The sequence below is a fragment of the Carya illinoinensis genome, chromosome 2 (genome assembly GCF_018687715.1).
Source record: "Carya illinoinensis cultivar Pawnee chromosome 2, C.illinoinensisPawnee_v1, whole genome shotgun sequence".
In the NCBI taxonomy this organism is placed as follows: domain Eukaryota; kingdom Viridiplantae; phylum Streptophyta; class Magnoliopsida; order Fagales; family Juglandaceae; genus Carya; species Carya illinoinensis.
In genome coordinates this window covers 8,492,318-8,564,406 of record NC_056753.1, presented here as the reverse complement: position 1 = coordinate 8,564,406, position 72,089 = coordinate 8,492,318, and the positions used below count along the sequence as shown (strand labels likewise).

Genomic DNA, 72,089 nt, shown 5'->3' with positions numbered 1-72,089 from the left:
GCTTTTAGGAGGATGCCCTTTGGATTGTGCAGTGCCCCTGCGACATTTCAACGTTGCATGATGGCTATCTTTTCTGATATGGTGGAAGATATAATGGAAGTTTTCATGGATGATTTTTTAGTTTTTGATACATCTTTTGATCATTGTTTGCATAACTTAGCTCTTGTTTTGCAGATATGTAAAGATAAGAATCTAGTCCTGAACTGGGAGAAGTGTCATTTCATAGTTCAAGAAGGGATCGTGCTTGGCCATAGAGTGTCATCTAAAGGAATTGAGGTGGATCGAGCCAAAATTTCAACCATAGAGAAACTACCACCTCCAAAGAATGTGAAGGGAATCAGAAGTTTTCTGGGACATGTAGGATTTTATAGAAGATTTATCAAGGATTTTTCTAAACTCTCTAAACCTTTATGTAATCTTCTTGAGAAAAATTCTGCATTTGACTCTGATGTTGTTTGTTTGCAGGCCTTTAATGCACTCAAGAAGAAACTAATTTCAGCACCAATTGTGATTGTGCCTGATTGGAGTCAACCTTTTGAAGTTATGTGCGATGCAAGTGACTTTGCAATTGGAGCAGTGTTGGGGCAAAGGCGAGACAAGCTGTTTAGAGCCATCTATTATGGAAGCCGGACATTGAATGAAGCTCAATTGAATTATACGACAACTGAGAAGGAGATGCTTGCTGTGGTGTTTGCTTGTGACAAATTTCGGTCCTACCTCATTGGTACAAAGGTGATAGTGTTCACTGATCATGCAGCACTTCGCTATTTGTTTGGCAAGAAGGATGCTAAGCTTAGGCTAATTCGTTGCATCGTACTTCTTCAAGAATTTGATTTGGAGATTCGAGACAAGAAAGGAAGTGAAAATTTAGTGTCTGACCATCTCTCTCAGTTAGAGCAAGAGGAAGAAAAAACAGATTCAGTGGTCCAAAAGGTATTCCCTAATGAGCAGTTGTTTGCATGTGAGATCAATCTTCCGTGGTATGTTGATATTGTTAACTACCTAGCTTGTAAAGTTTTACCACCTGATCTTACTTACCATCAACGTAAGAAGTTCTTGCTTGATGTGAATTATTATCTTTAGGATGAGCCTTTATTGTTCAAAAGATACCCTAATCAAATCATTAGAAGATGTGTGCCAGAAAAAGAGATGCAAGACATTCTCCATCATTGCCATTTATCATCATATGGAGGACACTTTGTAGCCACCCGTATAGCAGCTAAGGTACTTCAAAGTGGGTTCTTTTGGCCTTCTATTTTTCGTGATAGTTACTCTTTGGTGAAAACTTGTGACCGGTGCCAACGTATGGGAAATATTTCAAGGCGTCATGAGTTACCACTAAAAGGTATCTTAGAAGTTGAGTTGTTTGATGTTTGGGGAATAGATTTTATGGGGCCTTTTCCTCATTCTTTTGGTTTTGCTTATATCTTATTAGCAGTTGACTATGTGTCAAAATGGGTGGAAGCAATTGCTACAATAACAAATGATGCAAAGGTAGTGCTCAAATTTCTGCACAAGAATATATTCACAAGATTTGGCACTCCGCGAGCTATTATTAGTGATGAAGGGACTCACTTTTGCAACAAGTTGTTTGAAAATATTCTTTCTAAATATGGTGTAAAGCACAAGATAGCACTTGCTTACCATCCTCAAACTAATGGTCAAGCTGAAATTTCAAATAGAGAAATCAAGAACATCCTTGAAAAGACGGTCAAAACCAATAGAAAGGATTGGGCGAAGAAGCTTGATAATGCTTTGTGGGCATACCGTACAGCCTTTAAAACACCTATCGGGATGTCTCCATACCGATTAGTGTTTGGAAAGGCATGTCATCTTCCTGTGGAATTGGAGCATAGAGCTTATTGGGCTGTAAAAAGGTTTAACTTTGATCTGAAGGCAGCAGGTGAAAAGCGACTTCTTCAATTGAATGAGATGGAAGAGTTCCGGAATGATGCATATGAAAATGCAAAGATCTATAAAGAAAGGACGAAGAAGTGGCATGACATAGAGATTCTTAGGCGAGAGTTTGCTCCAGGACAACAAGTTTTACTCTTCAATTCACGACTCAAACTCTTTCCAGGAAAGTTGAAATCAAGATGGACAGGTCCTTATACAATTCATGAAGTTTTCTCTTTCGGAGCAGTAGATTTGAAGGACAAGACAGGGAATATTTTCAGAGTTAATGGTCAGAGATTGAAGCACTACTATGGAGAACAAATGGAGAGGAACTATGCATTTATTCCTCTTGGAGATCCTAAATGATGATGATTGAAAAGTCTGGTTGTAGACTTTAAAACAAGCGCTTATGGGAGGCAACCCATAGATATTTCTTTCATTTATTTTATTATCTTTATTTATTAAGTTTTAATAAATTGGTTTTTGATGCAGGTTTATTTAGCATGAATAAAGAGCTGAAAAATTTTAAACCTCGGAAGGTTCATCATGCAACTAGGGAAGTTCTTTTTATTTCTTCAATCTTTTTACTTTTGCATTACAATGAGGAAATTGTTTAGTTTAAGTTTGGGGGTGTAAACTCCTATAGTCATTTGATCCTCTTATTTTCTAAGTCTTGGGTTGTTGATGGGTTGTTTGATTCTCTTACCAAGCATGCATTGGAGTAAGATTGAATTCTCTATGACTCTGAAATTTGTGATTGAAGATGGTTTTGAGAAAAATTTTCAAAAATTTCTTTCATGTCAAGTGGAGTTTTGTGGGTACTTTGGTTTAAATCTTTGACCTTGAACATAATTGAGCACATAGTCGTTTTTCTCTTATTCCATTTTGCTTATGAAGAGAAGAAGTTGAATTAATTGAAAGAGGGAAGTTCGATTTTGCTTTGCTCTAGAATCCGTTGATGAGTCCTTGAGGCGAAATCCTAGTTGAGACCAAATATTAGAGAAATGATCTAGGCATTTCTTTGGCATAACCAAAAAACTTTCCCAGCCATCCTTAATATCATGCCATCATTACATGGTATGTTTCCATAGTCAACCCCCGTGAGTCTACATAAGTCTTTATTTGTTCTTTGAATTACATAAACCATGCCCGCTCTAAGTCTGAAAAACAATGAATCTACCTTTGATAGTTTGAGAAAATACTTTGGTGGAGAGTACATTTAAAAGAGAAAATTGCTTTCATGATGAACCGTATTATGTTTGCTCTGTTTGATCAAAGAAGAAGAAGAAGAAGAAAGGAAGTGACTGAAAAAAAAAAAACAAAAAACAAAAAAACAAAAAAAAAAAAAAGAAAAAGAAAAAGAAGTCGCTAAGCGGAGTGTGAATTACCTCATATTTTGTTAAGGGAATTGTTGGTATTGCATCAGTGATTACAGCAATAATAATGCCACAAGTATGAGCATATTGCCAAGAAAGAGCTATGATTCGAATCATGTGGGTATCTCTTTTAGTGTTCTTTTCACTAAGTATTTCCCCAGTTTGCTTTGATTTTCAATATCCAATTCTTTCTTAACTCTCACCCTGTGGCCTATCATTACAACCTCATTAAAGACATTTTGATCTCTGATTTTGGTGTTGACTACATTAGTGGAGAGGATTTCTGAAAATTGGACTTATGGGGTTAAGTTTTAAGAGAATTCTTCTGATTTTGGTTGTTCTACTTTTATCTGAGTTTGCAGGTGGTTTGAAGTTAAATTGACTATAGCACACACACACTCAAGGTCTTAACTTTAGGTTAAAGTAAACGCCTAACTCTTGCTTGACAAATTGCAAAATTTTTGATTGATTTTCTTGCTATCTTTGATGTTAAAAGAGTAAGATACTAGTGATGAAATCTAAATTCATAAAAGCTTGGTGAGTGATGATACTTCTCTTTGGGGTTGAATTGATATTGCCTAAACTATCATTTGCTTTTCTTTTTGTTTGAGGACAAACAAAGTTGTAAGTTTGGGGGTATTTGATGACTTGCAAAATTTCGTATTGCAGATTTTACAAGATCGCTCGAGCGGAGGCTTTTGGCCGTCACAATTTCATATCGCTCGAACATCGTAATTTGACAGATTTAGGGTTTTTCACCGTCACACCATATAAAAGGAATTTTTCACTCTATGGCCGTGGTTGTTAACTAGAGAACACTTTTTGGGACAGAAAACACAGCTAGAAGGATTCAATTCATCTGTTTTGGAGAGGGAATTCCATATTTTGCACGTACGTTGGAATCATACATGAGCACAGACGGGAGAAAAGCATTGAATCATTTCCTTGAGTTTTTGAAGACGAGTTGCGGTCACGAGGAGTATTTTTCAGCGTTTATTTTCTTCCAATATTCTCAGAACAATTATGGTGAATTCGTTTATGTTGAATTCCGTTACTAGCATGAGCTAAATTTTATTTATTCTAGAAAAACGATGTAACCTATTTCCGAACTATGCTTGATTGTCTATGCTAATTTAAGGCAATTCTCTCTTTGTTTATCTGATTTATTCTGAGTTTATTGCTTCTAATTAACTGGTCATTGATTAGATGATATTTAATCTTGTGATTTGCTATCGAAAGAGGGAATCATAGGGTAGATCTTGAATATTTCAGCATAGGTAAATATAGAGATCGAAAGACTTGTATGAACCTATGTAGTAATTAAATCATTGATCTTATTGCTTTCTTGATTGTTTAATTTGCATATTCTTGTGTGAATTGATAAACAAGAGTCATTTCCAATTGACTATCGAAAGAGGCTTTTGGATGAATTAGAGATTTGCTAATAGACGAAAAGAATTAAATTAAATTAGCTGGATGAGAAAAGCATAGTGAAGAAATAGGTGAATTCGATTTCCTAGAAGTTTTCTTTCCCATAAATTTGATCTTCGAATGTCAGTTTTATTTCATTTGCTTATTACTCTTTGAGTTGATCTTAGTTTAATTGGCAACTACAAAAATCTTAGTGATTCCTCTAGATAAAATCGAGATTAATATAATTTTGGTATTTGGCAATAGTAAGGTACCAATCCCTGAGGATGATTCTCTTCTTATCACTTTATTATAAAACTACGATACTGTGCACTTGCAGTTTTTTTGCACCGATCAAAGGTTCAGAGGCTAAAGACTCAACGTTCGTTGAACCCCTAACTGGGTGATGATCATCATGTGTTTTATGGATTAATTCGGCTCTCAAAAAACATGTTTAGTTTTAAAAAGTGGCATGTAGAAAGTTGATAGTATATAATATTTTTTTTATAATTAATTTTGAAAGGGAACTTGAAAAAAAAAATTGACTAATGCACAAAAAATTAAATTTGCAATCATAGAGTGCACAAGCGTTGCTCAATTCCTTTGAAAAAAATGAGTAAATACTGGATTTGCATGATTTTTTAATAGTAAACTCAACTTTTTTTTAAAACAATTGTGCGGTGTTTGATCACTCCATGACTGTATATAGCATTACCCATAAAGAAATAAGCATTCATAATTATAGTTTGACCCCTCAAACTATCACCCTAGTACTGTTGGTTTGGCCCTGAATGTAACCATGGTACAATTTGCTCCCTAAATTTAATTATCTGTCATTTATAACCTTCCATTAAATAAGTCTGTAAGCTTGAGCAGAAAAGAAATAAAAGTATGATTCAAATTTTGAAAAATTAAAACTTATAGAAATGTATTTAAAAAAAACTTGACTAATTCCCTTTAGTAAAACATATTTATAAATAACTGACCTACTAAATTAATGAAAAGAAATAGTTTTTATGGCCAGAGCTGGTTTTCTAGGATTCATCCCTCGCACCGTTGGCCACCAATCGTCTCCCAATAGTCTTTAATTAACTCGTGATCTGTTTTCTAATTTTTCAGTTCTATATTTTTGGTCCTTGGATTTTATCCCAATTAGGTTTTGCTACTTTATATTCATGTATATATATATACATACATATATATTGTTAAGGACGTATTTCACACCGCCAACCACATGGATGACCTGCCACGAACAAAGGAGTGACACTGGTTGCCTTGGGGACATTCGATGCCAAAGTTAGAATACTATGAGAGTACGTGTATGTAAAAGCTGCAGTCAATCAAGTTAAGTTTTAGTTACCACCTGCAGGCTATTTATAAAGGTGTAGGAACAACAGATAACCATTCCTCGAAGATATACATCCACGATTTCCCTTATTAATTGGAGTGATCCCTTCATATTATACCGGTGTTGCTATCTGCAGACTACTTGGTCATTATCTGTTCGACAGCCTATATATGGTTCGTCTTGGGTTGTTGGGCTCATGGGCTCAACAGGCTTATAAATGAATTAGGTCCACAAGCACTAAAAGGTCGTCTCCAATTACCCTACTAATTTTCTTCGTAGAAACATGTGGGAAATTAATTCATAACTGGCCCTACCCCGCTAGTCCCAGATAGGTGATGATTGAAACCTACCACGCTAGCCTTCGCAGACTTTCTATTGGATATATTTTTTTTAAACAATTTGAAAGCAAAGTCCCTGTGTTTATAGGATTATGACATGTGCTCACAATCGTTCCTACCTTTGTTCTTTTTGGTTTTTGAAGAATGCTAACCATCAGGCAACCTCTCAGCTTCTTGAGCCCATTTTAGAATCTCATTATTACTCCCTTTACTTGTTGCTTTTTCCCCTTTTCTGGTTTGCTACCATTGAAATGTTCTTACTTCTTTCTTCTTTGGATTCTGCTCTTCCTTCTTTCCTTGTTTCCTTTTCTCGCTAATACCTGCATTTCCTTACCAAATGGCTCACCGCAGCACTTCATCCAGTCGTTCAACGGTAGAAACCTCTCCTAGGGTTTCTACTCCTACAAAAGTTGAGGTTTCTGAGAGACAGGTAGCCCTTTCCTTCGAAGGTTACTCTTGGCACTCGACCATTTCCAAGAAGGAGTTAACTAAGTTGCATATGAGTTGCAGGGTTCCTGGGTCAGCAGAGCTTGTGATTCCTTCTGCGGATGAAGGTATAGTGGATGAAGAAGGCTTTTTTGGGCATGTGGCCCTTACTGCCAGTGCCTTGTCCAGTGGGCTACGACTCCCATTTTGTTGCCCAGTACACGATGTTCTTAATTTCCTTTAGATTGCCCCCACCCAAATGTCCCCGCACGGTTGGCGTGCACTGCTATGCTCCTGTGTGATGTTTCGCATGGCGTTGGAGCCTTTGGGGGAAAGGTATCTTGATTTGACAATTCGTGAGTTCTTTTCCTTCTACGGTATGACCCGCTTGCCAGGTAATATCTGTAGTTTTTGGGTGCGAACAAATGGCCAGAGATTGGTAGCTTTCGAGTCTCGCTATTCTAATGCTAAGTCTTTGAATAAGAAAATTTTCTTTCTAGCTGGGAATGGTTGGGAATTTTCTACTTTTGAGGACCTTATTAGAGATTTTCCTGTCCAAGCCATTTGGGGGAAAATCCCTTACGATAAAGATATATCAATTGACCTTACTAGTCATAAATTAGAATCTGTTGATGCAGTTCTGTCTTGGGCATAAGAGCATGATAACAAGACCAAGGAAGGTGCCTTGGGGATTGATAAACTACTATTGAAGCCTCATATTGAGAGATTCTTTGTTATGCCCGCAAAAGGCTTATAAGAAGAGGCTTGCTTCACCGCCTTCTTCAAAAGCCCCTGCCAAACATCCTCGTTGAGAGGCACCTTATAGTGAGGAAGGGGGTTGTTAAAATTTTAGGGTGTAGTTTGGAGCAGAAAAATTAATTTCTAGTTTCAGAATTTCATAAATGTAGAAGAATTGGAATAAATTAATGGATATTTTTATAATTCTTCATATATTTAATATAAATGCATTGAAAGCATATTTAATCCTTGTAATTAGTTTCTAATGGGTTGGACTCTAGTTCATTTTACATCCAACAAATGCATGTGATTCTTAAGGTTACATTGTCAAACAAGAAGGCCATGAGAGTATTCACTATAAAAGTCAACCATGATAGAGAGTTTGTGACAAATGTAGAAAAATAAATTACGGGGACCTATTGTTGTGAGATGCAATGTAGATCTCCATCGGTGGACCTAGCGGAGACTCAAGTTCCTTGCAAGGGCCTTTTAGAATGGGTCTTTGGGAAGTTTGTTTGCGTGAGCTTCTTTGATAACCGAGCGTATGTGTGAATGTCTGATAATGGCATGTGATTGTTTAACATTAGTGAAGAATGCATATTTTGTATTTGGTGATTGTTTTTGCTTTCATCATGCTAGTGGATCTCTTGTCTTCTTGAGGTAATTCCATGTTGGTGTTGTTGTTTTAGCGTTAAAGTTAAGAGTTTTTTTTATTGTAACACACACTAAGTGGTCAGGGAGACCATCAACCACCTAGATCCATATCAGGAAGTTGCTGAGCCCACTGACAAGTTCTTGTAGGAAACATGCACGAGGCAGTTATGGAGCTTAAAGGCTCGTTCATGGAGGTAACTTGCTAGCGACAATTGTGGCGAGGTGTTATTCCCGATTGCATGCATGTGCACTAACATTTCTACCTTAACAGGAGGATTGCTCGGTGTGATGACCAAGAGAATATTGACAAGTATGGTTAGGCAAACTGATCTCAAATCGTAAGAAACTCTCGAGTTTTGTTTTAAAGCCTTGAAACTCAAACTCTCTTTTAAAGTTAGTGGATGATTTTTATTTTTATTTATTTTTTAAATTGAGTCAAGTGTGTTAAAATATTGCAAATATTTTTAGATGTCCAAGATTATTTAAATTGTGGACATTTTTAGTGTTATTAAACTAAACCTAAATTTTAAGTAAGCCTCTTTAATTCTTGAGCCTGAAAAATAATATAGTTTTACAAATTTATTTTATTTGATTTTATTATCTTAGAAATATTTATTAAAATTCATCATTTTATTTTATGATAAAAAATATTATTTGTGGGATCAAAGAAAGAAAATTGGATTTTAAATATAGTCCTATTCTACATCCTATTTTCATACTATACTTTTCTTTAGTTTATTTTCTTATGTTTTATTCTCAACCCTTGGATTAAGCTAAACACGTGTATAGTCAAGATTACATGGTGATTCTTCTTATCCTCATCAAGCAAATTTAGACATTGTTTTCTCTCTCCCCCTATCGGTTTCTCTCTTTCCCTATGCTTCTTCTTCCTCTCCTAGCCCTTTCCCACGGCGAGTTGAGCAAACTGATAGCAACAACTAGCCATGCTGCTATCGACATCACAGTATCAAACCTTTATAACCATGCCTTGCTAACAGACTACCCCCTCTTCCCTCTCGGCCTTACCCTCATCCAACAGATCTCTCTCTCTTTAGTTCTCTTCTTTGTTCCCTTTCTCGATTAGGGGTTTGCTATCACCATCCTCCTTGCCTTGGCACCATATGTCGTTGGCAGCTCCGTCGCTTGCACGACAAAGCCATCCCTAGCATCCAAGTTGCCCCTGTTTTTGTAACATTCCCTTCCCTAGGGTTAGGTATGTCACATGCTTACATAAATAAAGTTAGGCAAGAGACTTCAATAATTAAATAAAAACATTGTTTATCTTGTGAAAGAGTTGATAAACTAAACCGTGTCTTAACTAGACATAACCAAAATTCCCAAACTAACTAAATAAAGTCACTAAATTCATAGTTTGCTTCTTCTAATCTTGGCCCATGTGCTCATATTGATCATCACCCTTATATGGGTAGTTAAAAACATAAAATAAAACTAAAATGAGTCGAAGACTCAGTAAAGAACCCATCACCATGTAAACATAATAAACGTAAGTATTTTCATAAAAAAATTTTATATTGAGAGCTTAAAATTATGACTTAATTTATCTAAATTAACTTTCTAATCTAATTTATTTGATTGATCTAACTGGCGGCCAACATACTTAAACCTGTGTGTAAGGTTGTGTACTAACTTCCCCTATTGCAATAAAGGTAGCTGACTGTGCAGTACTTTGGCATTCTATGGTGGACCACGTTTAGTCTGTGGCTTGCACTGCCACCATGAAACTATATTGGTACCTTGCATCTGAATGACCATCTGATCTATTGATTAACTGATTTGATCTTATCTTGCATTTGAACTTAAGATAGCTTATGTGTCTTATATGACGCGAGATGTATGGTCAAGCTGAATGACATGATCATGTGTTGTGCACGCTGGGTGACATGCTTGCATATTACATGAGTGGTACGTAAAAAATGGCTGTCAAACAACTGGCTCTAATAATAATTTATATAAGTTGAACTATGATAATCCTAATTTGTGGTCAATTTACTTACCTCATTGCGGTGCTTCTTGAATCTCATTTCGTAACTCATCGGTACTTATATGAAGAATTAAAATCACTAAGTCTGTCTAGGAAAACATGCCCTAATATCTCACTTAATTAAATTTATACCGTAGGAAATAATTAAATAAATATTTTGTTTAATACAAAAATCAATGAATGCTAATATCTTAAATTATTTAAATACTAATAACATATTATAATTCAGTAGAATACTTGGACTATATTGAATTCTAATAAAATGTTTAGTTATATACTAAAATTAATAAATAATAACATCATATAATTATTAAAGTATTAATATCATATCTAGGCTTCAAATATAATCCATTAAAGAATATATTTTTATGTAAATCAATAAAATAATGGTGAAAATATTTAGTTCTTAAAATGGGCTCAATAATACTTAATATTAAAATTCTTGTAAACTATTATTATAGTTTGATGATAATTTAATACTGAGTAATATATTTCAACTTTCTTAAATATTTTCTGTAGGAATAAGATTTCTAACTAACAAAATTATTCAATTAAGAGTAAGGCAACATAAGGACAATATAACAGTTTTCTAAAAATGTAATTAGCTTAATATAAAATACGTCTAACTTAATAATCCCTTAACATAATCATAGCATAAGTCTAATTTAAACATCAAGCCTAGCCAACTTAAAAATAAATAACCAATGTTAAGATGCTATTAGAGTTTTTGAAATATAATAAAACCAAGTCCATGTAAAACAAAATTAGATCTACTATAGGTATTGGCCGTTGGGTCCAATATTATTAAAAAAAAAAAAAAAAAGAAAGGGGAAAAACATGAAATGAGAGGGAAACTGAAATCAGAAACCTGTATGCTTATGAGAGATCGTTGTTGCCCGCAAAACCCTAGAATCTGCAAGAGAGATCCATCGCTCACAAGAGAGATCCAGTACAGAATCGGAGGAACACCCATTATCTGAGAGTTTGCCGTCGCTCACACTACACGAATCGAAGACAGCTCTTAGTGGCTTGCACTGCTCCTCCTTACTCTGTTTTCATTTCTTAAAATAGAGGACATGATGGAGCTGTTTCGGTTGGACTTGTGCTGAACGTGGTGATGGTGATGCATTGATTTTGTCTGTGGTGATTAGTTGAAAGTGATCTTGTTGTGAATTCGGTACCATGCATGGAGAGGGTGGCTAAACTACGACTTGGCAGCGGCGTGTAGTTGAGTGGTTTCTTGTGTGGTGACGATGCCATTGTGTGTGGGTGGTTGCTTCCTTTGGCCTTGTTAACATGAGGAGTTGTGATGGAGGCTGGGTAACAACATACAATGAGTCAGCGTGAATGTTGGTAGTGAGTGGGTCACGGTGTGGAGATGGTGTGCTTTGGTTTTGAGAGAAATAGTGATGGTTGATCTTTCGGCATTGGTTGAACGTAGATGGATTGGATGCAAAGGAGGTGGTCTGGGTTGGCATGGAGTAGATCAATGTAACGCCTTGGTCCCGTAGGGGTTGGAGAATTACTACTTATCACTTATAAACTTGCCTCTCATCAAATCTAAAATCTTTAAAGACTTCGAAAATAATAAACAGTATCATATTTTTCACAACTAACACTTAATGATGTCCATATAGTCATTTCAATGAATAACATAAATCAAAAGGTCCACAATTTCTCCTTAGTCCCAACAAAACAACCGGAAAGAAAAAAAAAATCCTTAAGTCTTACTAAGTCTAGAAACAATAACAGCTCTAAGGAACAACAGAAAGTCCTTCTATTAACACTAGCCTAAAGAATCCAACACTCTATTCCCATCATCTGAACCATCCACATTCACATTCACAAATATCTATTATTGATCCTTAGTTGTGCCATCCATATTATCTGAAAAATATTTGGAGATAAGGGGGTGAGTTATCAACAACTCAGTAAGCAAAGCACATATACTAGTGTGTACAACATTAGCATTTTCATAAAGTTTCATATACAAGAAACAGAAACATTTCATTTTCATATATAGATCTTAAAACATATTATTAGGGAAAACAGAGCGATATTTCAATCTTTTCATATTCATAAAAAAAAGACAATTGTTCATATTCAAAAAACACTTTGGCATAATATAATTGAACACTCTCATTTTATCATATTATATCCTATCGTATCAAATACCATGTTTAACTCTCGTGATAGGGTTGTGCTATTCTCACCAGGCAGTATCATATTGTGAAATTTTTCCTTTTTCAATCTCGGAGCCCCGAGTGTGTACACACGAAAGAACACATAAAGACCACTTTGTTTCCAAAGTAGTTGCACTCATATCATATCATGTTGGTACCAAATATATCACGTGAACCTGTATCATCATATCAGAACCATATTTAGAATCATAATAATAACAGATAAGTATGTCAAAAGTTTTTATTATTCATATCATATCAAACCATGTGCTGAATACATTCATAACATTTTCTAATGATCAATAACATATCCTAAACATGTATAAAAAAAATCTCAATTTTCATATTCACTCCTTTGCACATTTCATAAACATGTTAAATATTGCTCATGTCTACATTATTCATATCAAAAATCATTTTTCTCTTTCATATAGTTTTTTCACGAGTGAATGCAAAACACATATATTGAGGTTGTTTTCATGTTTTTTTTTTTAAAACATAATAATGCCCATTTTACAAATCAACCTCAATTCATTTCTTTATTTTTATATAAATCTAGCATAGGAACCCCGCTTACCTGATTCCTGTAGTGTATTGTCAATGCCTTGAATTTGACCTCTATTAGCCTCGTCACCTATTCATAAAAATAAATATACACTAAGTGTTAAAGACCTACAATCGTCACTTCGATCTAATTAATTAAAATCCATAATTCCACATCAAATATTAGGACATTAATACAAACCAAACAACCACATAATAATTCCCGAACAGCATACACTTCAACTTAATCTACCATATACCCACTTCAATACTAACCTATATACCCATCAACCAACATCAAACTCAATTAATAGAAATATTAACACCAATACTGCAATCCAAAACTCAAACAACCACCAACTCAACCAAATAAATAATAACCACATCAACCTTTCTCTGTCCACAACTCTACAAAATAAAATGGTCAAATCTTCTTAAATTTTACTCCGCACGTATTGATATTTTTTACTATTTATATCCAAACAAAAACAAGTGACACTGTTGAAAATCTATTCAAATTGTAACACTAAAACCTCAAGCAAAACAAAGTAGAAGCACGGGTTGCAATAGAAAAAAAATAACTTTGCAGAAAAATTACAAAGAAAAAATAGAAACTGAGTGGAAGAGGAAACGACGCAAAAGAGGGAGAGGAACATCTGAAATTGAAAGAAAATCTACCAGTAAGAAGAAGAAAGAAAGAAAAGAAAAGAAGAAGAAGAAAAAAGTAAATAATTATCCAGAAAAGAAAGCGAGAGAGAGGAGAGATCTAGAGGGAAAAAGAAATGCCGGCTTGGGGGTGGCTTTGAGCACGAAAACAGGTCTGAAAAACTCCAAAATTGCAGCACCTAGAGGTCACCAGAGGAGAAGCTGTGCAAGAGGGAGATAAGCACGGTTTTGCCAAGAAGTTGAGAGCAAAAACTGGTGAGAGATAACTGAAAGAAAAGGGAGAGATTTGGGGGAGAAAAATAGGAACCACACGCCCAAACAGAGAGGAAGTCGGGTAAGAAAGAAACCGTAAAAGGGAAGAAGATAACTTACCCAAACGACATCGTTTTCTGAGAGTCACTGGGCTTTGTTTCACGCATCAAGCCTGGGTCTTACATCAACGTGCGACAAGGCTTTAGGTTAGAGAGTACACACTGTTTTTTTGCTTGAACACAAACAAGGTAGACGGAACAATTCAACACTTGAGGGGTTCTACATTGGGAGAAAACGGTATCAAGGCTGGTTGGCCTCCAGCATTTTGATCTTGAGAAGGAGAGATGGAGAACAGAGAGCATGTGAGAGTTTGGGGGAGAAAGCTCGCAGAGATGAGTGCTGCATCCGTGCATGGCACTGGGTTCGCTTGCAGTGACTCGATGGTTTCTGCATTCTGTTGTGGGGGTGAATGTGGGGTGAGGTGTTTCGTGATCTTGGTTGAGAGGAACTGCGTTTCAAATGAGAAGAAGATGAGGAAGAAGATGAGAAAAAGAAGATGCGTGTGCAATGTAGCCTGCGTTTCAAACTAGATGAATGAACGAAACCCCCCATTTCATTGTTACACGTGGATGGACGTGTAGGCAAGAGGTCCCAACCCCATGTGCAAACAGACTTTTTGATACACTATATACAATGATTTTCTGGGAAAATATATAGCCATGCCCATCTTATGTAAAACACAAAACCAACCTAAATCCAAGCCCACGAAAATACTAGTCATATAACACTTCCATATCTTCCATAGTAAAGGCAGAAATGGAATTAAACTTAAACTTACATTTGGTTTACAAATGTATAAAAACTACTTTTAACTATCAGATTAACACACGAAAGAGAGAGAGTGCTGGTGGAAGAGTTTACCGAGAGGGAGAAGGTACGCCGCGTGACTGTCTTTCCCGGTGACCGAACCGAGATCAACTACGGCAACCACTTTGAGAGGAAGCACGGTGGCTGGCCGAAATGGAGGAGGCACGGCGGATCTGGTGGCTGGGGCCGCGCGAGGCTGACAGGGAGGCGACGACCGTCAGTTTTTGTGGGCAACCCGATTATTTTCATCGTACAGTGGTGATCAATAGAGTTTGCGATCTTCTCAGTTCTGCTCTGTTTTGTAGAGGAAGAACAGGGGCTTGTGGACGTGCCATGGTGACTCGTGGTGGTTGCTTCCGTGGGTGAGGTGGTGGATTTTCTCAGCATTGATGCTTGGTGCAGCGGTTGGGTCTTCATGATGGACATCGTTTCGTACGACAAGTAGCCGAGGAGAAACCATGCGGTGCAAAGCCGTGAGGGACCAAGGTTGGCTGAGCTACGGTGGAGACTCATCGGCTTCTTTTGAACGCGGTGGCGCTGCGGGAACGTGGTGGTTGAATGAGAGCTTGAAGCTCCCTAACGCGAACTGCCGTGTATGGGGTCTGTTGATGCAGCAATGTGGTGCTCCGGCTAGTGGTGCAAGGTGAGTTCACAATGGCTACGTGACGGTGGCAGGTTTGCTTTGTTTTCTAGTTTGTCGTCGAGCGTGGTTGCTTGGGTTGGCATGGGGAATGCCACAGTGGTTCTTGGTGCTTGGGGTATCACCGGTGAATGATTAGTGTGGTCAATAAGAGTTGGGCGGGTTCGGTTGAGAGACGGAGACACACACGTTACGATGGACTGAGAAATAAGAAAAGGGACCTTCGCGTTTGAGGGTGCAACCAAGCTTTCCGTTGGTGGCTGGGTGATCGCCGGTTGATCGCATCTGGAGGAAATAGTATGGCTAACATCGGTTTTTGTGGTGAAGGAAATTAAACTTGAATGTGTGGGAGGAAATTCACGAGAGTAGAGAGGATTTATAGGTGGAGGTTAAAACATGCAAGTCGGAAATGAAATAGAAAACCCTTCGAAGTAGGAAATCACTCGAGAAATTACGTGATGGAAGAGTGTAACGCAGTACCGGCCTGACGAGAATACAAATCAATTTTGATATTTTCAATGGTTTTGGGCCGTGGGTCTTTGCTGGCCCATCACATAGATGTGGGGGCTATATCCAATTTTATTGGGCTTGAAATTAATTAATTAGGCCTATTCAAATCATTGACCCATCATAATATAATTCGGCCGTGGCCTATTTGAAATTACTCTCTACACCTAAAATGAGCTTGTTAAAAATATTAATCATCAACTAGTCATTTACGGCTTTAAAATGAATTTTTTTGAACCAATGAGCTGATCTAAAATTCAGATAATCACAATAAATTGTAACTCGTTGGCTTACCTAAAATGACCTATTAAACTTAATTATGCTGCATAAAATTATCCTTATAAATATTGGTTGGGTCGTTATAGTTTTATAGTCACGAAGACAAAGCTACCTATTAGTTGTTGTGCGCCATGTTGTTTCATGGCTTTCCTCCACGGATGAGTTGCCATCATACCAAGCCACCCCATCGCAAAGCCACAATGTCACCACTAGCACCACAATGCACAACCAAAGAACACCCCACAGTAAGCTGCTGCCCAACCATGAGCCACAGAAGGTACAGGCCACCGCATGGGGTGGAGCTCCTTCGTGTGCAACAAAGCTAGAATTGACGTTGCCCAAAGTTGTTCATAGCATCAACCCTTCAGTCCGTAGCCCCTCTATTTTCACAACCATAAACCACCCCTTCACGGCATCAGCCCCTCAATTTTGGCAACCCAACTCACCATAATCCCATCGTGCAGCTCATCCGTGTGTAAGCTCCCATTGTAAACCACTACCACTGTGAGACTCTTTAACTCAACCTTGAACCCATAGTAGAGCAACCGTAAGCCACCTGAAGTCCTCATTTCCTCTTCAACTCCTCCGCACAATCGCAACTATAGAGAGCAGCAGAAGGCAACAGCAACAACAAATCTGTCACAGTAACCCCCACTCATGGCTAGCTCACTAAAAGCACTGTACACCAAAGATAGATCTCGATACCCCTCGATCATTCAGAAATTTTACCTCCAGGCTGTAAGTGGCTCTCAAACTAACCTTGGAATAACTGTTATTGGAATTAAGAATTTTGAATTTTGTACTATCTTGTGAACTATGATTGGTGTATTGTGATGTGGCCGCATGAACTGATGGGATGATTGTGTAGTTTGTGAAGTGGTTGGATGCCATTTGAAATGTCGAGACGAGCTATGTAGTTTTGACGTGCTGTGTGAAGTGTTCATTTTGTTGTTGAAGTGTTTTGATGGTTTAGTATAGATAGATCATGGCTTTAAACATATGGAATCATGTAAATGTATTGGGTGTGCTATGCATAAACTACGGGTGGGTAGCAGGGCCTCGTACCCCATCTGCCCACCCTCCACCAGTCGAACTTTGCTTGGGAGGCCGAGCAACCCCTATCATTAGATACAAGATGAGGGCCCCTGCCCACACCTGAGCATAGATGAGAGGATGAGGCTCGAGCTGGGCCTTGGCCCACCCACATTAGGCCCCGTCCTTCTGCTTAATATATATATTAAATAAATTACTTCCTTTAGTAAAACAACGTCATTTTGATATAGGGTTTTGAAGAAAAATCCCCTCCCCTAGCCCTTCCTCAGTCCCTTGACTTCAATGCCTCTCTCTCTCTCTCTCTCTCTCTCTCTCTCTCTCTCTCTCTCTCTCTCTCTCTCTCTCATTGGTTTTATGGCATCACCGTCATGGTTTCTCTCTCCTTTTCTCCATCGATCCCATCTACTCTCTCTCTCTCTCTCTCTAGTTGGATTTTTTTCACTGGTTGGGAGAGAGGGGGATAGATCAGGGGGCCCACCTACAGGGGTAGGGTGTGAGTCAAGGGGCAAAACCTCACCCCCGCCCATGCTAGGGGAAGGGTGCAGGAAGGGCCTACTAGCACCCCTAGCATGAACAATGGTTGTGAAGCATGATGATTATCGATTTCTAAATATTGGATGGATTGTATATATTGAATATGTTGTGTGTGGATGAAGTTTGTAAACCAAGTGAGTCCCTTGAATGGACTGTATATTGATCTTAGGTGATAAATGAGTATGGTACAAGTCTATTTTGATTGGTTATATTTATATATGGTGGACATATTTAATGTATCATGAACGTATTGTGTATGGATCAAGTTTGTGGGATTATATGGATATGTGGTGAATTTATATTGAACTTGAATGATAGATGAATGGAGTATGAGTTCTTAGAGTCAATTGTATGTATTGGACAAATTCTTAAGTTAAATCATTGGCTTCACTTGTATTTGATACTTGAGCATGGGAGCAGTTTTACAAGTACTTGATTATGATTAATTTTGGACGATGCTAACTAGTTTACTTTTGTTTAGATGTTTGATATGATGTATGGAGTTTGGATTGAAATGGATCTTCTTGTAGTGCTGGGTTAAATGATTGAGTTGTATGAGAAGTTTGAAAAGCATGATGGTTGTATCTATTCTTATATGATGGACATACTTGAGAATGTTAGGTGTTTATAAATGGAAAAGGGTTACATAATATTTGTGTTGGGCTTAAATGTTAAATAAATAGACTATTCGTGCTTTTTGTTTGTTGATTGTTAGGTGGCCAATTTATGAGAAAATGATGGATTTAGGTTCTGTTCTAAACTTATAACGAGTTAATATTGATAGTTATGCAAATAGTGCATGAGAATAATGTTGGGGAAAGTTTATGTTTAGCAAAAAAAGAATAGAGTTTATGGAAAATGGCTAAGGCAAGGTTTAAGTTACAAATAGTAAAAAGTATAGCAGTTATCGTGTACATAGTAAAAGTCCAAGGAACATGCAGCAACAAGTCTTCAAGGATCTTAGAAATGTTATTTAAGTCTTTCTAATGAAAAATTTTCAATGTTGTGTTCTGACTTACTCATGGTTTGTGATAGTATGAGTATTGATAAGCACTGCATCAAAATCGATGTTTATGTTATAAAGTTCCATTGATATCTGAAGTGTTCATGTCAAGATATTCTGTCATCTCTAATGAAGCATATGCACATATCATGAAGCATAACTTATGTATTAAAATGTTCTGTCACGAACCCAAAACTAGGATGGGGAAACTATCCTAGTGAAAATCCCATGTCCACTCAAGACTGATTAAATATAGAGTGGATCTCCTGAATTGACTATGCTTAAAGAATAATGCAGTAGTTGTAGCACAACTTTGAGGTATCAATTCCACAAAGAGACAAATTAATAGAATAGCAGAAGGAACAAAGAAATTAAAGAAAAATATTAAATGATTAATAGAGAACAAAGATTAATTTAAATGTAAATTGAAGTGAAGCAAAGGTACTAATGAAAGAAGTACTCAAATTTGACGAACAGTAGAGCGTCGGAAATCTCTTGTACAAATCTGGTATTTTAATTATTCTTAATTCATTGAATAACTCAATTGGGAACTCAATTCCTGAATTCCCAATCGTAAGGTATAGATTTATAAACCAAAATTAAAACAAATATAATTATTTGAAAAATCATTCACCACTTTTAAAATATATAAATTATTATCCCTATTGAAAATATCCAATGACAACAATATACTCAGGGAGCGATATTGCAACAAAAAACTAAATCAATATAAATAAATAATTGATCCAAATATAATCAAAGAGCCAATCCATTCAATAGAAAAAGCATGGCTGAATCCATAAACAGAATACATTTTATGATTATTCGGAAAAGAAAACATCAACAATGAATTGAGAATGATAAAACAAAAGAGTTTTAGTAATTGAATATCAAATATATAAATTAAAAATATAATCTAATGTGCAAATTCATCCCTAACCGTACTTGAGAATTTAGTTACTCATAAATATAATAGACAATAAAAATCTCAAGATAAAATTGAAGTGAATGGATGCCATGGAAGTAATTTTCTCCTCTCTTCAACTATGCCTCTTGTTCCTCTCCCCCTCCTCTATTTCGTAATAATGAAATGCTTGTATAGAGTAGGGAAGAAAGCTTAATGTTTTCATAATTTTCATATAAAAAATCATCTAAATTTTAGGACTAATCTTGGCAGCCATGTACATACTTCAGGATTTCAAATTTGGAAATCCTTATTAGAGACAAATTTATAACCTTTTAAGATAGCTTTCTAATGCATCAAGAATTTCATCAATCTAATCTGTGAATAGAAAGTTATGGTCAAAATATTAAAGTATATCTATGTTGTCTCCTAGCCAATTTCTGATTTGGATTTCTTGCAGTTTCCTTTTGTGATTTTTTTTTCTTGATACAAATTGCTCTCAAACCCCATGAAAGTCTTCCTTTGAATTTGACTGGTCTTTAGCTTGCTCTTTTATAAACTCTGAAATTAAAAATAAAAAACTACTTAGAAGTATTCCAACGTAAATAGAAACTCAATTCTAGAATATACATTAATTCCTATGATTTCTATTCATATTTTAGTATTTTAATATAATAATAGGGTATTTAGAGTGCACTCCATGTACTCATCACACCCACCAACTTTCTCATTATTAGCCCTAGCAATTTTCATGCGAAAACAACGAAAGAGACCAAAGAAAATCACACACAAATGCTACCAAGTCACACTTTCCAGATTCACATGTCAAAACAATCTTAGGAATTCAATAACCCTATCACAAGCAATCCACCTATAGCAATCCACAGAGAGTGTGTGTGTTCCAAACATTATCCATCTAATCATAGGCTCTGACACATGCAATATCAAGAATATCTCAAGCGAAATGTTCAACTCCATAACTCACGGGTATAAAAGTATTTTGTGTGAGGATTCTCTCTATGGAGTTGACAATGAGTGTATACACACTCTCATGGGACGTTAGGCAATTATGTACAAATAACAAGCAAACATTAATCTTATGATAGGAACACTAACAAATGAGACTTTCACCGGTCTTCCCAAAAGTTTATTTAGGATTAGAACGGTCAACACAAAAGGTTGTAACGTGGCTTGGGTTCGGAGCTATATGAAAAGAATGATGAAAATGATTCAAAAGCTTCCAAATACATACAAAGGAAATTTTATTAAATATTTCAGTAGACCACACTTCTCACTTTGTATACTCTCAAACTTTTCAGATTATCGATAATAATTCTTTTCATTTTCTTTTTTCTTCTTTTTTTTTTTTAATAATTTGATGGACAAACACATGCCACTTTGATATTCTTGCCATTTCTACCCAATCTTTATTTTTATTTATTTATTTATTTTTGCCTTTGAAACTCACTCAATTGAACACTTTGCAACTTGTACTCTTTTTTTTTTTTTCTCTTTTCCTTTTTAATTGAAAATGATAAAACAAAAGAAAGAACATGCAAATTCTACACCTAGTTTACACTTGGAAGTAGAAAGGGTAGAAAAATTAGTGTATAGGTTATATTCCAATGCAAATAGGCATGGATGATATGAGTATATGAAAAAAAAAGCTACATATATTTATTGACTCAAAATTAGCTACTAGGGGTGTATGATGGAAATGGTTAGCTTGAAAGGCTCAAACGTTGATCCTAAGTTGACATTCATCATATCCAAAGTATATCCACCATCTTACAACAAACCATGTAATGATATTCTCAAAAGAAGTGTCTAATTCAACAGATCAATAACACTTATCACAATTTACTGCATTTGTAGGTTCTCAATCCTCTCCAAACTCACATGAATACTTAGCAAAAGAGTTGTCTATCTACATGTGTCAAACCACCATCTTACCATAAAGCTTGGATGAGTGCATTAGGGGTTTTGTGAATGCTTTAGTAAAAAATGATTATGGCGGATTTTGTGAATTCACGAAGATAGCTATGAATGAGAATGAGTACACATGTGAAAATGGTGCATGTGTGATGCAAAAAATTGATACATAAAAATATGTCACAGAGCTCTAACAAGCATTTTAAATACTGAATTTACACTACCACCCCCAACTTAAATAAAACATTGTCCTCAATGTTTAAAAATAAAAATTGAATAGGGAGTAACTAAAAATGACAGAATATACCTGATGAGTGACGATGGTAGCTCGCTAAGCACCAAAGATGGTAACCTGAAATGGCGAAATGAAACTATCCTACAAACGAAAACAAAGAAAACAATAGCAAATAAAAAGGAAAAGAAAGAAAATAAGAGAAAAAAAAAAAACATACTTGCGTAGTGTGGTCAAGGTTAATAGACCGGATCCACAAATGGAATATCTTTCACTTCTAGAACTTGCCTATTAATTAACATTTTAAGGCATTGAACATTCATTTTAAAGATTCGACGATCTTTTATTTCTACTGCCCCATTTGTAAAAACATTCTTCACTACAAAAGGTCCAGTCCACCTAGACTGAAGTTTTTCTTAGTGCTTATGGAGTCTATAATCATATAAGAACACTCGATCATTAGGCTTAAACGTTTTTCTTAAAATATTTTTATCATGAAACACTTTCATTTTAGCCTTATAAATTCTAGAGTTCTCATAAGCATCATTTCTCAACTTCTCTAATTCGGCCAACTAAATTTTTTTAAGCTTACCTGCTTCTCCCATGTGAAAATTGAAATGCTTGATGGCTAATGATCTTGATGCACAAGCTCCACAGGTAAGTTGCAAGGCTTTACAAAAACAAGCCTATAAGGTGATATGCCCAAGGGAGTTTTGAAAGTTGTATGGTAGGTCCAAAATGCATCAACTAGTCTTAAAGACTAATCTTTGCTATCTGGGTTGACCTTTTTTCTAAAATTTACTTAATTTCTATATTTGCAAGTTCTACTTGTCCACTTGTTTGGAGGTGGTAGGTAGTATAGATCTTATGTACCACCCCATATTTTTTCATCAAAGCCTCAAAAGAAAAGTTGCAAAAATGTGTATCCCGATCACTAATGGTAGCACGTGGTGTACCAAATTGAGATAACACATTCTCTTTAAGAAATTTAATTACAATCCTATTATCATTGCTCCTAAAAGTTGTTGTCTCTACCCATTTTGACACATAATCTACTGCCACAATAATATTTTGATATCTAAAAGATGGAGGAAATGATCCCATAAAATCAATACCCCAATAATAAAAAAATTTCAATCACTAAAATTGGGTTTAAGGGGATTATATTACGATGAGACATAACTCCTAACTTTTGACACTTTTCACATGAGTGACAATAGATGTTTGCATCCTTAAACAAGGTGGGCAAATAAAATCCACACTGTAGAATTTTTGTAGCGGTTTTCTTCATTGAAAAGTGGCCCCCACAAGCTTAGGATTGACAAAATTTTAAGATGCTAGCAATCTTTTCATCAGGGATGCAACACCTTAAAATTTGGTCAGGGCAGTATTTGAAAAGAAAAGGGTCAACCCAATAGAAATTACGCACCTCAGTCATGAACTTCCTCTTGTCCTAAGCGCTCAAATCTACCGGTATCTCACTTGTAGTCAAATAATTCACAATATAAGCAAAGCATGGTAGAGAAGTAATAGAAAGAAAATGTTCATTGGCAAAATCATCCTTGATTGGCAAGTAGTCAAGCTGTCCTCAAATGTGAGCCTCGAGAGATGGTCAGCCACTATGTTCTCCACTCATTTCTTGTCTTTGATAATGATGCCAAATTCCTGCAAAAGTAAAATCCACCATCTTAATTGTGCCATAGCATCATTCTTTGTTAGAAGATACTCAAGGGCTGCATGGTCAGTGAAAATAATAATAGGAGAGCCAATCAAGTAAGAATGAAATTTATCCAACGCAAATAATACAGCTAGCAACTCTTTTTCAAGGGTGGAGTAATTTATCTGAGCACTATTTAGAGTTTTATTAGCATCGTAAATGACAAAAAGATTCCCCTCTATTTGTTGTCTAAGAACAATACCTACAGCAAAATCACTAGCATCACACATGATCTCAAAAGGTAAAGTTCAATCATGTGGTTGGATTATGGGTGTTGAGGTAAACTTGCCAATTAACGTTTTAAAGGTCTCTTGACAATCTTGTGTCCACTCAAATAGGGCATCTTTAGCTAGGAGGTCACATAGTGGTCTAGATATGATAGAAAAATTCTATATGAACTTCCTCTAAAAGCCCGCATGATCAAGAAAGGATCTCACATCCTTCACTGTCCTAGGTGTAGGCAACTTAGAGATTAATTCAATCTTAGATGATCAACCTTTATCCCCTAGAAGAAATAATATGCCCTAAGACAATACCTGAAGTTACCATAAAGTGGCATTTTTTCAAATTCAAAATCAATTCCTTATCCCCACAACGAGTCAACACTCTCTCTAAATTCAATAAGCATGCATCAAAAGAAGATCCAAAAACAGTCAAGTCATCCATAAAAACTTCCATATAATTTTCAGCCATGTCACTAAAAATACTCATCATGCAACGTTGAAAAGTAGCAACTGCATTACACAATCCAAATGGCATTTTACGAAAAGCATAAGTACCAAAAGGACAAGTGTAAGTGGTTTTATCTTGGTCTGACCAGATAATCATCCAAGAAACAATAGAAAGGATAACTAGCCATACGCTCAAAAATTTGATCAATAAAAGGGAGAGAAAAATAGTCTTTCTGGGTGGCAGCATTCAATTTTCTGTAATCAATGCACATCCGCCACTCAATCACAAGTTTTGTAGGGACTAACCCTCCCAGGTCATTTTTCACCACAATATCACTTGACTTTTTAGGAACAACTTGCGTAGGACTTACCTATTTGCTATCAGCAATAGGATATATGATTCCAGCATCTAATAGTTTTAACAATTCATTCTTCACCACTTCTTCCATAGTGGGATTAAGCCGACGCTTGGGGTCTTTACGAGGGCTAGTTCCTTCCTCCAAATTAATTTTATGAGAATAGACTAGGGGATTAACACATTTTATATCAACAAGGCGCCAACCTAAGACTGAATTATGCTCACTTAGGGTCCGAATTAATTTCTTACCTTGAGACTCAGACAATTCAGATGAGATAATAATTGGAAAAGTATCACCTGGACCAAGGAAAGCATGCTTTAAACCCTTACGCAGAGGTTTCAATTTAACTTTGGGTGCTTTCACACTTGAAGGAATTTGTTTTTCACCTTTCTCAGGCAACTCCTCAAACTTTGGTTGCCATGCCTGAGTGCCATAATCCTGAGTTTTATAAAAAATAGTACAAATATAAACTATATCAGATGAATCACTGATATAATCAAACTCAGAATTAATAAGAAAATACTCAAGAGGATCAAAATCATGAGCTATAGAAACTCCCCTATCCATGAGTGAGTCGATCATGTATGTTTGGTGGCTCTTGTCATCATCTTCTGGCTGTTTGCAATATGGAAGATATTCACCTCGAGAGTCATGTTTCCAAAAGATAGCTTTATAAGCCCATTCCTACAATTAACAAGAGCATTAATGGTGGCAAGGAAATGCCTACCTAAAATAAAAGAAATTTTAGAAGTAGTATCAACAACAGAGCTAGTGTCAAGGATAAGAAAATCAATAGGATAATAAAATTTGTCAATTTGAATTAAAACATTCTCAACCACACCTAGGGATACTTTGACTGAAAGGTCAACCAATTGCAATACCAAAGTGGTTGGTTGGATTTCTCCCAACCCTAACTGTAAATAAATAGAATATGACATTAGATTCACACTAGCTCTAAATCTAGCAAATCTTGCCCAAACTCATGATTTCCAATATTGTATGCAATGGTTAGAAAACTAGGATCCTTATACTTGGGAGGAATTCGCTGCTCAATTAGATCACTAACTTGCTCTGTCAGAAATGCTGTCTTCTTCACATGGTGCTTCCTCTTAACTGTATACAAATCTTTAATAATTTTTGCATAAGTAAAAACTTGTTTAATAACATGTAAAAGATGGAGGTTAATTTTTACCTGCTTGAGGTTCTCTAAGATTTCATTGTTAGGATCCAAAGTTCGCTTATTTAGTTTTAAAGTTTGATGAAATGGTACATTAACTGGGCTCTTTATTACCTTAGCTTCTCTGGGTAGCTTAGCACCACTATGCTTTGATCCTCTTCCATATCATCTGATTTGTTCATTTTTGGGATGTATAATGACTTACCACTTCGTGTTATAATGGCATTCACATCCTTTAACTTCTCTTGTACCATGTGTTGACCATAGGGGCAGACTAAGCTTAAGAAGGGAACTTACCTTGCTCATTCACACTCAATGAGCTCATCAATTTGGACATTTGGCTCTTTATCTCCCTGTTTTCTTCAACAACCTGCGTAATCAAAGATTCAAACTTTTGGTTACTTTTATCCTGTGCCTCAATAAAAGCATGTAAAGTGTATTATAAAGGACTCCTAGAAGACAAAGGTGTATGATATGGTGCAATATATGATCTAGAGGGTTGTGTAGGTGGCTGGTTTTTAGACTTCCAGCTGATTATAGGTATAAGAGAAAGGTGTAAAAAGCTTCTTGTGCATATCTAAGGCATTATATTGTTCCTCATACATCTCTCTCATTTCAGCAAATGTGGGACACTCTTGAGCAAGGTGATCTACCTCACCACACACCAAACATGGTCCAAAAGACTCTGCATGATTAGTCACGTGTGTTGGCTTTAAGTTTTTATTCTTCAACACCTCTATCTCCCTAATGAGCATCTCAACTTTAGCTTTTAGGTTATCTTCTTCCCTGAGGTGGTAAATTCCACCACCATTTGGGTTTCCTGTAAGTCGTGACCTATTTGTACTATCAGGATCACTAGGTCCAGTCTAAGTGTGAGTTTTTTCAGCAAGCTCATTGAGGTATTCTATGGCCTCATAAAGATCTTTTTGTAAGAACTCACCATTACACATCATCTCCACAAATTTATGCTCTCTAGGTGCATATATGGAGTTCCATTTTCCAAGCCATGAAAAGTTAGGAGTAATTATATCATCCATTTTTTAAAATCCAATTGGCAAGTATTAGTTGGAAACATGATGCGTGATGGTGTGGTTGTGCGTGTAGGGTGAAGGTAATCCTGAAGGGTCCTAGTGGGTTGATCTTCGCGTTCACTCATTTCCTTAGAATTAGAAGAATTATCAAACAAATGATGAAAAAAATTAGACTTTGACTTTGACTTTGACTCTAACACAGGTCTACAAGCAAATTGACCCAAAACGTCTCTATACCTATGCATGCAAGGTAGAGAAAAACGCAACACTAAAAAAAACAAAACTATAAAAATAAAATGAAAATAAAATAAAGATGCAACAAGCTAAAAGAGGGAACGAAATTACCGCCTTTACAAACTGCTTAAAATAAAAACTATCTAGTAATTCTTCTTCAGTCTCCTCAGCAATGGCGCCAAAATTGGATTACGCCCAAAGAATAATGTGGTAGTTGTAGCATAGCTTTGGGGTGTCGATTCCACAAAAAGATAAATTAAAAGAATCGCAGAAGGGACAAAGAAACTAAAGAAAAATATTAAATGATTAATAGATAACAAAGATTAATTTTAAATGTAAATTGAAGTGAAGTAAAGTTACTAACGAAAGAAATACTCAATAGAGCATCGTTAATCCCTTGTACAAATCTGATATTTTAATTATTTTTAATTCATTGAATAACTCAATTGGGAACTTAATTCTCGAAATTTTCAATTGGAAGGTACAGATTTATAAACCAAAATTAAACCAAATGTAACCTTTTGAAAAATTATTCACCACTTTTAAAATACGTAAATTATTATCCCTATTGTGAAAATCCAAAGACCCAATATACCTAGGGAGCGATATTGTAGTATAGAACTAAATCAATATAGATAAATAATTGATCCAAACATAATCAAAGAACCAATCCATTCAATAGAAAAAACATGAATGAATTTATAAACAGAATAAATTTTATGATTATTTGGAGAAGAAAACATCAACAATGAATTGAGAATGATAAAATAAAAGAGTTCTAGTAATTAAAAATCAAATATATAAATTAAAAATAAATTAAAAATACTATCCAATGTGTAAATTCATCCCTAGCCCTACTTGAAAATTTAGGTACCCATAAATATAATGGACAACAAAAATCTCAAGAGAAAACTGAAGTAAACGGCGGCAATGAAAGTGATTTTCTCCTCTATTCAACTCTACCTCTTGTGTCTCTTCTTCTCCTCTATTTCATGCTAATGATATGCTTATATAGGGTAAGAAAGAAACCCTAATGTCTTCATAATTTTTGCATAAAAAATTGTCTAAAATTTAGGACTAATTTTGGCAGCCACATACATGATTCATGATTTCAAGTTTTGAAATCCTTATTAGAGAAAAAATTTATAGCCCTTTAAGATAGATTTCTAATACATTAAAAATCGCATCAATTTGATATTTGAATAGAAAGTTACGATCACAATATTAAAGTATATCCAGGCTGTCTCCTAACAAATTTCGGATTTGGACTTCTTGTAATTTTCTTTTGTGATTTTTTTTCTTTTTTTTTTCTTGATACAAATTTCTCTCAAACCCCATGAAAGTCCTCTATTGAATTTGCCTGGGATTTGACTTACTTTTTTATAAACTTTGAAATTAAACATAAAAAACTGCATAGGAGTATCTTAACGTAAATAGAAACTCAATTCAAGAATACACATGGATTCTTATAATTTCTATTCATATTTTAGCATGTTAATCTAATAATAAGGTATTTAGAGTGCTAACCTTAGATTCATGCACGTACATTAGCCTCGATTACCTGTATTGCAGGGGGGCTGAGTGCTTGACAGTAGGGCGGCGTGGTGGGGAGTCTAAGTATTTGGCTCTAGGGTTGCTTATGTCTCCTAAGTAGTTTTCACTGAAAATTGAGTTAGTTAGATTAAATAAGCCAAATCATGAGTGTGAGGCATGCAAACCTAAGCTAGGTGGTTTGTTTTGGTGAAGATAGGAAGCGAAGATACTGTGGTGAAGTGTTAAAATTGCAAGATTAAGTGCTTAAGTGAATAAATTGTTTAACAAAAAATGAGTTAAGCACTTAATTATGCAGTAGATTATGGTACTTGAGTCAATTGATAAATTCTGATATTATGCGCTTAAAAAGATTTATAATGCAGGTTTTAAGCCACATCAGAATTAATATCCCAATTTTACTCCTTTCATGATGATAACGCTTATATCTTGCTTATGGGTTGTAGGGTATTTTTGGAAAGAAAAGAAAAGAGTCATGCGACAAAAGGACTTGTTCATTTCCTGACCCTTAAGCTGACACACCCTTATGTTGTGGTCCCAAAATGTGCATTGGGATAGTTTGTGCTAAGGGATGGCAAAGGACGTGAACCAGGGAGCAACATCTCTTGGACGCAAGAATGCATGGAACGTGCAGGGGCACGATCGCATGAGCTGGCCTCAAGTTGAAGTGCAGATCTCATACTGATCAGCTTATAATTTTGTCTTCTAAGTGTAGAAGCTATCAAAGTAATACAAGGATGAGTCCAGGATCGTATTCCACAGGGACAAAGAGTTATCAAAGCGTTTGTAAGATTCCCTTTGTGTAAAAAAAATATATCGATTAGGAAAGATGAAAATAAATATGAATCTATGTTTCTAAAATTACCAAAACTAAGAAGTTTAAAGAAAATGTGTAGCAAATGAATTAAACTTGTAAGAAACAATAAAACAAACACTTGGGATACAATTTTTACCCACTGATTTGGAAATGGATTTACTTCTCTTTTCACATTCTCTCAACCATGATCCTATTCTTAGAAGTCATGGTCGGATAATATAGCAATGAACAACAATCCTTGGCCTAATAAAATTACTTGACAGATTATATAACAATTGTAAAAAAATGAAAGAAAATTATCAAAATCTTATTACTTGTTCAAGTATTAATTGTGCTTTTACGTCTACAACTAATTTAAACCAAGAACAAAGAACTTCGATCCTTTTTAGATGCAAACTAAAATATCATTTACCAAGTTAATCATTGAAATCACACAACATTGAAGAAAAATCACTCTAAAATAGTTATAGGTTACTCATTGAATCCTAAGTCTAAAAATCTAGCCTATCATTTTTAAATGGATAATCTCTTTAAATATTTGTGAATCTATTGAAAATTGAAGTAAAATAAATAAAAGACAAGTAAACAAAAGAAATAAACCGAAATAAAATAAAATAAGAGACTTCCACCGTCCAGCCGTCTATTATTCTGCAACAACCTAGAAAACATAGAAAAATAAAACTGGAACGAGAGAGAGCAGCACCATGCCGACTCCCCCCTGTTCTTCGGCTGAAAGAAATAAAACTAAACTCTGCTGCGCCGAAGGACTCAAACGAAAAGCAAAAAAAGTGAAGAAATAAAATCAGCCGCCCAGCGGTCTGAACGAAAGAAAAAAAATACTTTAAGAAAAATAAAACTCTCCTCTCTACTCTGCTGCGCCTACCTCCTAAACGAAAAGTAAGAAATGAATAAAAACCAAAAACAGCCGCCTCCCTCCTTAACGAAAGTAAAACCTAAGAAAATGACATGCTAAAAGGCTTCCCCCGAACGAAAAGCAAAAAGTAAGACTAAAAACAAGCCGCCTTCCTTCAAACGAAAATAAAAGAAAAATAAAACTAAAAGCTACCCTCCTCTATGTCTGTGTCTTCACAAGCTAAAGAAAAGAGAAAAAATAAAAATAAACACAATACTTCCAAAACCCCCCAGCATCCCCACTCAAAACAAGAATAAAAAAATATAAAAAAAATCCACCGCCTCCCCAAAATTGGAAGCAATAAGTCTAAAAATAAAAATAAAAATAAAAAATAAAATACCCAATAACAATCCCATAATCACGAAATTGCCCCTTGCATCTTTAGTCTATTGTGAGGTCATCTTCAACCCTTCATTCTCACGAAAAATACTCTACATCAATTCAAATTAAGTGTTCATAATGAGAAAAATAAAATTGAGATATTAATTTTGATGTGACCTAACAGCTGTATTTTAAACCCTTTTAAGTGTAAAAAGATCAAAATTTATTAATTTACTCAAATTTCATAATCTATTCTATAATTAAGTGCTTAATTCATTTTGATTAAACAATTTAGTCACTTTAGCAACTTAATTATGTGGTTTTGACATTTTATCACATACTAGCAATGGAGAGGATATAAAATTGAGTTACTTTCAAGGTGTTCTTGCTAAAGATTATAGAAGTCTTCTCGATATTGAGCCTTTGACTAGAAGCTTTTTCATATACTTAGTAAACCAATAAGCCTGCTCCATTCAAAGGCATTTGTCTTGCAGAAGATGAGGTTATCATCTGCAAAGAAAAGGTGGGAGAACTTCATCTATCCTTTTGCCATTGGAACTCCATGAATCAAGCCCCTTTCTTCTGCTTTCTCAATTAGGTTGCTCAAGGCCTAAGCACATAGGATGAATAAGTAGGGTGAGAGTGGGTCTCCTTGCCTTATTCCTTTAAGGATAGAAAGCCTCTTGAGGAGCACCATTAGCCATTATAGCATAGGAGACTATTTCCACACATCCCATCACCAACTCTATCCATTGAAGGTTGAAACCAAGCTTGCATAACACAGCTCTCAGGAAGCTCCACTCAATTCTGTCATAAGCCTTGCTCATGTTGAGTTTCAAAGCCATATAGCCCTCTTTGCCTATTAATTTACATTTCATAGTGTGCAAAGTTTCAAAAGTTACAATGACATTGTCAGTAATTAATCTTTTAGGTATAAAAGCTGACTGATGTTGTGAGACTATGAGTGGCAGTAACTTTTTTTTGAGTCTAGTTGCTATGGCTTTTGCTATGGCTTCTGGCTAATCTTGTACAAAACATTGCAGAGGGATAGAGTCCTAAATTTAGACACTTTTGAGAGGGATTTCTTTTTTGGGATGAGGGAAATGAAAATATCATTTATATCATCAAGGTTACCCTTGGAATTAAGCACAAATAGGACAAACTTGTAAACCTTTGAGCCAACTGTTGACCAGTGTTTTGGGTAGAAGGTAGTAGGGTAACCATCTAGTCCAGGAGAGCTTAATCCATCCATCTGGAAAACGGCCTCCTCCACCTCTTTAGAGGTGTATGGTCTAATCAGCATAGCATTCATTTCCTCATTAACACGAGGGACCAAATCAGTAAGACATGTTTCAATGTTTGAAGGCTAGGAGCATGTGAAGAGCTGCTTGAAATATGTTTGGAAAAGAGAGCTAGTACTATCCATTGAGTCCACCTCCTGGTTCTAATCATCCTTCAATCTTTTGATGGTATTGGTCTTTTTACTTTGGCTTGCACATTGGTGAAAAAACTTTGTGTTCCTATCCCCTTCTTTTAACCACTTTTGTTTAGCCCTTTGCTGGCATCTCAGGTTCTCAGCTTCCAAGAGTCCATCCACCTCTCTTGTTAGTTGCTTAATGTTTTCAATCAAGTGGGCAATGTTTTTGGTTTGCAAGGCATCAAGTTGAGCTAGCTTGGACTTAAGCTCTTTTTTCGAGGTCCCCATCGTCTTTCTACTCCAGTGAAGTAGCTTTTCCTTGCATTGCTTTAAACCTTTTGTAGTATAGTTGAGTTTGTTGCTAGCCAGCTAGGCTTGTTCCATGTTTTCCCCACAATCTTGTGACAGTCTCCATGGAGTGACCAGTTAGCCTCAAATCTAAAAGTCTTATCAGTCCTAGGTAGGTTCTTGGTTTGTATTTCCATGGAAACCAGTATAGGGCATTGGTCTGAATTGAGCACTGTGAGGGTGTGTACTTGATGAATTGGGAACAAATTCATCCAAGTGTTTTTTCCAAAACCACGATCCAGGCACTCCTTTGTGAAGCCTGCTCCGTGTCTACCATTAGACCATGTGAACCTGTTGCCAATGAAGCCAAGGTCACTAAGATCACATGAATCCATAACTTCTCTAAAGGCCTCAATCTGTTTGAAAGGTCTCAGAGGACATGTTGCGCCTAAATTCTGACTCAAATTAATGAACCAAAATTTAGTGCAATTTTACCTGCAAGTATACAGGTGTTGTAGTATCTTACAGGATCGAATCCACAGGGATTGACTTTTGTGATAAAGGAAATAAATTCAAACAATGAAACGAAATTACTAAAAGAAACGTGCAATCAGATGAAGATTGATAAAATAACTGAATCAAACTAAAATGATAAAATGAATTAATATGGAGAAAGACTAAGGTTTCGAGGATCCGTCTAATAATTTATGATATTGTTTCCGATCGATTTATTTCAATTAAACTAGAATAATGATTCCATTTAATTGGAAGATTTAGTATTTAAGATCAAGAAAAATAGTCGCTTATGATTGAGCGTGAACGATCGATGATTAAAACATTTACAAATCTATTTGAATACCACAGGGATTCCTCAAGTATTCACTGTATTCGAAAATCACAATGAATCAAGATGAGTATATAGATAATCAAAATATCCAATAATAAAATCCTTCAATCGATCAAGCTTGCAGAATAAATTTTACGTGTATCTGAAAATAATATTTAAATCATTAAACTTCACCTCTAACCTTAGTATGAAAATTTAGCCAATCATATTTATTATAAGTGCTATAGAAATCATATAAATATTATTCATTAGAAAACTAAAATGAAATACAAGAAATACTAGGAAATAACTTAAAATCAACAAAAATCTGAAAATCCAGCTGTTACAGAGGAATAAATTATAGATTGAATTCCATCTGTCTCTTCTAAACGAAAATGAATCAATACAAGAGCTTTATGCCACAAGTGAAAAACATCCACTCCGAATGAAAAGCAAGGAAATGGAAACCAATATAATGAAAATAAGAACAGAGCGCTGAGTCCGTCTCACCCGACTCTAAAACTAAACAACAAAAACTTAACTACCACTTCACATCTCATCCCCCATCAAACTCCCTCCACGTCTTCCTCTCTATCCCAGCACAACACCTCCCTTTCTTCCACTCACACGTCCCAACTCTATTCAATTCCAACACATGAATTTATTCTAACCAATAAAAAATAAGAAACCGACTTGCTCTCCCACTAAGAAACCGACTTCCTCTTTTTTCTTTTAATCAAGACTCAAGCACCGACATCTCTCCCTCATCAAGAAAAATAAATCCCCACCGACTAATGGTCTGGCCATCATGACTTTTCTCTCTTTTTGCTTGCTTAGGACCGACGGATTCAATGGGTTTTTACTCTCAGCAAACTCCACCTCACTTACATCAAACCGACTACACTCCTCCAAGAAAAAATAATTCCAGCCGTCTCCCTTTAACTCCAGCTAATCACCTTTACGTAATTCTCTCTATATCTCTTCCCACGTCTCACTCTCCCTCTCTCCAACCTTTAACTCCAGCAAATCACCTCTCACCTATTCAATTATGCACTGACCGACTCTTAACTCATAGAGGAATAATCTACACCGACACAACTATCTCTTCTCTCCCTCTCTACTCATGACCAACACACCTCAACTCCTCTCTATCCCCCACGTAACATGTCCCTCAAATCCTCACCCACCGATTGCTACCCCTTTCCTTTACGTCCAGCAACATATATATATATATATATATATATATATATATATATATATATATATATATATATAGCTGCTTCTAGTCGTCCAAACTCCCTCCTCCAATCACAATTCCTTTTTCTTTCAATCTCCACCGATTTTCCTACACTTTTCTCTCAACTCTTGCACCCACCGACTGTTACTCCTTTCCTTTACGTCCAGCACAACACCTCCTGCTTTATAGACTTGTTGCCTCTCTTCTAAAATAGCTGGACATCTCCCCTCAATTTCTGATTTCAGCACACAAAAAAAAAAAAAAAAGCACGTCTCCCTTGTTGAAAACTCCCACACGACTCTTCTTTGTCTCAAGTTGGTGCTGCCCTTCCTCCAATCAAATTAACCAGCCGAATTCCATCTTCAATAAAATTAACCCAACCGAATTCCATCTTCAATAACCGACTCACACTTGGTTGAAAACTCAAGCACGTCTTCACACTTCAAAAGCAGCCCTCCAATCAATCACATGTTCCTCACCTTAATTCTAGCCGACACCAAATTTATTTTATTCTGCTTTGCCTATCAAATTTAGCTGCACCAACCGATGAAAGTTAAGCCAAACAAGCAGCCGCCCAATTACATTCACACTTCTACCGAAAATTCATTTTTCTTTTCACTTTTGCCGTAATTTGGCCCCTTTGTATGACTTTAATGTTGCACCACCAAAAATTCTCAAGCCTCCGTGACTTTCATTCAACCATGAAGATCACATGCATTTTGAATAATCAAAAGAAGAAAATAACCACTGATTCTTCATTTTGTCTTATTTTTCAGCTGTCCAAGTACATCGCTTCTTTCTTTTCAATCCTCTAAATTAATATGCACTTTTGATCAAAAGTTCCAACCGGATCCTATTTGAATTTTATTTAAGCTGAAAATAAAAAGAAAGAAATAACACTCAAAAATAAATTAAAAGAAAAATAGATTATCAAAAATAGACTATATATGTGAGGAAATATTGTCCCATTAAATCATAGTCATAAAATTAAGCATAAACATGATATCAATCAATTAAAAATCACAACTCGTATTTATGCTTATTAACTATTTTTTTATCTAAAACCAATGATAGTGTCACGAAGAATTTAAAATACATTGGTTTTAAATAGCTAAACTATGCAATATTTCAGCTCAATCACACCCCCAACTAGCTTTTTGCTAATTCTTGAGCAAAATAGTGAAAATTAATTGAGATGAACATTGCATAAAGCTCAAAATTCAAACAAAAACAATCAAACATAATTCTGAATTCTCACAAAAATTCGGTTCGTGACTACTCAACACCAGGAGTTGTATCCACAAGGAAAGTCTCAACAATTGTTCACATAGAATTAGGGCAAATATCTTAGAACTCAGATATGTGTGTGTGGCTAAACTTGTGTGTGTTCCTCACTAATAAGCATGATTTATCATAGGATTTTTCAACCTTAAGATTAATCATTATTGATTCTAATTACCTCAAAGCCTAAGGGACTAGCAGTTTTCATGCCAACTCTGTTTAAAGGTTGAACATTCAACCCCCAAAGTTTTGGGTAACTGTTTCTAGCTCTTTATTCAGGAAAAATTACATGATTTTTTTTTAATTTCTTTCTTTCTTTCTTCCTTTTTTTTTTTTTTTTTATAAGGCTCGGTAGTCCTGCAGTTTACTTCTCCTGTTTTAAATCAATGAACATTAATGAGAAACACTACAAGTGTAAGCATGTGCAAAATGTTCTTTCAAAACTTGCCCTTCATTCTATACAAATCAAACTAATTCTTATTTTTGTAAATATCGTATCCCCGTGTTTCAAGTCACTCCTTAACAAAATATGATGCATCATAAGTCATGTTCTATGCTTAAGGTTGAAAATAAATCTTCACAAAATAATTCTATTCAACTACTCCACCAAGATACTCAAATTTCACAAAAATGCCAGAAGTGTGTGTTAATCATTTATATTTCAATGCATCTCACAATTTTTTTTTTTTTTTAGGTACTAATAAATTTTCAACAGAAAGTATACAGGTGTTGTAGTATCTTACAGGATCGAATCCACAGTGATTGACTTTTGTGATAAGGGAAATAAATTCAGACAATGAAACGAAATTACTAAAAGAAACGTGCAATCAGATGAAGATTGATAAAATAACTGAATCAAACTAAAATGATAAAATAAATTAATATGGAGAAAGACTAAGGTTTCGAGGATCCGTCTAATAATTTATGATATTGTTTCCGATCGATTTACTTCAATTAAATTAGAATAATGATTCCGTTTAATTGGAAGATTTAGTATTTAAGAAAAAGAAAAATAATCGCTTATGATTGAGCGTGAACGATTGATGATTAAAACATTTACAAATCTATTTGAATACCACAGGGATTCCTCAAGCATTCACTATATTCGAAAATCACAATGAATCAAGATGAGTATATAGATAATCAAAATATCCAATAATAAAATCCTTCAATCGATCAAGCTCGCAGAATAAATTTTACGTGTATCTGAAAATAATATTTAAATCATTAAATTTCACCTCTAACCTTAGTATGAAAATTTAGCCAATCATATTTATTATAAGTGCTATAGAAATCATATAAATATTATTCATTAGAAAACTAAAATGAGATACAAGAAATACTAGGAAATAACTTAAAATCAACAAAAATCTGAAAATCCAGCTGTTACAGAGGAATAAATCATAGATTGAATTCCATCTGTCTCTTCTAAACGAAAATGAATCAATACAAGAGCTTTATGCCACAAGTGAAAAACATCCACTCCGAATGAAAAGCAAGGAAATGGAAACCAACATAATGAAAATAAGAACAGAGCGCTGAGTCCGTCTCACCCGACTCTAAAACTAAACAACAAAAACTTAACTACCACTTCACATCTCATCCCCCATCAAACTCCCTCCACGTCTTCCTCTCTATCCCAGAACAACACCTCCCTTTCTTCCACTCACACATCCCAACTCTATTCAATTCCAACACATGAATTTATTCCATCCAATAAAAAATAAGAAACCGACTTGCTCTCCCACTAAGAAACCGACTTCCTCTTTTTTCTTTTAATCAAGACTCAAGCACCGACATCTCTCCCTCATCAAGAAAAATAAATCCCCACCGACTAATGGTCTGGCCATCATGACTTTTCTCTCTTTTTGCTTGCTTAGGACCGACGGATTCAATGGGTTTTTACTCTCAGCAAACTCCACCTCACTTACATCAAACCGACTACACTCCTCCAAGAAAAAATAATTCCAGCCCTCTCCCTTTAACTCCAGCTAATCACCTTTACGTAATTCTCTCTATATCTCTTCCCACGTCTCACTCTCCCTCTCTCCAACCTTTAACTCCAACAAATCACCTCTCACCAATTCAATTATGCACTGACCGACTCTTAACTCATAGAGGAATAATCTGCACCGACACATCTATCTCTTCTCTCCCTCTCTACTCATGACCAACACACCTCAACTCCTCTCTATCCCCCACGTAACCTGTCCCTCAAATCCTTACCCACTGATTGCTACCCCTTTCCTTTACGTCCAGCAACATATATATATATATATATATATATGTAGCTGCTTCTAGTCGTACAAACTCCCTCCTCCAATCACAATTCTTTTTTCTTTCAATCACCATCGATTTTCCTACACTTTTCTCTCAACTCTTGCACCCACCGACTGCTACTCCTTTCCTTTACGTCCAGCACAACACCTCCTGCTTTATAGACTTGTTGCCTCTCTTCTAAAACAACTGGACATCTCCCCTCAATTTCTGATTTCAGCACACAAAAAAAACAGCACGTCTCCCTTGTTGAAAACTCCCACACGGCTCTTCTTTGTCTCAAGTTGGTGCTGCCCTTCCTCCATTCAATTTAACCAGCCGAATTCCATCTTCAATAAAATTAACCCAGCCGAATTCCATCTTCAATAACCGACTCACACTTGGTTGAAAACTCAAGCACGTCTTCACACTTCAAAAGCAGCCCTCCAATCAATCACATGTTCCTCACCTTAATTCTAGCCGACACCAAATTTATTTTATTCTGCTTTGCCTATCAAATTTAGCTGCACCAACCGATGAAAGTTAAGCCAAACAAGCAGCCGCCCAATTACATTCACACTTCTATCGAAAATTCATTTCTATTTTCACTTTTGCCGTAATTTGGCCCCTTTGTATGACTTTAATGTTGCACCACCAAAAATTCTCAAGCCTCCGTGACTTTCATTCAACCATGAAGATCACATGCATTTTGAATAATCAAAAGAAGAAAATAACCACTGATTCTTCATTTTGTCTTATTTTTCAACTGTCCAAGTACATCGCTTCTTTCTTTTCAATCCTCTCAATTAATATGCACTTTTGATCAAAAGTTCCAACCGGATCCCATTTGAATTTTATTTAAGCTGAAAATAAAAAGAAAGAAATAACACCCAAAAATAAATTAAAAGAAAAATAGATTATCAAAAATAGACTATATATGTGAGGAAATATTGTCCCATTAAATCATAGTTATAAAATTAAGCATAAACATGATATCAATCAATTAAAAATTACAACTCGTATTTATGCTTATTAACTATTTTTCTATATAAAACCAATAATAGTGTCACGAAGAATTTAAAATACATTGGTTTTAAATAGCTAAACTATGCAATATTTCAGCTCAATCAGAACACCACTTTTATCTCCCAAATTAAGGACCTCATTAAAGTCCCCAATACATAGCCAACCCTTTAAGTTCACAGGCTTAGTAGCTCTTAACAAGGACCAACTAGAAGGTCTACTAGCAGTAACTGGTGAGCCATAGAACCCTGTCAATAGCAAGTCCTCTTCTTTTCTTGTCCCTTTCAGCAGGAGTGAAATATGGTTTCAAGAGTAAGAGTGAACTTCGGCCTCCACTTCATCATTCCAAAGAAGACCATACCACCACTAAGGCCCTTACAATCAACCACAAAACTGTTTTGTAGCTTCACTATCTGTTTGACCCTTTCCACCTTTTGTCTCTTGAACTTTGTTTCCATCAAGAAAATAAAGGCTGGGAAATTACATTGCACCATGAGATGAAGGTCATTAACTATCCAAGGGTTTCCGAGCCCTCAACAGTTCCAACTTAGACAAATCATAGCTTTTGGTGATGCTGCTTGGTAGCCAGTACCCTTTGGTTTGTTGAGTCATTTCTTTCTAGCCACTCTCTTTGCTTCTGTTTTTTTAGGGGACCTGAGCTAGTTGTAGTAGAGGCCACCCCTCTTTTTGATGTTTTTTTTAGCACAATCCATGATAAGATCTTCATCAGCACTGTCTCTAAGTTGCTACTTCTGATCTTGAGCTCATCTCTTCCACTTGTTCTTCTATGGTTTTGCTAGCTGTTGTGATCGCAGGAATTGATTAAGAGAGTTAGCTTGAGAGGCTAGAGATGGGCCAACATCATTTAGAAGGGCCCTATCGCGAAGGGCCTTGCTTGGCTGGCCCTTAGTTCTTTTGTATTTTCCAGTCTTAGTTAGAGTTAAGGCCCTACCCTTGTTAAGACCCAAGATCTCGGAAGAGAGCAGAGTCTGCAAAGTGGCAAGGTTTGAATGTTTCTCAAATTGTGTTAGGATAGAGGGTAGGTCTTCTATTTTTGCTTGAGTAGCTTCCTGCATAGACCCTTTTTTATCTATCTTTGGTTTTTGACAGGTGCTTTCAACTTTCCTAGAATGGAAATTTTCCTTGTTAGCATCCAAAAGGCTAGCATTGCTAGAGGAAAAAGCTGCTGAGACAGGTCCTAGTTTGGCTTTGCTAGCTGTGTCATCATCACCTGGAACCTCTTTCCTTCATGGGAGGTCTGTATCACCCCTTCCTCCACCTTCATACCTCTTGGTCGAGAAGGTACCAGGTTTTGGAGTAGTGGCTTGAAGCTAGGCATACTCACGTTTGTATGAGTCACCGTTCCCTCTGGTTAGCTTGGGACAACCACCTTGCTTGTGTTTGATGGTTCCACAATGGAAGCAGAAAGATGGTAGCCTCTCATACTTGACTGGGAGCCATAGTATTTTGTCATCAAGGTTCAGGAATCTGCCTCGAATAAAAGGTTCAATGATGTTAATGCGAACCTTCAAGCGAAGAAAAGGACCCCATGAACAACCTGAGTTATTAGAGTCAAACTCTATAACCTCACCTATTCCTTTTCCAACTTGGGTGCCTTTGTCTGAGTTCATGCTTCCCAATGGCATGTTATGGATTTGAATCCAGAAAGACTCTTGAGCAAACTCTATCTCATTGGGAGAGATCATCCAGTCCACATCCTTCATTCAGACTAAGAGCCTGTCAAAGGTCCATGGTCTACCCTAGATGACTTTGATCTTATCTTGTTCACATTGGAACTCCACCATAAACTTGTTGTTCCCCATTTCCTTGAACTACAACCAGTCCCCTAAGCTCCATATCTTTGACATTATATCATGAAAAGCTTTTTTGTTTATCATGCAGTCAGAAACCACCAAGAGCATTAAGCAAAACCTTTTTGTACTTGTTGCTGCTTCGACATCTGCTTTTGCAACTGTTATGCCATGTTTCTCTTGTTCTGTGAGGGTAAAATCTTTCCATAATCTCTCTAATTCAGACTCTATTTGTGCCTCTACAGTTTAAGAAAAACTGAGAGACTCACTTTTCTCATAGCAAAGTCAAAACCTCACCCTTCAAGAAGAGAGGACTATATACTACTTCTGCGCATTATTTGAAATTGACTCAGCTTGTATTTGAAACTGACTCGGTTGTGAAAAGATGCTAATTCGCTGGGTTGCCAAAGTTTAGGCATAATATATACGGACTATTCTTTGATATAGTGCTTTAGCTTTGTATATATGACTTTTTTGTATGGTAGTCTTAGCATTGTATAGATTTGTACAGTTTTTATTCTTTTTTTTCCTTTCAAGTCTTAGTTTTAGGAATTTTATAATCCCTTACACACTGCAATAAAAATAGCTTTTTACTTCACTTAAATGCACATATACAGCAATACGGGTAATGTTGGAGACTATTTTCTCCCCTAAATACAAAGATTTTTAGGGAAAAAAGATAATTAATGAATAATAATATATATAGGAATAAATAAAACATGCACGAGAATCATCGTAGAAATCCTTTTAGATTCTCATAATACATTCTAATTGCTCAAACATGAATTTAGTCAAGTTTTCTAATATCCAGATTTTCAAAGTATAGTATCACATTTATAAGAATGGAGATATCAAAATAATTGTTAGATTCTTCGAATCAAACAGCGCGCCCATCGCGGGACGAAGTCTCGGTCGCTCCAGAGCGTGGCCGCCACGCGCCACCAGGGACCAACCGGCCGTTTCAAAACTAGGCTTTTCTGGGACCCCGGACTTCGGGAAAGCGCATTCCGACCGTCGGCTCTCCTCCAGCTTCTCTCAGTGGGTCTGGTTTGTGTTGGTGTATTTTGGGTTAGTTTTCAGTGGGTCTGCTGGGGTTTTCCGCCTCTGTTGGTGTCGGTGCCACTAGGGACCTCTGGTTTTTGTGTCTTCTACCCCTGGTTTCAGTGGGTCTGTTGGTGCTTTTGTGTTGGTTTTTTTGCCGCCGAGTTGCTGTGTTGGCTTTTGGTGTTTCTGTGTTGGCTCTCGGTGTTTCAGTGGGTCTGTTTTTGCTGCTGTGTTTGAAGTCCACGGTGAGGTGATGAGATGTTGGGCGGCCCCAATCTGAGGCAAAGGGTTAAGAGCAGTGGACGTTGCTATGGTCGGTGTACGTACGGCCGGCTTTCGTTGAGGAGGTTTTTGTGGTCCATACGCAAGCTGGGTGCTCGTGCCATTAGGGCTCGTTATGCCGATTGCCTGTGGAGGGTGTGCCGTCGAAGCTCAAGTCGTGCTCGTGGTTGTTTTTGTTTTTGTCGTTGTTGGTTTTTGTTTTGTAGGTTGTCTGTGTCTTTAGGTTTTCGTCTAGGTTATATGCTATTGGACCATTTGTTCATAGCATTTGTCTCCATAGTCCGCCTTCTTGGAGGTAGGAGGAGCCATCCAGTCTCTGGTCATACAGAGCTGTTACTCTCTCTTTTGAGAGTTTTAGAAGTTCTTAGACAATGTCCGTCACTTTGTGTGTGGAGAAGCTCCTGAGCAGCTGCGTTAGTTGATTTTATAGTCGAGTTCTCTTGACTTATAAGTCACAGTTGTAACTTCACTTATTGAATAAATGCAATGAAGTATATTTCCATAAAAAAAAAAAAAAACAGCACGCCCATGTACAACACTTGTAATGTGTGATTAAACTTTTGCAAATATATAGTTCGCAGTGAATAATGGCTCCTATGGTCATAAAGTCCAAGTCGCTCCACCTCTCCTTTTATTGAGAATATATATATATTGCAAATATATGAATTAAATTGAAGTTGGCAACACGTTGTCATTTCTTGCATATGTTTCCAAAAACCTTAGGCTTTATATCTCTAAGAAATTTTTCTTTCTTTCTTTTTCTTATTTTCTATTTTTTTTTTCCGAGAGAAAATTATCCTTCTGTCATTTTCCTTTTACAACACTACAAGAAAAGTCACTATTTCCGGCGACCATATATTAGCTGCGACTATAAGTTGCCGCAAAAACATTTTCCTGCTTCTATTTACAATTATTTACCATTTCAGCCTCTTATTTTGTTTTTTAAACACCTGAAGTCCCCCATTAGATACAATAGCCAACGCATATAATAGATCAACATATTCCCTAATAAGCATTCAATATCATGAATTAATCGTTTACATGATATAAGTGTTTCAAATATCCCCAACATGTATCGGTATATTATTCATTCATCATAAAAAGTGCTATTTGAAATTCAACCCAACATCCCACATTAATGGATCAATGTAAGTTTACATGTGTACTCCTCAACTTTATTGTGTAACAAGGATTTCCTAAGCAAGTCTTGATCATCATGGAAGCTGCCTTCTTCATCTCAAAACCTTAAGGTATACCTCTTCATCTGAAAACTGGAAGCCTCCTTCATTGATCTCAAAGCTGCAAAAATTTAGATTCACAAATTTTTCTTTAGTTTCCAAAGCCCAACAGAAATTTAAATTGCAACTACAAAATTAGGAAAGGACTTCAAAAACCAAAATATAATGTATACCCATATCATTTTTAAAGTAGCTTCCTCTCAATATCTAAAGAATGCATCTATCTTTACTTGTAGATAGTCCATGAGTATTAGATGACGTGATGGTTCCATCCTATCATGTAAGTCATATTAATCATTGAGGTACTTAGAAAATCACAAAAAACATGCAATTTTGCGATATGATAAGAAAAAGAGCAATATTTAAGGGGACTAATTAATATTTTAGATATATATATATATATATATATATATATATATATATATATATATATATATATATATAAGGTTAGAGAATCATAGATACGCACCTTTTTCACTTCTTGATTTGGTCCCAACCTACAGAAACCAAAGTCATACAAAAAACTCACAAAAAACTTATTGACTAAAAATGGAACTGCCTATGCAAGTCCTTGACTTTCTCTATGAGACTCTCCTTGGGCTTGCCTCTGTGATTCCATGTATGAACTTAATAATTTGTCGTATTCGGCTTGCTTCGCCAACACTTTCTCTACATTCCCTCGTAATTCTTCCAATTGATTCTTGTAATACTCAGCATCCTTCTCATGCCTCTCTGCACGTTCTGTTAATGCTGCAAATTTTTCTGCAGTGTTCTGTCTAGATGACTCGGGGATAACCATCTCCCCCAACCCCCTTGCATACCCTGGCCTGTGCCCTAGTACCTCCCTAAAGATTGATGCAGTAACATCCTTAGTCTGCTTCTCAGGCTCTAACTTAGAGTACTTGGCAACCATTTCATTCTATTCAAGGAAGTGAAATCACACGTTAATATGTACACATGGATTCGTTCAAAACTACAAGGTAAATAATACGTACAAACGGATTCATTCAAAGTCACTCACATGTTTCTTTTCCGTCACTGGAGTCACAAATTTACCCTTCTTCTTACTCCACCTCACCTCTTTAAAGAAATCAATAAAGTGCTCATCACTCTTAGACTACAAATGCAAGCAGGGATTAATACCATTTGTCGGTTCAAATCATCAAATAATATGTTACTTCCAACATTTGTCGATTAAAATTAGCAAACAACATGTATAAATCTGAATAAAATTCGTACCCTCATTTGCATTAGTCTTACGAAGGAGGTTCGTCCAGCCGTGTGGTTTGTTTGTTGCTTCGCTCTATTACTTTTATTTTTCTCAGATATCATCTACAATTCACAGACTTGTATTAACACAACTAGATCATAAACATATAAAAAATAGCACAATCAACATCGATTAGACTTACCCTAAATTCCGCGCTTGACCATCGAGCGCATAACTTCACCCAAGTAGCTAGTGTTACCAACTCTGGCACATTCGCAAGAGCTTCTTTGTTCATCTTGTAACTCTTGTATATTTTGTGAAGTTCATACCGAATATGATTGAACTCATTGATCTCAGAATCAGCAGGATGCCTTTGAATGCCTTCCTCATTGACACGCTGATCCCTATGCCACCTCATATTAGCTGTCGTTTTACGTGACATAAACAATCTCTGCAACCTTGGCTGTAGCGGAAAATGTCGTAGAACCTTTTGAGGAATTTGTCGTTGCTTATTGTTACTGAATATCCATCTTGATGACTTACATTTAGGGCACTCTTGTTTCTTTGAATTTTCCCTCCAATAAAGTATGTAATCATTTGGACAAGCATGTATTTTTGTGTAAGAAAATCCCAGGCCTCGCTCTAAGTTCCGTGCCTCTTGATATGACTTCGGTAAAAGAGCATTCGGAAAAGTTGACTGTAATACTTGAAGAAGCATGTCAAATGACTTTACACTCCAGCCACCAAGTGTTTTAATGTGCAGCAACTTAACTGAAAATGAAAGTTTAGAATACTTGGAACAACCTTCATAAAGAGGACGCTGTGAATCAACCAAAAACTGGTCAAAATTCATGGTTGATTCACTTCCGATTGAGGTTGAAAACCCGGCATAAAATGACTCGGATGAAGGAACATTAGGGAAATTCCCTGCCCGAATGAATTGTAACATAACATCAATGTCATCAATGTAAGGATCAGCTTGTTCGGGATTATGAAGATCGTCATCATCAATAAAAGGTAAATCTTCCTCCTTGCCGTGAAATATCCATGTTGTGTAAGTTGGTTCAATACCTTTAATGAACAGATGTCTCTCTACCTGACTTATAGGTAGGAAATAATTATTTGAACATAGGGTACATGGACACCGAATTTCATCACTTGTAGAATGAGATCGAGCCAAAGTAATGAAATCTTTAACGCCTGTCGCATATTCACTGGATCGAAATCTATCAGTGATTTTCATCCAACTCTTGTCCATCTACGAAAAATACCTAAAGGTTAAAAATTGGTAAATTGGGAAAAAGATCATTTAAAGAATCATGTGGGTATGTGTTATTGCTCATCGCTCTTCAATGTGGTGTATCATTATTTACTAATGATCAAAGAGTTTGGTGGCTGCCATAGTGCCATGCATGCATGTAACAGTTGATACCGACAACTCACAAGTACTCTAGATTAAGTTTTTGAATCACTACCCTGTGGCCGTAGGGTGCGGAATTTTTATTATTATTATTATTATTATTATGTATAAGATCATGACATCATTTATTCTATGTCTTTAATTAACATCAATGCCTTTCCGATTGAGACCTATTTTTGGTTGAAAAGCAGGAACTATTTTAATTATATTAATTCTTCAGTCTAATGTTCTTTATGTCAATCAAATAGATCTTTTTATTATATATGTCGTCGGCAGTACTTTTGCATAACATATTGAAATAATGGAAGTAACAAATAAATTTAATTATTTAAACTTATGCTAATAACACTCATGAAATTCTTCCTATTTCTCTTATAAAACATACTATGAGAATTAGTAGATCATTGTTAGATCAGCATATATAGCAGATCATGGTTTTATTATATATGTCGATCTCTTGATTACAGCTAATTATTATTTGGTTTTAAGATTTCTTTTGTCTGCAGGTCAAATTGCGTGGTTTTGATCACAAATCATGTTTATCTTTTTTAATTTGGAAAAAACTATAACGTGTTGTGACAAACACTCAAAAAAGCCACCCACGTAAGGTACTGCAAGTCTGCAATAACACTCAAAAAAGCCTATGAACAGAATTGGGAAAAAGCCATTGAATATCACAAGGCATATATATATGCCAAGTTTTTTGATAAGTAGCCATTGTATATCACAAGGCACGCTGATTCTGATTTACAGAAAGCAAGAACATTACATTTTTAATATCTAATAAATTTCAATATGAACTTACTAGATTTCTTCCTCTTTCATCTTGACTACACAAAAAAAAAAAATTAGAAACTTGGTTTGTGATATATATATTAGAAACTTGGTGCATCAAAAGAATAATTTGAGAAGAAAACATCATGTGGTTGAAAATTGTAATAGTTTGCAGTAGAGATCTAGCTCTGTTATTTGTATATTAGTTGTAAGATAAGTGAAAAAATATAAAAGAACCTGCAAATTTGGTCTCCTAGCTGATAAGCGCCCAGTTTTTGTATTGATATTCAATGAACAATGAATACGCTCATTCTTGCCTGATATATTACTTCTCTGCAGAAGAAAGAAACAAACAGCTTAAAAACTGAAGCAAGAGGAAATAAATGTTAATTTTAAAACAGCCACTGTGTTTACATGTTCACATGAAAGTACCATAATTCATCAAATAAACCTAGAAAGCAAACTGCATAAAAACAAAGGTCAGGACGCCTACCAATCATCTCATCATCTTGCCTTTTTTTCGTTTATTGAATTCTCTCTCTCGCTCTGGGTGATAGGCAGATATGCAAATCATTCTTGTATGGTGATCGCGAAGAAAGTACGAAATGGAAAAAACTTTTTTGACAACACAACAGGGAACGATATTAAGAATGTGTATATATGCAAACTAAACTTAACAACTTTCACAAAGCAATATTCTCGAGCACCTGCTGCGCATTACAAAAACAATTACATTATTTCGGCAGAGCTTGTTACAAACTTACAAGGGTGTCGACCATAATTCATTACAGTAGCAGTCATACCCAAAGAGTAGGTATCGGCCTAGTCTAGGTAATTTCAGAAGAATCTTCTTGAGAGGCTTCTTATGTAGACTTCCTTGAGCCGTTTTTGTCTAATCAGAAGGTCGAGACTGAGCTCATTTTTGTCCGCTCAGTAAGATTTTGCGCTACTTTTGGAATTAAAGAAACAAAATCCGCTTCTAATTTTAGTTCTTTGGTGCCAAAAAAACTCAAATTGTATCTAAATTACAATGGATGGCTAAGTGGGACTCAGGTTTAAATCTAGGACAGCATTTTACATGATAATAGATATATCTCGATGTTTATGTTGTACTTAACAATATGAACTCCCATGGAAAGATCGAGGGGTAACAAAACTAGAAAAACTAGGCCTACCAGATCTTCATAATTTCGATTGAGATCGACAAAGAAAAGGAAGTGAGAAACAATCAACTCACCGGCGAAGGTTACAGAGAGTGAGATAGAGATTAACGGAGCCTAGAAGTTGTAAAGACAAACTCACCGACGAGTTGACGATGGCGCTGGATTCTGAACGGAAACCCTCCTGTAGAACCCGAGAGCCAAAGAGAGAGAGAGAGCGAGCGAGAAAGAGAGGGAAAATGCATTGAGCGTGGGAAAATAATAAGGCAGGGGAATGATTTCTGAAGAAGTTATTAAGGCGAGTTAAAAGTCACCTTAATAAGTAAGAAAATGTTGCTGTAACAAAAACATATAACAGCAAAAATACTATTAAGTCGACCTTGGAATGGCCAACGGGGTTATTTGCGGCCAAGTATTTTCGGCGCACTAAACTCGCCGAAAATAATCATTTTTACCGGCTATTTTTTTCATGTTGACGCAAGACTTTTTCTGAAATTAAAAAACAGTATATTTGAGACCAAATTTTACCCGCCGGTAGTATACTTAGCCAGAAAAACTAATTTTTCTTGTTGTGACATGACCCTAGCTAGCTAGCTATAGCTAGTTTCATTTTCCCATGTTCTCGTGATGCATGCAGCTAATTGCTGATTGCATATTAGATATTCTCGAAAAAATTAAAATCTATGCTAATTAATAACTAATGATAATTAAATATATAATTATATTCCCATATATTTTCAGACCATGAGATCTCATCCATATATAATTAATGAAGAATCTCAGTAAATTCATGCATATAATATTTAAGAATGGAAAAATAACGTTAATTAAGTGTATTGATGGATGGTTTTAATACCTTTTTCCTTCTGTGCATGCATGTATGGTTTTTCTTTAAATTTACACAGTAGTAGTACTGATGTGTCAGTACTTAGCCATGGCATCTCACGATTCTCTACTATCTTTTGCTTCGTTACCCTCTATACTCATCGCCATTAATATTGTTCTTTGTAGCTTCTGTCTCAGTACTTCGGCTGCTCTCAATAATGGTGGCTTCAGCGTGGATCCATCCACCGCGATTCCCCTTATGTACTCTCCCTTCTACAACTCTTCCGAAACTCCATCGCAGCGCACAACCGCGCCGTTCCATCAACCGTGTCAATCATTTTAAGCCAACTCGGTCTTCAATTTCTCCCAAGTCAGTTGAGTCGGAAATTATCTCAGATAAAGGCGAATAACTGATGAAATACTTTGTCGGCACGCCACCGGTACCAGTCCTTCGGATTGCAGATACGGCTAGTGATCTGATTTGGCTGCAATGCAAGCCTTGCACCAACTGTTACAAGCAAGCCTTCCCGCTTTTTTGACCCAGGAAAGTTGAAGAAAAGCTTCTCTTATATTTTCAGACTTGAAATAGTATTAAAAAACAGTGCTTTTTTAATTATAAGCGTATGCTATACAGAGTCTAGGATATTCTAATATGGAAAAAAAGCAATTTGTTACAAAGGACGCGTTTACGTGACTGCACTGGACGTCTAGTGCTGCAATGGTTGTGAGCTGGTATTTAATGCAGTGACTATTTTATCCTTAACATCCCCTCTCAAGTCAAGCTGCACATGGTGTAGACGTAGACTTGAAGATAGCTTCGGAAGCGTACTGTTGAGAGAGGTTTGGTAAGTATGTCGGCAAGTTGATCCTTGCTAGAAATAAAAGTCACTTTTAGGGACTTATTGAGGACCCGATCTCTAACAAAATGGAGGTTGATTTCGACGTGCTTTGTTCGTGCATGAAATACCGGGTTGGAGGAAAAGGTAAGTGGCACCCAAATTGTCACAGTAGAGTAGAGGAACACTAGTAAGTTGTACGCCAATATCTCTGCACAAGTGTTGCAACCAAATAACTTATGCAGTAGCGTTTGCAAATGCTTTAAATTTGGCCTCCATGGAAGACCTGGCGATAGTGGGTTGTTGTTTTGAAGACAAACTAATCAAATTTTTGCTAGAAAAATACAAAACCCATTGGTAGATTTTCTATCGTCGAGGCAGCCTGCCCAATCGGCATCATAAAATGCAGTGATGTTGAAAGAGGAGGAAGGAGAGAGCTGAAGGCCAAGAGTGGACGTATGTTTAAGGTATCTTAGGATATGCTTAACTACTATCCAGTGAGGTAAGTGAGGAGCATGCATGAATTGGCATACCTTGCTGATAGTGAATGCGAGATCGGGCCGTGTGAAAGATAGGTACTACAATGAGCCAACAATGCTCCGATATAATGTGGGGTCTTCAAATAAATTAATTGTTAATGTACTTAATTTATCAGAGGTGGCCATTGGCATTTTTACAGGTTTTGCTAAGTGCATGTTTGTCTTGTAAAGCAAATCACTGATATACTTCTGCTAAGTGAGAAGTAATCCTTGAGAGTTAAGCGTTGCTTCTATGCTCAGAAAAAATTTTAAGTTGCCGAGGTCAGTGATTGAAAAATCACTTCATAGTGCAACAACAAGATCAGATATACACTGAGTGGAGGACCCTGTGATCAAGAGATCATCTACATAGACCAAGACAAATAGAGTAGAAGAACCAGCCTCACAGAAGAACAAAGAAGGATTTGCTGCAGAAATTTTAAAACCGAGGTCCACAAGACGACTACTCAACCTTGAATACCAAGCCTGTGGGGATTGACGAAAGCCATAAATGGCTTTGTGTAACCTGCATACATGAGATGGAAATTGTGGATTAGAAAATCCAAGGGGCTGGGACATGAAAACAGTTTCCTGAAGTGGGCTAGTGTCTTGAAACCGCCAAAGCAAGGACCAGGCGAACTGTTGTGGCCTTGACTACTAGGTTGAAGGTTTCTTCAAAGTCTATGCTAGGCTGTTGAAGATAACCTTTGGCGATAAGTTGAGCTTTTCACCGTTCAATGGAGCCGTCAGCAAACAGTTTGGCTCGAAATACCCATTTACAGGTTACAGTGTTGGTGGCATGAGATGCAGGGACAAGGGACCACGTTTGATTTTCCAGAAGAGTGTTGAATTCACTTGCCATTGCGTCGTGCCACTCTAGGTATTTCTGTGCAACTGTAAAACAAGAGGGAGTTTTAGAAACAGAGTCCACGACAGAGACATGGTCATGGGGAGGAGGCCATTTGATAGTGCCATCTATGAACTGTCAGGGTCGGGATGTATTGGTACATGATCTAGTTAACATTGAGTGTGCATGCTGCTAAGTATCAGGCAGAGAAGAGCTTGGCAATGTGCATAATGGAGATGGAGAAGGAGAAGGGGACGAGGAAGAAGATGGTGGTGAGCCCAAAATAGAGATTGACAGTGGTGACGATGGAATGGGTTTGGGAAAATGGGTAGAGCCACATGAGCGGGAGAAGAGTCAGATTTGGGTTTTGGATTATGGGCAAAGGGAAACTTTGATTCATTAAACTTAACATCCTTTAAAATGTATATTCGACCCAAATTAATGTTATAGCAAATAAAACCTTTGTGACAAGGGCTAAGGCCAAGGAAGGCACATGGAACTGATCAATAAGCAAACTTATTGGGATTATATGACGAGGTTAAAGGCCAACATTCAGCATCAAAACCACGTAAACCAGTGTAATCAGGTTGGGTTTTATATAAAAGGAAGTGGGGAGAGGAATTTTTGAGAGAGGGTGAGGGTAACAGATTAATTAAATACACAGCATGAATAAAGGCATAATTTCAAAATGTGAGTGGAAGGGAGGCATGGGCTAGAAGAGCCAACCCAGTATCGACTATGTGACGGTGTTTTCTCTCAACGATACTATTTTGAGTGTGTGTATGTGGGCATGTAACACGGTGTTTTATTCTGCATGATGCTAGATACTCAGAAAATGGTCTAAACTCCCCCCCCCCCCCCCAAATCCGACTGGAATTGTTTAATTTTGGTGTTGAATTGAAGTTCGACATGAGTTTTAAATTTAACAAAGGTATCAAATGCTTGAGAGTTAGTTTTAAGAGGAAATAACCAGGTATATTGAGAGAAGTCATCAACAAAACTAATGTAAAACTTAAAGCCATCATGAGATACATGTGGGGAGGGACCCCATAAGTCTGAGAAAATAAGCTGAAATGGAGCTGTAGAGCGGTGTATCTGTAAGTAAGCTGGGACTCTATGGGATTTTGCCATTGCACATGCATCATAGAATGCAGGTGACAAAGAAGGATCATATTGGAGACGATGTTGACTAAGTATTGATTCAACGAGCTTGATAGATGGATGGCCAAGTAGAGAGTGCCAAAGAGGAACTGAGAGAGAGCTTGTCTGAGCTGATGGAGGCGTGGATGGAAAAGAGTAGAGTCCATTATTTGTTGTTCCTTGAAGGAGGATTGTCCCCGAATTGCAGTCCTTGATGAGAAACGAATCAAAGAAAAATTCGAATGAGACATTGTTATCAAGAAAAAGTTGCCATATTGAAATTAAATTTTTTTGAAATGAGGGAGCGCAGAGTATTTTGTTGAGAAGAAAGTGAGAAGTAGGAGAAGGAAGAGAGGCAGAACTGGTGTGAGATATAGGTATGGGTGACCCATCACCAATACAGAGCTGTTCATCGCCATGATACTCAGAAGCATGTATATTCAAGTTTGCTAAATCACTGGTGATGTGATTTGTAGCCGTAGTATCCAGGTACCAATTTGTGTTGGGAGAGTAACTAGATAAGAAATGTGCTGCAGCTGGTTGTGAGGCAATGTAAGCTTGAATGAAGCGATGGAAGCAACTGATTGCAGAGTGACTGTGACGATTGCACACCTGACAAATCAGAAAATTATTAGTGGAGACCGCAAAGAAGTTACTCCCATTGTTACCTCATCCATGCTGAGAATTGGAAAGGCCACTTCCTCTGCCACGAGAATTGTTTCTACCCCCTCAATACCCTCAGCCACATTAGGCAGGTTGAGGTTTTGTAGTGAAGTTGGTTGAAGGTTCACTGTGAAAGACCTGAGTGTCTGAGTGGTGAAGCATGCGAGCTTCGTGAGCTAAGAGATGGCCAAGCAATTCTTTAAGTGATATAGGTTCAATACGGGTAGTAACTGATGATACAAGAGCATCATAGTCACTGCCGAGACCAGCAAGCAAGTATCGTAAGAACTCAGAGGGTGGAAGTGGACGTTCTGTAGCTGCCATGGTGTCAGCCAAAGTTTTAGCTCAACGAAAGTAAGTAGAAATTGAATCAGAACCCTTCTTAAGGAAGGCAAGCTGAAATTGAGTTTGTAATACACGAACTTGAGAAACAGACGAAAAGGAGGACTCCAGAGAGAGCCATACGGCTCGAGCAATATTGCACCAACCACTTGGACGATAAGAGGTTCTGAGAGAGATGAAATAAGAACAGACATTACCATTTGGTCATATTCAAGTCAGGAATCGTAGGCTAGGTTTGAGGTGGAATCGAAGAGTATAGGTTTTGGAGGAGGACAAGAGCCATCTACATATTTGTAGAGGAGCTGCCCACAAAGGTACGAGACTAGTTGTGCCTTCCATAAGAGGTAGTTTTCGGGAGTAAATTTGACTTAGATGACATCGGACAGATTTGGATAAGGAAGAGCGGGAGTAGAAGAAGAAGAAGAAGAAGAAGGAGAAGAAGCAGTCATGGATGTTTGTCCTATGGTGCTCTAATACCAAGTTGAAGAAAAGCTTCTCTTATATTTTCATACTTGAAATAGTATTACAAAACAATGTCTTTTTATAGGCGTATGCAATACAGAGTCTAGAATATTCTAGTATGGAAAAGATGCAATTTGTTACAAAAGTTTGTTACAAAGAGGTGCACTACAGAGGATGCGTTTACGTGACTGCACTGGACGTCTGGTGCTGCAATGGTTGTGAGCTGGTATTTGGTGCAGTGACTGTTTTATCCTTAACAAAGAAAATCCAGAACTTTAAAAAAAATCGCCTGCAATTCAAGGGAATGCGATTCTTTAGGAGAAATGGGCCATTGCTCATCATCATCAAGTTGCTTATATTCAATATCTTATGGTGATCAATCATTCACATGGGGACCTTGCTTTCGACACACTCACGCTTGGATCATCTTCATCATCTGCGAGCGGCTTCCAACCTGCGTCATTTAGTAATATTATCATAGGCTGTGGACACGACAACGGTGGAACCTTTAGTGTCGACGGCTTCGGAATTATCGGCCTTGGTGGCGGCATGGTTTCCCTTGTTTCCCAACTGAGTTCTTCTGTAGATGGTAAATTCTCCTACTGATTGGTGCCCCTAGACAGTACCCGCACAAGTAGAATGAGTTTTGGCAGTGATGCTATAGTTTCTGGTCCGGAGGTTGTGTCTACTCCCTTGGTAATTAACCAAAAACCCAGATACTTTCTACTTCCTAACACTTGAGGCCATGAGTGGTGGGAACAAAAGATTGGAATTGGGATATTCTTCCCCATTTATAGAAGGCAACATTATCATTGATTCGGGCACGACATTGACATTATTGCCGGCAGATTTCTACAAAGAGTTTGAATCTGCAGTGGCAGAAGAAATTGACGCAGAACGCACACGTGACCCGGGAAATGTCCCAAGTCTTTGCTACAAATCTGCATCTGATAACATTGGCGCTCCCATTATCACAGCACATTTCAGAGGTGCAGACGTGCAGCTGAATCAGTTGAACACCTTTCTTAGACTTGGTGAGGAGCTCTTGTGCTTGGCTTTTCGTCCGGACGAGAGCGTGTACATCTTTGGAAACTTGGCGCAGACGAGCTTCTTGGTAGGTTATGACCTCAAGGAGAAGACCGTGTCCTTCATGCCAGCGGATTGCAACAGGATGCATATGTAAATCAATGACAGACTTCGTTTATGACATGGACATGTTTTGTTTGTTTCACCACTAATTGCTAGTGGTGTTTTGGTTTATTTCACCAGTAGTTGCTGTTAAATTAAATAAATACAATCAAAGTGTTTAAAAAGAATTACTTAATTTGATTTTTATTTATGTACAAGTTCTCATGTTTATGCCTAGAGACTAGAGTTTCTGCCTAAATTCATTAGGGCATAGAGATTAGAGTGTGAGAGATAAACACAAATGATCTCACAGCATTTATGGCTGCTGAGTGAATTCCAAAGTAACATTAAGATATGATTTAAATTTGGGTAGAGAGGACTGATCATATAAATATATATATATATATATATATATATATATATATATATATATTCTTGATTTCCCTTGCAAGGATGTAACGGATAATCATGTCCCTCTTGCATTTCATACGTACGTAGTAGGTGTAGTTCTGATGAAACAGTTTGAAAAACTTAAATTAACATAGTTACTCATGATGCTCCAAATCTTGTCGGTTCATAGGTTTATTGTCCAAATTTAATCCAAAATTTTTTTCCTAATAAGTTTAACTCGATTCGCATGAATAATATTAATTAACTATATCCTAATTATCGTGACAGCTCGGTCGACATGCCAGTTTTGCTTAAACGAATAGTTATGATCAGTATATATGTTTTTTTTTTTTTTTTGATAGAAAATGCTTCACTGCATATATTCATAGGCGAAGTTACAACTGTGACTTAACAAACTGGAAAACCAGACCATAAGCCAACTAATGCATCTGCTCAGGAGCTCCCCCGTCAACAAATTTCTTTGTGACGGACATTGTCTAAAAACTTCTACACCTCCTCTTTTGACAGCAGTCAAAAGAGAAAGCTCTCTGATGAACAGAGATAAACCACCTCTCTTCCGAAGAAGAGAGGTATACCACACTCTTTCCTCCCATGGAGGAAGAGTACCAAACCTACATTCCTCCAAAAGAGGAGTAGGACAAAACCCACATTCCTTTTAAGAAGGAGTGGGACTCTAGGCAATATTTAAAATATAAAGCTAAAACACATTAAAACAAATACAGAGCAACATAACAACATTAACGGGCTGTGCATAACAGAAGGCCCAGCCCAGGCCCATGACCCGACATCCCGGGGGCCCAACCCACTAACAACAGGGCGCCTAAGGATCGGACTAGGGTTTCTTCGCTACGTCCGCCGCCCCCTCTTCCTTCTCTGTTCCTGTGCAGCGCTGCTGCTGCCGATCACCACAAGGCACGGGAAGACCCCCGATGCCTAGATAAGCCCCTGCAAAACAGTCGGCCAGAAACAGATACATTAAACCAGCAGCCCCATCGTACGAGACCCAAAACACTCTGTTACGAGAACAGAGAATCAAGCCTCTCGCCGTCGAGCCACCCCGCCGTATCCTCGCCCCACCAGAGCCCAAGTCGTCAGCCTTGCTTCAACACGAATAGGCTAGCTTCTCACCCGTCCAAATCCTCCCATCTGTTTCGTCCGCGCCGTACACCTCCACTGCAAAGCGCCACCTCACAGGATTGCTCACGCCTCCTCTGCTAAGCGGCACCTCGCTGGGTTGGTCGGGACCCTTACCGGTGATCCTCACACCAGGAAAGACACTGAAAACAGGGGAGAAGAGCTAACCACCACAAACGCAAGAGCCGAATGAGAAAACCAAAAACGGGCCAAAAACAACAGACGAAAAGAAAAAACAGAAAATAGAGGATAAAAAACTAAAACTAAAACTAAAGGGAGGAGGGAGGGGGGAGGGAGGGAGGAGCCGAGGCTCCCACCTCCCTCAACGGCGAAGAAACGGTCTGTTTGCTTTTTAGAGAGGGGGCAGAGCTTCTCTCTCTAAAGTGAAAATCTCTAAAGTGAAGGTTTGAAACCGTTCCCCCCACTATCACCAAAAAGACATCATAGAAAGTATTTAGTGATGATTTACTATACAACTATTACAAATTTTTTTTCTTTTTATTTTTTTATTTTTATTTTTTTATTTTTTTGTGACGGTTGGAAGTCTGCTGTGAGTTGTAATGTTTAAACGTGAAGAGATTTTGTGATAGTCAAATTATGTCATAGAAAGTACGTTTAAACATAGATAATAACGTTCAAATGTTCAGCTGACCGATTAGCATTCAAACGATAAACATATAATGTTTGATATTTTTCATTTGCATGTTCAATTTTTATGTTCGAATGTTTGTGATGTGACATTTAAATTTTGCATTCACACATTATTGGCCAATTGTTTGAGTGTCAAAGATTAAACATTTAGATGATTAATAAATACGTTCGAACGCATCTTCTTTAATCATTCAAACATTAAGAAATATTTGTATGAATGTAACAGAATAAGTTCTAACGTATGTATTGCATGTTCGTGTAGTTATGTTTGAGAAGTTGCCGCAATGTGTTAAAAATTTTGAAAAAAAAAATATAATGCCCGTGACAATAGGTTAAACTAAACATAACGATGGCATTCTGTTTAGTAAAGGTTACTTTTGTGGCGACTTTTTAGATGAGAAGTCGTCATATCAAATTGCTGTAACGTTTGAACATTTCCATTACGTTCGAGCGTCTTAAAAAATTTTCCAATTCTGCTAAATGTCCTGCCAAGTCTATTCAACATAATGTAACATTTAAATGTAACATTGTTGACATGCGAATATAGATGAAATTAAGTTCTCTGCATATGCCATAGAGTTAACGTGGGAAATGTCTTCTAATGTGCATGTAATTAAAGTTTTGCAAAGGTATATTTCGACTCCTATGGTCACGACGTCGATGAAGGATTATTATGCTGGTCACCTACCTCTTCTTTTATTGAGAATTTAATTTTTAATTTTTAATTTTTTAATTTTTTATTTTATTTTATTTTTTTTGCAAATATATGAATTAAATTGAAGTTGGCAACACGTTGTCATTTCTTGCACATGTTTCCAAAAAACCTCAGGCTTTATATCTCTAAGAAATTTTTCTTTGTTTCTTTTTCTTATATTCTGTTTTTTATCCGAGAGAAAATTATCCTTCTATCATTTTCCTTTTACAACACCCTAGCTAGCTAAAGCTGGTTTCATTTTCCCATGTTCTAGCGATGCCTGCAGCTTATTGTTGGTTGCCTATTAGATATTCTCGAGAAAATTAAAATCTATGGTAATTAATAACTAATGATATTTAAAGATATAATTATATTCCCATATGTTTCCAGACCATGAGATCTCATCCATATATAATTAATGGAGAATCTCAGTAAATTCAATGGAAAATGACGTTAATTAAGAGTATTGATGGATGATTTCGTAAGAGTTTTATTTAAACTCTATGTCCCACATACACCCATCTTAATAGAGTTTGGAATTGCTCAAAACTTATCAGTTAATAGAGAGTTATAATGGGATAAGAAAAACTCCTAAGATATAAGATTAAAACTCTATATCTCTAATTATAGTCAGATACAAAGTCTGAGATTTCTTGATAATTAGAAATCTATAAATTGAACTGAAGGATTCAAGGGTTCTCACCTACAATATCATTGTGCCTCTAGCCATCGGAAGACACTTGAAGGCTAAGTTGTTAGGGTGATCTTTTTTTCATAGTCATATCTAATTATTCATCAAACTGATAGAGAAAAGTACGTGTTTTTTATCATTATTTATTATTGTGGATTATATAAAATTAAAGACCAAATTATTAAAAGGTCATGTTAAAATATTTAACATGTGGTTTCAGAGCGTTAGGTTATAAATTTTTTATGATCTCGATAAAAGGATTGTATATGCTCGTAAATTTCTTCTCGGTCTTAATAAAAAACAAAAGAAAAAAAAAAGAACATAAACTGCTTCGTATTGATATTATGCATGAACTGCTACGTGAATGTCACACATATACATGAAATTGTAGTTTGGTTCAACATGTGTAAAATTTTTGCATTGATTTTTTAAACTGTATTTGAAATTGCAATTGTATTTATGCATATGAAATTACTTCCAATTCTCACGAACTATATATTGTGCTTGTATGGCCCTGTTGAGAGAGAGAAAGAATAGTGATGAGGAGCCGCTGAGTAAGGCCGAGAAGGGACAACACAAGGTGGTCGGAGTGCCCTCATTGGTACTCTGGGATGGAAGAACACCACCACTACCACCGTCGTAAAGTCCTCTAGGTTTTTTTTTTTTTTTTTTTGGGTGGCCCGATCTATTTCAAAGGTCGGTATGTTGGAAACTTGGAAGACAAAACCCGGGAGGGTTGTTTGGCATCGGGAGGAGGTTGAGAACCCCTCATCGACGCCTCTATAACGGCGGCGCAAGGGCTTCAAAGCCGTGGCCACAATGTTCGGTTTTGTTTAAATAAAAAAAAGGTAAGGTTGTTATGGCGCTGCGAGGAGGTTGAGAACCTCCTCACCAATACCTTTGTAATGGCATTGCATGGGCCTTTAAAAGCCCCAGTGACTGTGGCATAGATGGAAACAAAATAAAAAAGGAGGAGGAGGTCGACCTCGGCAGCGGGTGGAGTCTGGGGATACCATGTCGTTCTCTCCCAGCCGATGAAGACCATTGTTGAGATACCATGAAATTTGAACTGCTGAGGCACCATGTGCATGTTAAGGGAAGCAGAAAATATATAACTCATGTAGTGCGGCGTTGACTCGCTGAGAGAAGAAAGTAGAAACTGCTAGGGTTTTCTAATATTATGGACTTGGATTGTGGGTCGGGCTATGGTCCTTGGCCCAGCTCAAGTCATTAAAACTAAGATTTGGGTTATGGGCCGTGGGCTGGGCTTTGGCCCAATCCAACTGGTTTTTGCATGAGTTTCTTTTTCTAATGTGTAAAGTGTTGGGCTCTGGCCCAACTTGAGAGAGAGTGAAATAGGCCATTGTAATGGCCCAACCTGATTTATTAAAAAATAAATTAAAAAAAACCATATACAGGCTTGACCCATTACTATTAACAGATTAGACCCCTGCTTGTTCTTGAACTGGGTTTTTGTCCTGGGTCATTGAAATGGTTCGGTCCAGACCCGAACGGTTAGAATATAAAATAATATTATTTTAATATTTTTTATTTATTATTTTAGCAAAAAAAGAAGAAGAAGAAAAAATTCTTGAAATTTTATTTTCTCTTATATAGATGTTATTATTGTTATCTACATATATGGAAATTTTATTAAATTTCATTATTAAATACATGCATTAAATCTTATATACATGTTATTATTATTAAATACATGTATGAATTATTTATTCTGACTCTTATTATCATGCCATACATATATATATATATATATATTATCCAATATGGGGCAAATGATTTATATCAAAATTAGAGGAAAGATTGGTGGTTGCCCAAAGGTACCATATTTTCTTAAATTTTGGTGAAAAATCTTTAAATTCCATAGTAAGGTCAATAATTTTGTGTGTCAAGATATTTTTTCAAAGAAGGTCTTGATGACACTATTAGTTCATCCAACAAATTAAAGTTTAAGTGAACACTTTGTGTGTCAAGATCTACTGCCAGAGGAAGGTCTTGATGACACTAATTGTTTATCCATCAAAGAAAGGTTGGAATGAACACTTATATGTCAGAGTTTACTCCTAAATGAGAGTTCTAATGCATGATACAACTAGTTCATTCATAGAATTTAATACTGAAGGGAACACTTTGTATGTCAGAGTTTATTCCCAAAGGAGAATTTTGATGATGCAACTAGTTCATCCACATAATTTAATATTGGAAGGAACACTTTGTGTGTCAAAATTTACTCCCAAAAGAGAATTCTGATGATACAACTAGTTCATCTCCAGAATTTAATATTGGAGAGAACACTTTGTATGTCAGAGTTTACTCCCAAAGGAGAATTCTGATGATACACATAGTTCATTCACATAATTTGAAATTGGAGGGACCGTCAAAGTCTACTCCCAAAAGAGAATTCTGATGATACAATTAGTTTATCCATAGAATTTGAAACTAGACAGAACATTTTGTGTGTTAGGGTTCATTTCCAAATGAAGGACCTCAATGACACTATTAGTTCATTCATAATAGTTTAAATTCTTGAAAATACATGGTTTAAAGTCTAAAATAAAAAATGGAGGGAACATTCTGTGTGTTGAGATTCAATCCCAGAATGAGAGATTTCAATAACACTGTTAGTTCATCCATAATGGTTTAAATTTTGTTATTGTTTATAAGTGTCGAACTCAAAGCATTAATGTGAACAAAATGTTTTTCTTGCAGTAAGCATATGAATATCATTACAAGTTTCATATATAGAATGAAATCTAATATAGAGAAATATGAGCGTGTCAAATTTACACTAAGAGTTTTAGATCCTGGTTTATCCATTTTAAATTTAACATCAATTATTATTGAGAATAGTGATAAGGGTCAGAAAAGTACAATATTTAATAAAATTGAATTAATTACTACATGTTAAACAATACTTCAGAGGCATTATTTTCATTAGAGTAATGAACAAGTTAGTAGCATGTTTGTTAGCTAGATACAAATTCATTTTCTTAATTTGTATCTTTTGGAAATGAATGAAATGATTGTAATGAAAATATAAGAATTGTATCAATTGAAGTTTGAAAGAAATAATGACACATGAAGTTTTAGGTGCCTTAATTTGAAGGGAAGGGTAAACCATATAAGTTTTGAATCAGATCTTATAAATGTTTATGCATTCTTTTTAGATTAAACTCAAGTACAAATGTTCAAATTTCAATTTGTTTTAAAATGTCACTTATATTGGTTCCCCTTTTCTTTCCAATAAAGTTGTATTTGTCATGCCTTCATAATAATGTTTTTTATTAAAAGTTTTTTTTTTTTCACTCATAAGGTATGTATTTGAACCAAAAAGAAAAATGATTTATAAAAAGCTTTTACAATTTATAGCATAGAATTTGAAATATAATTTGTGGCATAAAAGTTTGGAGAATATCTTCAAGAAAAGTTATAGAGATTAGTAAATAAAATATTTTCCGTATTTAGGTTTTTTAATCTCTGGATGCCTGTTGAATTATATAAAAGGAATTCAAATCAAACATATCAAGAAAAGATGATATAAGAAATAGAGAGTTTCTTGAGATAATGCATACAAACATATGTAAATGTTTTTCTCTATAATGTTTAACATAAGTATTTCATTATTTTTATAAATGATCTTCATGATATGAATATATCTATCTGCTACATGAGAAGTCTCAAGACATTACTAATTTTTATAATACTTCTCATGGAGAGAAATTGCAGTTAGATAGAATATGAAAATCATTGAATTGAATTGAAATAGTGTCATAAAAAATATTAAGAGTTGTGCTATAATGGTCTAGAACTTATACTGTGTTTTAGCCTTAATGATTGATTTTTTGAGTTATGAATTGTTTTAAAGCATATACATGTATAGGTAGTCAAATTAAAGTAATAATTTATAACTTAAATAAAAGATAGTTGAATCCTATAATAGTTATTGAGTACATTACTATTATTGATTACTTAAGGGGATTCAAATGATCTAGACTGTATTGTTTCTATTTATGGTTTGAATTTTGAGAAAATTGAAATATTAAATTTCTTTTGGTTGGCAAAATCAGTGGGAGTTTGGAAATTAGAGATGTGATTGTTGTGAAGTGCATTCTTGTACTTTTTAAAATTCTTGCAGTTTCCTTTTATGATTATCTTAATGATAAATGGAATAACAAGCAAATGATCATTCACCTCATTAGAGAAACACCACTAAAAAATTGCCCATAGAGACATTAGAACAGGTAACCTCATGCAATCTTCTTGATTTGCTATTTGGTTAAGCTATGTGGTGTATTTTCAAATTTTGAATGTGATATAGAAACAAATAAAAGTTTACATATGTTTTCACAAATTATATAAATAAGTGATTTTATAAAAGATTAATACATAAAAGAGTTATTGAAATCCATGTATAAAAGTCTGTAATTTCGTCTAATTGCCTAAAACTATAAAAAGTTTAATGTAGATGCGTCTTGAAGACAAAACTTTAACTGTAAATGAGTCTTGGAGACAAAATCCTAACTTTAAAAATAATGTTGAACGATATAAAGTCAGACTTGTAATTATGGGTTTTACTCAGAAATTAACATTGACTGGAGAAAGATTTTTCTATTTAACCTGAGAGAACTCATTAAGGATCACTATGGCATTAGTAGTTCATTATGGTCTAGATTTACATTAAATAGATGTGAAAACAATTGTTGAGTGAAAGTGTGCAGTCTACAAGAAACGAATAAAATGATTATTTAGAAAAGGTAACAATTGTTTTTGAAAATTGGTATATGAAATTTAATAATACCAATGCTGTTTTGGATTTAAGAAAAATATTTATTGTTAATATATATACCCTTAGATCAGTGGGAGTATATTTATATTTATGGTCATGCATGTATATGACTTTTTGGCAAGAATGAGTCATCATTAGTAGTATGACATCAAATGAAATTTATAAATGAGACATCATTCGTAATTGAGATTGAATTTAATACCAAGACGATGGCTGCTAGAATTGTCTCAGTATAGTTACATAAAGTTTGAAAAGATTTTGCATGAAAAATTACTAGTAAATTGATACTTTAAAAATAAATGTAACATGTTGATCAGTATTTTATAGTGTCCTAAAATTGATTAGGCTATTAAAGAACTTATGTATATGCATTTTAAGGTTGAATATCAATTTTTCAGTTGGCACCTTTGGTTGTTGCCAAAGTAACCTAATGATGTTTGAACCAAAAGCTGTGAAAAGAATGCAAAGTTATTTGTAAGAAATTAAAGATTATATTATTGTCTTAAGAAGAATTGATACTCTTAAGATAACTCGATATTTAGACCCTATTTTGTGAAATTACTCTATGATGAAAAATACAATTATGGTTATATATTTTACTATCTAGTAGAGTTACTTTATGGAAAAGCATGAGGCAAATATCTTACTGATTCATGTGCAATAGGGATTGAGTTTGTGGTATGCTTTGAGGCCACAATATATGGTATATGACTAAGGAAATTTATCTTGGGACTTGAAATTTTCGACTTATAGCCAAGCCACTGAGAATGTATGGCTAGAATTATTCAGAATATTGTTCTCCGAATGATGAGTATTTGATGAAATTTTAAATACCTAAGTGTTAAGGAAAAAGTATAGAAACAAATATGTCCATATCAATAGTGTGTTAATGATTATAATTTAAAGAACATGTTGAAAAGATGGGTTCTATGCTTATACCCATAATGTGAACATGTTATAGAGATCATTAATATGCCAAGTATTTTGTTACTGGACATTGAAAAATATCTATTATGGTTTTTTTTTTTTTTTTGTCTTTTCACTTTATATGTACATTAAATGATATAGATGAATGACAATAAGATAATGTCTACAATAGACATGAATTGGAATCCAACGTATCATGGTATTAGCCTTAATTGTCTAAATTACATATCATGTTAAATTAGTTACTGGTGTTGTGGTACATGGAAGGAAATTTGTTGGTTATATAACATAGGACCGATATGACTCGCATCATTGTGCCTCTAGTCATCGAGAGAGATGCACTTGGATGCTAAGTTACTAGCATGATCCTTCTCTCATAGTCAGATCTAATTTTTCATAGAATTAATGAAGAAATGTATGTGCTTGTTTATTGCTATTTATTATTGTGGATCATATAAAATCAAAAGATCCAATTATTAAAAGTTTATGTTAAAATATATAACAGGTTTTAATACCTTTCCTTCTGTGCATGCATGTATGGTTTTTCTTTATATTACTTCTGTGCATGCATGTATGGTTTTTCTTTATATTTACACAGTAGTAGTGCTAATGTGTCAGTACTCAGCCATGGCATCTCATGATTCTCTTCTGTCTTTTGCTTCGTTACCCTCTATACTCATCGCCATTAATATTGTTCTTTGTAGCTTCTCTCTCAGTACTTCGGCTACTCTCAATAATGGCGGCTTCAGCGTGGATCTCATCCACCGGGATTCCCCTGACTCTCCCTTCTACAACTCTTCTGAAACTCCATCGCAGCGCACAGCCAAGGCTGTGTACCGTTCCATCAACCGTGTCAATCATTTTAAGCCAACTCGGTCTTCAACTTCTCCCCAATCAGTCGAGTCGGAAATTATCTCAGATAAAGGCGAATACCTGATGAAATACTCTGTCGGCACGCCACCAGTAGCGGTCCTCGGGATTGCAGATACGGGTAGTGATCTGATTTGGCTGCAATGCAAGCCTTGCACCGACTGTTACGAGCAAGCATTCCCGCTTTTTGATCCGGGAAAATCCAATACTTTCAAAACAATCGCCTGCAATTCAAGGGAATGCGATTCTTTAGGAGAAATGGGCCATTGCTCATCATCATCAACTTGCTTATATTCAATGTCTTATGGTGATCAATCATTCACAAATGGGGACCTTGCTTTCGACACACTCACGCTCGGATCATCATCATCATCTGCGAGCGGCTCCCAACCTGCGTCATTTAGTAATATTGTCATAGGCTGTGGACACAACAACGGTGGAACCTTTAGTGTCGACGGCTCCGGAATTATCGGCCTTGGGGGCGGCATGGTTTCCCTTGTTTCCCAACTGGGTTCTTCTGCAGATGGTAAATTCTCCTACTGCTTGGTGCCCCTAGGCAGTACCCGCTCAAGTAGAATGAGTTTTGGCAGTGATGCTATAGTTTCTGGTCCGGAGGTTGTGTCTACTCCCTTGGTAACCAAAAACCCAGATAATTTCTACGTCCTAACACTTGAGGCCATGAGTGTTGGGAACAAAAGATTGGAACTGGGAAATTCTTCCCCATTTATAGAAGGCAACATTATCATTGATTCAGGCACGACGTTGACATTATTGCCGGTAGACTTCTATAAAGAGTTTGAATCTGCAGTGGCAGAAGAAATTGATGCAGAACGCACACCTGACCCGGAAGATGTCCTAAGTCTTTGCTACAAATCTGCATCTGATAACATTGGCTCTCCCATTATCACAGCACATTTCAGAGGTGCAGACGTGCAGCTGAATCAGTTAAACACCTTTGTTAGACTTGGTGAGGAGCTCTTGTGCTTGGCTTTTCGTCCGGACGAGAGGTTGTCCATCTTTGGAAACTTGGCGCAGATGAGCTTCTTGGTAGGTTATGACCTCAAGGAGAACACCGTGTCCTTCATGCCAGCGGATTGCAACAGGATGCATATGTAAATGACTGACTCCGTTTATGACATGGACATGTTTTGTTTGTTTCACCAGTAATTGCTATTTGCTTTGGTTTATTTCACCAGTAGTTGCTGTTTAAATAAATACAATCAAAATATTTAAAAAGAATTACTTAATTTGATTGTTATTTATATACAAGTTCTCATGTATATGCCTAGAGACTAGAGTTTCTGCCTAAATTCATTAGGGATAGAGACTAAAGTGTGAGAGATAAACACAAATGGCTTCACAGCATTTATGGCTGCTGAGTGAATTCCAAAGTAACATTAAGATATGATTTAAATTTGGGTAGAGAGGACTGATCATATAAATAAATATATATATATTCTTGATTTCCCGTGCAAGGATGTAACGGATCATCATGTCCCTCTTGCATTTCATACGTACGTAGTAGGTGTAGTTCTGATGAAACAGTTTGAAAAACTTAAATTAACATAGTTACTCACGATGCTCCAAATCTTGTCGGTTCATAGGTTTATTGTCCAAATTTAATACAAACTTTTATTCCTAAATAAGTTTAACTCGATTCGCATGAATAATATTAATTAACTATATCCTAATTATTGTGACAGCTGGGTTGACATGCTAGTTTTGCTTAAACGAATAGTTATGAGCTGGATATATGTTTATCTTATGGTATTGCTTCTTATCATTTCTGGCAAGAAAGAAAAATATCCATCAGACTAGGAATTAAATAATAATCCACAATATTACAATGGTATATATAGCTTCTTATCATTTCTTATCATTCTGTTTGGTAAAGAGTACTTTTGCGGCAACTTTTTAGATGGGAAGTCATCACATCAAATTGCTATAACGTTTAAACGTTTCCATTATGTTTGAGCATGTTCCAAAATTTTTCAATGCTGCTAAGTGTCCAATCAAGTCTATTATACAAAATGTAACATTCAAACGTAACACTGTTCACATATAAACATAAATGAAATTAGTTTCTCCGTACATGCCATAGAGTTAATGTGGGAAATGTCTCACCAATTTTTATAAAAAACATTCGAACTTCATTATTTCACGTTTGAATGGAACAAAATATATTCAAACATAACACTATTGATATGTAAACATAGATGAAATTAGGTTTCTCGTATATGCTATAGAATCAACACGGGAAAGGTCCTGCCAATTTTTTAAAAAAATGTTCGAACTTCATTATTTCATGTTTGAATGTAAAAATAAAATCCTAACATAATTTTTTTGACATGAGAACCTAGTATAAATCAAGTTTTCCATATATGGCATAGAATCAATGCGGGAAAGTTCTCGCCATGTTTTTTAGTAATGTTCGAACGTTCTAATGTAATTCCTACGGTGTTCGAACATTTATTTACTGTTCAAACGTGATTTATATATTAATGTTCAATACTATAATAAATTATATTTCTACATAGATAATATAGTATATATAGTTAGTATAGTAATCTATATAATATATATTATATATATGGTTAAAAAAGTATAGAAATATATATAGTATATATTATATACTTATATAGTATATTATCTATACAGTTAGTATAGTAAGTAATTACCATTATAATATATATATATTACTATATATATATTAACATATTAAAATAATATAGTATATATAGTATATATTATCATATTCTATATATACTAACTCCATATAGTATTTCCCCAGTCTATATCTAGGGAATATACTATATATAATATTTGCATATATATATATATATATAAAACTCATTCCATGTATATTCAAGCGTTTACAACCAATGTTCAAATGGTACAAGAAATAACTAACGTTAGAATGTATTAGTTATAACATTTGAAAGATATTTGAATATATGTAGTATGTCTGAATGTCGGACAATATTTCAATCCACGTCCAAAATTCAAATTGTCGCACTTAGCCATTGAATCTGTCACACGCCGCCGTCAATCACCACCACAACCATTACAAAAAATGTTAGTATACATCTCTCTCCATTTTATTGTGTTTTTAGGGGGTTTTGATTTGTAACTTTATTTCCGGACCACCATGAGTGGCCAATGGTCAAATGGCTACCATAGATAGTCTACCCTTAATGTATACCTCATTTCTATGATGGCCATTGCAAGCATTAAGTCCTATTTGAAGAAATCGGAAACGGCTAAGTCAACTCAACCATTTATAGGTTTGAATGTCTGAACAACCCACTAGCAACGTTCAAATGATCATTTGTACTCTGAACATATGTTAATTTAAGTTCGAACGTTCTGTTATGTTTGAACATATATATAGTCAAACGTTTGAATGTAATTTTTTGCTACACATTTTTGACTCCTAACGTTTGAATGTAACATTTCTATAGTTTGAACATTTAGGTATACGTTTGAATGTAACATCTCATGTGATGTTTTAGTCCTAATGTTTGAACTCATACTAACAATTGTTTGAACGCTCAGTCAAATACGTTCGAATGCACTTGCACATTTGAATATATATACATGAAATGCTTTAATGTAAATTTTCGTGGGTCTTTTGACTCCTAATATTCAAACGTGATTACCTACTCATTCGAATTTTTTCCTTTTATGTTCGAATGTTAAATTCTACATTCGAACGTATTTTAGAACAATTTTAATTTGTTTCTCGTTATATATATGTATACTCACTATTTTTCTTTCTGCAGGATATGGCTCATCCTTTGAAAACTAGGAAACAAGGTAAGAAAGGACTCAGGACACTTCTCGGATAGGCTATAGAACTATTATGGCCGAACGCAAAGTGTATATCAACTAGTCTAACGAGCTGATATGGGAGGAAAAGAGTCTGAGATACGTGTTTATTTCTAGAAGTTGAACCAACATCTATGCATTGAGGGGGAAGATATGCCCTTCCATGGTCTGCAAGTTTTACATGGATATGTCATCCATGCTTTAGGATTTATCATGTCACACCGAAACCATATGCGATGTTCAATTTGAGGCATCGGTGGATGTCATTACCAAGCTACTTGGGATCTGTCGCGTATTTGAGGCATCAACTACAGTGGATGCTCAGGCTGAGGACGCTCCAAATGTAGGCACATCTACATCATCTACTGGCCCAATCAAGTCTATGGCCAGAGATGTAGACCAATCGGAGGGCAAGGGGATTGATCAGCCTCGGGATGATGACCACGACAAGGATTCATTCATTTGCACTACGAGATACCGTTCAACAAGAAGAAGAGCACATTCTCCTAGATGTTGTTACTACCATTTTTTCGCATTTTGCATTTCAAAGTTGCAATGAACATGAATCTTGTAGCACATAAGGCCACCTTCTGTCGGACTCACGCATAATTCCTTCTACGAGTGGCACGTGGATAGCCCATTTACTTGCCACTATAGATATTTAAGAGGATCCATTACGAGGTAGGCATCACTCCACTGAAAACCTACTATATGGGTTGATTATTATTCAACTATTACTAGAGCGGAGAGTGGCACCCCAAGTGGAAGAGTGGTTGGCCGATCACATGAACTCCGTAGACATGACCTCATATAGTTGGAGCATTGGACAAGGAAAGGAGCATACTTGGCATGAGACTAGGCCTATACAAGATCTTGTTCCTCCAACCCAGTTTGGGGCCGGTATTGCTCCCCATAGCAAGAATACTTGTCAACAGCCAATGGGTACATCTACAGGGGATGTGCACTTTGCTTAGGTCAATGCAATGGTCTCAAATATTACTGTGCACATTGACCAATGGATTGTGTCAGTACAACAAACTATCATCAGATTGTTTAGATATCATAAACGAAAAGGTCAATACATTGACTGAGGAATTTCATACATTTGTAAACAACTCGTTCTGAGCTTTGTTGCACTTTTATCATATTTTGTATTTATATTTGAATATATTTCTTTTTCTATACTTTATGTAATGAACAATATCATTTAATATATCTAATTTTTTTTATTTCAAGTCTCAATCTTTTTTAGTTTGAAATTTTATGTTTAATTTTAAAATAGTTCACATTCGAATGTTAATGACGATCGTTTGAACATAAACTAAATCGTTCGAATTGTAATACAAAGCGTTCAAATGAATAATCGACACATTCTAATGTTTGAACAAATAACTTACACATTTGCATGTAAATGGGCTTAATGTTCAAACGTACATGAACCATTCAAACGTAATATTTTATATGTTCACATGTACTCATTCGAAAATGACATCAACTAAGTTACATTTAAATGAAACACTACTATAATGCGAATGTATAACCATTTCTCATCCTCCTTTAGTGATGGTTTCCTTTAATCGTCATAGAAAAATATTTTTGGTGATGGTTTCAGGACTCACAATTTCAAAATCATCACAAAAAACTCAATTGTGTTTTAATGGTAACATCCTGGAAATGAATTATAGCATCAAATGCAATATTTGAACATCCAAACAAAATTATAGGAATAAATTATGATGGATCGGTAAGAATGTTATCGCATTAAAGAATATTAGTTTGGAAAAAAGTTGCAGCAATTAATGCATGCAATTGCACGTCCAAAGCAAAGAATGCAGATCATTCTAGCTAAGAGTAGAAAATCTGAACTTCACCCAATATATACGGCTAGCTTCTTGTTTTAACCCTAGTATAATCTCATGATGACTTAGAACCAATCCCAACTACAAACAAGCAAGGATCAACCTTGAGAAAGATTATATGATTTAGAAGAAATGCTTTCAGATTTGAAGATCCTTGACTCTCAGATTCAAATAATTAAGATAGCTGAAGGTAGTGTGGCAAAATATTTTAGGGGTGTGCATCCGGATCTAGATCCAGAGACCTGGGAAGATCCGGATCCAGCTTTTTATGAAGAGGGTAGATATTTGCCAGGATAAACCCGGTCATAATTCAGGCAGATATCCAGGTTTGGACCCAGATTTTTGGTTATATCCAGTTTTTATTCCCAGTTCTTTTTTATCCCGATCCTATCCATATATCTAGATTTTGTACCCTTTTTTATTATTATTTTTTAAATCCAGATTCCAGTCCAGATATCCAGATTTTATACCCAGTTTTATAGGCCTTTGTGTTTATTATTTTTTATAAGCATGTTTTATATAATGAATATTTTTTATAGGCATTTTTAAACCTTTTTTATTGCCTATTCAAATTTTTATTAAAAAAAAAATAGACATCAAAATACACAATACACTAAATACTTTACATTGTTATTTACATCATAATGCAAAACATCAAAAGCAGTAGCAAAAAACTGTGGAAGAACATTTGAAGTCAAACCCCCTATCATCTCCATTATGTGATGTGGGAAACAAAGAACTGGAAATCAAGAAGATTAGTAGAGATTAGAGAAAAGAACAAAACCAAACCAAAATGAGATCCAAACCAAAAAGGAAGGAAAAAAATTATGATTTATAATTGACAAATAATGTTTGAGTTAAAAATCGTGGATATATAGCTTCAAACTTGTCTGAGAGATGAAGCTGCAGAAAGACATCAAACCAAACAAAATATTGATCTTTATCAAGATTCTATTCCAAAGAAAGATGAAAAACATGTATACAAATGCTTGTTTGGCATAGGGATTAAAATAATTAATCATTTTGTATGAGTAGTGACGATTAACCTGGTGTGTAGCAGCAACCCTTATAAATATGTAGGCCATGCCAAACACTGTAATTCCAAGACCCTGCTCCAAGAGGTCAATATTATAAATCCCCCTAGTCCTTTTCGTCACATAAACATCATTAGCAATCCCTAGTAATTAACTACCTTTTCTTTTTGTTTTATAAATGCAAATATTATAATCAAACTGTTAACAAAGAACATTGAAGTTAGATTCAAAAAGATAATGAGAGAGAAAGGTATCTAGAGAGACTTACAGTATCAACTAAAATAATTAATTTGGGATTCAATGTGTTAAGGACGTATCTCACTGTCAATCTGAAATCGTACACCTTCAAAACGTCAAGTAGACCTGAAGGGCTTCGCCTAAAAACACTCTGATGCTTAAGTTAGTGAAAAGTAACTTAAAATGAATCTCAATCTAAGTGCATTTACTATCAATTGTTACCTAGTATATATAGGCTGATCTATGGCACTTATCTTATTCAGAACTTATCGATGCGGATCACTATTCAATATTTTGAGTAATCATGTAACTGCTTGACGTCCCTATCCTTCCGTCAAAATTGGCAG

General features: G+C 35.9%; 1 protein-coding gene, 1 long non-coding RNA gene and 1 pseudogene across 2 annotated transcripts; 2 read left to right on the top strand and 1 right to left on the bottom strand.

Annotated features, from left to right (window-relative positions):
• Window positions 1-11,773: 11,773 nt before the first annotated feature.
• On the bottom strand, window positions 11,774-13,922 carry LOC122301994. The gene is made up of 3 exons (XR_006240245.1): window positions 12,949-13,922; window positions 12,402-12,547; window positions 11,774-12,075 (listed from the first exon to the last, which is right to left on the bottom strand). It is a non-coding gene; the product is annotated as an uncharacterized LOC122301994 (long non-coding RNA).
• Window positions 13,923-49,079: 35,157 nt separating this feature from the next.
• Window positions 49,080-54,657, top strand: LOC122301677 (annotated as a pseudogene).
• A 9,884-nt stretch (window positions 54,658-64,541) lies between these two features.
• LOC122301675 (aspartic proteinase CDR1-like) lies at window positions 64,542-65,947 on the top strand. Its single transcript, XM_043113071.1, has one exon. It carries the CDS (start codon window positions 64,542-64,544, stop codon window positions 65,898-65,900), a length of 1,359 nt encoding a protein of 452 aa, XP_042969005.1. The 3' UTR covers window positions 65,901-65,947.
• Window positions 65,948-72,089: the final 6,142 nt, after the last annotated feature.

Excerpts from the sequence above, each read along its gene's own strand:
- LOC122301675 (XM_043113071.1), top strand. The coding sequence starts at position 64,542 with ATGGCATCTCATGATTCTCTTCTGTCTTTTGCTTCGTTACCCTCTATA.